The 72,089-nt window shown below is 39.2% G+C and overlaps 1 protein-coding gene and 1 long non-coding RNA gene across 3 annotated transcripts in view; both read left to right on the forward strand.

Moving 5' to 3' along the window:
- Positions 1–5,119, forward strand: part of BMP2 (bone morphogenetic protein 2) — a 12,175-nt gene extending 7,056 nt beyond the window's left edge. The window contains exon 3 of the mRNA XM_070381268.1: positions 3,151–5,119. Within this exon, the coding sequence (XP_070237369.1) occupies positions 3,151–3,995 (845 nt within the window). The 3' untranslated portion in view covers positions 3,996–5,119. The remainder of the gene's footprint in view (positions 1–3,150) is intronic.
- Positions 5,120–14,694: 9,575 nt separating this feature from the next.
- On the forward strand, positions 14,695–26,924 carry LOC138990417 (uncharacterized). 2 transcript variants are annotated; one of them, XR_011466512.1, is made up of 2 exons: positions 14,695–14,748; positions 26,523–26,924. It is a non-coding gene; the product is annotated as an uncharacterized lncRNA (long non-coding RNA). The 2 variants fall into 2 exon arrangements; XR_011466511.1 differs by lacking the exon at positions 14,695–14,748 and adding an exon at positions 19,807–19,980.
- Positions 26,925–72,089: the final 45,165 nt, after the last annotated feature.

Raw genomic sequence — 72,089 nt, forward strand, 5'->3', positions numbered from 1 at the left:
TCAGGGACCCACATCTAAAATACTCTGGAATCCTCAGATCCCTTGGCAAGTGCAGCTTATTCAATAAAGATTATTTACATATACCTCAGAGAAATGTACAATACCTACTTAGGTAAGTGCTCCGTTATTTTCAGAATCCCCAGGCTTGATGTGATGATTTGTAACTTTATTTCATTTCAAAAAGTTCAGATTTTTTTCTACCTTCTAGAAAAAATTCATGTTCCCTTGCAGATCAAAGGAGAGGGTACCGTAACTTTGGTCAGTTTTCCTGGGTTTGGGAATTCCTGTGATCTTCTGACATATCTCTGTGACCAGAGTCTGCAGTTAGGAGTCTTGTAGAAGTCTTTGAATTAAGAAGGGATAGTGGTCCGGTAGGGATTAGGTTGACTGAGATGAAGCTGCAATATTGGAGAAAGATCTTCACATTACTAGTTAATATTTAATAGTGTCAAGTTTTTTCCTTTGCTAAGTGAGTCTTCTTTTGCCACTTATTAATACCTCCAATGAGATTTTGGAGCTCCTGATATTGCCTTTTAATAGGTTAAATCTAGTTGAATTGTGGGAGTTTTATATAATTCAGTAATACATTGGTCTTTTGGAGGGTTATTGTTCTATTTGGGCTTCCCAGGTGGCTCAAGGTAAAGAATCTGCCTGCCAATGCAGGAGACACCAGTTGGATCCCTTGGTCAGCAAGGTCCCCTGGAGGAGGAAATGGCGATCCACTCCAGTATTCTTATCTGGGGAATCCCATGGACAGAGGAGCCTGGTGGACTACAGTTCATGGGGATGCAAAGAGTTGGATATGACTGAGCATACATTCATTATTGTTCTATTTAATGCCTCTTTTATACCCATCCTCCTCGCTTCATTTACTTGTTTCTCATGCTTACCTGAGAGATTGTTCATCTTCTTCCTGGCTGTGTGTGATATTTTTCTGGGCTTGTTTGTCAATACAGCTGTTCCACAAAGGCCCCAGATAATGTGCCTTTCTTTCCCCTCTTTAAGAAGAGCAAGAAACTCCTGTGTTCTGAGATCAGCGAAGTCAGTTGCTTGGGGCCAGGTCTGGCTTTGGGTCATTGTGTCTGGAGGACGCTGCTGATTTTTACATCACTCTTGTTTTCTCTGGTAGCTTCTCTGCCAAAAGTGGAAACATCAGAGGGCTCCTGAATTGCAGGAGGTAAACACAATCCTTGATATTGGAGGAGGGCTCTGGTTGATTGGTGGGAGGGTTATTTTAAAATAGTGCCTGGTCTGAAGTACCATTAGCCAGGCAGCAGAGTTTAGAGCTCTCCCAAAGATAGCCCTACAGGTGTGGGTTAGTCCATGTCTAAGGAGAGGAGCTTTAGATCTACTCATCCATGGCTTCAACTCTTACTCCTTGGCCAACACTAATGGTTCTTCTGTTCATCTTTATATTATTTAACAAAAAAGGCACTTTGTTTCTGGAAGTTTATACTTGAACATGAAAAGCATTCTTTAAAACCTTTAGGCTCAAAGAGCAGTTCCCCAGCTTCCAGCATTCCCTTACCTTCGAGCTGCTGGAAATACTGAATCTCAGGCCCCACCCCAGACTCACCAGTTGAATCAGAATCTGCATTTGAAGAGTTAAGGTGTCCTAGGTGATTTGCATGAAGGTTAAAGTTCCCAAGCATACCATTAAAGCATTCCTCCTTAATTTAGTGTAAACCACCCCTGTTGACCTTAGCTTGCGGTAATGACTGTTGCTTTGATGATGAAGGTTTGTAAGGTAGAACCTTTGAGGGAATGATCTGATTATCCTTTGCTAAGATACCTAGATTTTGTGAACAATGAATAGCTATTTGGTTTAGGAGAAATACAACTATAAAATCAATGAAAAATGATTTCCTCTTATGGTGATGACATGGAACTGTGGCTAAATTGATTTTGCTGGCACTCAGGTTGGATCCTGAATGAAGCAGGTAAAATTTGTTGACAGTGAAATGACAGGATGTGGTAAAGCTAGAAGAAAGTAAACCCAAATATCTCAAAATTCAGTGCTATTCACTATAATTTAATAATAATGTGTACTTTTTATGAATTGCAGACTAAACATTCAAGGTGCTATGTTATATTGTTTGTTCAAAAAGCAGTACTTAAAATTGAAATTCTAGAATTTTAAATCAGGAAGAATTTTCTACATATAGCCCACTTAAATGACTATTTTAAAATAATGATAATAGATACAAAATGATTATTCTGTATTTAGATTATCTCTTACATCATGAATATCATAATGGCATTTCTGTAAATTTTCATAAATTTAGCAGGGGGTTTGTCTGTATCCTGTAGCCTATTATTGGGTGTGTGTATATAACTATTTGGTTTGTTTGTTTGTTTGTTTTGTTTTAAGATAAAGGAATTATAAATAGAAGAGAATCATTTTTTCCCAAAAAACGTCTGAAATGAGATTTTTATTTTTGAGGTCATAAGGAGGTTAGAGAACAAAGTTGGGAAGTTAACTTCTCTTGAAATTGTCCAGCCTTAATTACTACAGTGTCCTAGTTCCACCCTTAGGTTTCCAAAGAAGCAGATCCCTTGTAAATGCCTTTGTTTCTGGACTTTTGAGTAAAATAGTAGGGTGTACTTTGCAAAATGTCATCGTTGATGTTGAGTTTCAGAGTCTTTAATTAGGAAACTGAAATCTGTATATCGAGATTTGTAAATCATCTAAATTGCAGAGTAATGTTTTAGAATACCGCTTAAAGGATTGACATTAAAGCCTTTTTCTTTTTAAGAAATGCAATAATTTCCTCAAATCCTCACTCATTAGGCCTCTACTAACTACAGTGCTGACTTTTTTTTTTGCCCTAAAGTCTGTGAATTCCAAAGAAATGCTTCACCATTCCCCCCATTATTATAGCCACCTGGAAGCAGTATTCACATATTAGATTAAAAAAAAAATGACAATGAATTGTGAAATTTTGTTTCTTAGTGTATTGACATAAATGTATGGAAAAGGGAGGATAGTTTCTTTATCTAAAGGGGAAATTGTAATTTTCTGGTTGCAGACGTTACATGGGTTGAATCAAACCCTGAAGTGATGTTTATAAATCCTTATATACAATCAGACTGTCTTACTTGCCTTACTGAACACTTTTTCTTTTTTTCCACTTTTTCATATCAAATTAGAATCTTTGGAAGAACTGCCGGAAATGAGTGGGAAAACAACCCGGCGATTCTTCTTTAATTTAACTTCTATCCCCACTGAGGAGTTTATCACCTCAGCAGAACTTCAGGTCTTTCGGAAACATATGCCCGAAGCTTTGGAAAACAATAGCAGTTTCCATCACCGAATTAATATTTATGAAATTATAAAACCTGCCACAGCTAACTCCAAGTTCCCTGTGACGAGACTTTTGGACACCAGGTTGGTGACTCAGAATGCCAGTAGGTGGGAGAGCTTCGATGTCACCCCCGCCGTGATGAGGTGGACCGCCCAGGGGCTCACCAACCATGGGTTCGTGGTGGAGGTAGCCCACCCAGAGGACAGCCATGGGGCCTCCAAGAGGCATGTGCGGATTAGCAGGTCTTTGCACCAAGATGAGCACAGCTGGTCACAGATAAGGCCCTTGCTTGTCACTTTTGGCCACGATGGGAAAGGACACCCTCTCCACAGAAGAGAAAAGCGGCAAGCAAAACACAAACAGCGGAAACGCCTCAAGTCCAGCTGTAAGAGACACCCTTTATATGTGGACTTCAGTGACGTGGGGTGGAATGACTGGATCGTTGCACCGCCGGGGTATCATGCCTTTTACTGCCATGGGGAGTGCCCTTTTCCCCTGGCCGATCACCTTAACTCCACGAATCATGCCATTGTCCAAACTCTGGTCAACTCAGTTAACTCTAAGATTCCCAAGGCATGCTGTGTCCCAACAGAGCTCAGCGCCATCTCCATGCTGTACCTTGATGAGAATGAGAAGGTGGTATTAAAGAACTATCAGGACATGGTTGTCGAGGGTTGTGGGTGTCGTTAGCACAGCAAAAATAAAATATAAATATATATATATATATTAGAAAAACAGCAAAAAAATCAAGTTGACACTTTAATATTTCCCAATGAAGACTTTATTTATGGAATGGAATGGAGAAAAAGAAAAACACAGCTATTTTGAAAATATATTTATATCTACGAAAAGAAGTTGGGAAAACAAATATTTTAATCAGAGAATTATTCCTTAAAGATTTTAAAATGTATTTAGTTGTACATTTTATATGGGTTCAGCCCCAGCACATGAAGTATAATGGTCAGATTTATTTTGTATTTATTTACTATTATAACCACTTTTTAGGAAAAATAGCTAATTTGTATTTATATGTAATCAAAGGAAGTATTGGGTTTGTACATAATTTTCCAAAAATTGTAGTTGTTTTTCAGTTGTGTGTATTTAAGATGAAAAGTCTACATGGAAGGTTACTCTGGCAAAGTGCTTAGCACATTTGCTTTTTTTTGCAGCGCTACTGTTAAGGTCACAAGTTCAAGTCCAGGAAAAAAAAAAAGTGGATAATCCACTCTGCTGACTTTCAAGATTATTATATTATTCAGTTCTCAGGAATGTTGCAGAGTGGTTGTCCAGTCCGTGAGAATTTACATCCTTATTAGGTGGAATATTTGGATAAGAACCAGACATTACTGATTTAATATAGAAACCCTTCCCCTAACCCTTAATTTGCAGAAAGAGTAAAGCAAGACCAATATAAATAATTAGGAAAACGATGAACCTACAGGAAGGTGAATGATGGTTTGTTGTTCTTTCCTAAACTAGTGACCCCTTCAAAGGAGCTGGACTGGCCAAAGTATTAAATAAAATATAAGATTTCTTCATTATTGATATCGTGATCATGTATATTTAAAATTGATATCTAGTGGCCCTCGTGAAGAGTTGGAAATCAATTTGTATTTCACTTTTACCTCACCTGGGAGCTCTTTATGCTCAGAAGGACTCAATTTTCTAACTTTGCCCCCCACACAGCAAAATTGTTTTCTGCCTACCCCAGTTCTCTGTTCCATCAGCTTGTTTTTCTTTCTAAGGTTATGTGTTTAAACACATTTCTCCAAATGTTAAACCTATTTCAGATAATAAATATCAAAGTTCTTTCATTTCATTCTATAAAGACCAACCTGCAAGAGAAAACGGTGCATGTGTACAGTGTTCACAGAGTTTCCTTACATTTGCTTACATTTTGGCTTCTGAGGCTACTCATTTTGGAGGGAGGTAGGAAGAAGGCAAGGAGCTGTTGGAAATTTGCTAGCAAGTCATTGGCTAATTCTTAGGAATTGATCAATGCTTTAGTATTTAGTACTTCTTTGGAGCAGGATGATATAAGAGAAAACCAATGCTACAAAATAGGCAAAACCTGGGGAACCCAAGATAAAGTTTCAGAGATGGTATCCCATGCAACTGAGGCAATGGTGCCAAAAAATTAGAAAGGGAAAGTGTCTAAGAGCAGCTTCTACAAGGTCATCTGCCAACTGGACTAAAGCCCAAGCAGAATGAAGTCAAATTAGGCCACTCAGAATGAACACTTACAAAGGACAGGGGTTCTGTGTTCTGGGTTGAAATCAGACCCAAGGAAGGGTTGGGTGGGTATGCTCATATGGCCAAGGGTCCCACCACGCCCCATAATTTTACTTGAAGTATTTTAAGGTCAATTTCTAGGACTTTGTGTCACCTCTGGTCCTATTGTGATTGAAAAGGTCTTGTTCCAATTTCCTTTTCTAGCCCTGCCTTGGGATTGGCCAAACAAAAGAGTATGTTAGTAAAGGAACACTTTCATCATCAGATTCTTCCCAGAAATTAGCCTGTGATGAGCATGTTACATTGTGGATTGTGTTTTGGGTATGATAGGTTTGACCCTGTGTTTTGAGATTATATAGGCAGATTTTTTTTTTTTTTTTAAGAAAAGTAGTATTTTTGTTGTTGTTGTTTAGCCCCTAAGTCTTGTCCTACTCTTTTGCGACCCCATGGACTGTAGCCCACCAGGCTCCTCTGTTCATGGTATCTCCCAGGCAAGAATACTGGAAGGGGTTGCCATTTCCTTCTTCAGGAGATCTTCTCAACCCATGGATCGAACCCACATCATCTGTGTCTACTTCACTGGCAGGTGAATTCTTTACCACTGAGCCACCTGGGAAGCAACAGGCTTTGAGATGATGTAGATCATGTTGTTTTAGAAAAATTACTACAAGTTATCTTCTACTCCTTCCACTTTTAAAATCTTTCAGTTCCTTTTTATCCCTATCCTATTGCTCTTGCACCCAATAGAAGGCAAGATCATCTCTGTCCCTCACACTCTTCTTCCTCTCTTGCCGTGGACGTGAGGGGCAGGCTGCACAGTCTTAACATCTTGAAAAATAGTAATCCATGTTTTGTCATTTCTGAATACTCCAGATGACAGTGCAAAAGTATATAGCCCAAGAATTCCCATACATTTGGCAGTTTCATCCCTTTTTACACCTCTGCTTAATTGGTTCTGAATTTCATAGTGAAAATGATTCTCAAGTGTGTTCTCTTGCATAATATATATGTGTAAGTATATATAGACATATATATGTGCAATATATGTAAATATATGTGAATAAACATGCAAATTTGTAACTACATATAAACATATACACAAATATATGTGTAAATATATATAGACATATATGTAATATATAAATATACATACAAAGATATATGTGGTAAGTATTACACATAGGTAGATGATGGTATTTTCAGTTTAGTTCCAGATATTTTGTAATATTTGAAGACTCTGACCCTCTTGGCAGTTCAGTAGAGAAACAGAATATTCTTACATATATTCTACATTCCTACAGACATTTTGGCTCACATTCTTCATTCTGAGAAAAAAGAAGTGTCATAACTAACCCCATGACACTGAATGTTTTCAGTTTTCAGTCTCTATTCTATAGGAACCTTTGAATCCTTTTAGAATTGGCTTTCAAAAAATGTAAGTTTCTGAATTTGGGGAGATTACCTTTCAAAATTGATTAAGTTGTGTCATCTGGTTTTGTGCTTGTCTGGGCTGTGTCCGCTTCCCTGGCATGGTTTTAACTTGTATGGCAGGTCCAGATAGCTCTGTTCATGTTTTGCCTTCAAAATTGGGGAGGAAGAAGATGAGTGGTTTACAGATTTCTCTATGCTTCCATGTTTTTCATAACTTCTACTCCATTTCCTGCTTTATATTGTATCTCAAGGGTGAAGAATTGAGAGACTATCTATCAGTCTGGTCTGTGTAACAGGTTACATCATTTTGGATAATCTAAATGTTCCATATTTTTTCCTTAGTTTTTTATCAGAGGTGGAATAATCATTTGTGAAAATCAGAGCACTTTTTAAAATAGTGTATTTCTATTCTTAACTCATATTAATGTTAAGGTATCAATTCACTGAATGTTAGATGCTACAGCCCTCCGATCTATAATAAGGCAAAAAGAACACAACCTTGCAGTAAAAAGAACAATTTAAATGTAGAAATAAGTGTGACATAGATGGGCGATCACAAAGAAGTATGACTGCTCTGGAACTATTCTGTTGCTTTTCTGCTTTATTTTTTTTTGCAGGGGGCAGGTAGGGTGAGGTGAGATGAGATGGAGAATAAATGCAGGTCTACTTCACTCAGTAAATTGCTTTTCCTCTTGCCTCCACCCCACTGGCATAAATTATACCCTTATGGTATTCTCCAGGGCAGAATTTTCTGACCATCTCCCTGCCCTGCAAACTTCAAAGTGAACTTCTACCTAAGAAATGATGCTCTAAATAAAACTTCTTAGATTTTATTATGCATGGGAATCACCAGTATCACTTCCAGGAGAATGCAGCCTTGATGCATCTACAGACCCCCTGGGATCATGTTACATCAGTTTTGTTTCCATGAGCCTGGGGTAGGGCCTGAGATTCTACATTTCCAACATGTTCCCAGGTGTAGGTTCTAAGAATTCTCTGTCACAACAGCAGAAAGACCAAGTTTAGGCCCCTCATTAAGAAGCAGCACTTAAAAACAAAACAACCAAACCTATATACAGTAAGGCATTTAGATACATTTTATCTGAAATGATGCCCTATGTGTTTTTTTCAAAGGCATTCTTTTCCCCCACAAGATGACTGGCAATTTTGTGTTCTAGCCACCCTCAGACATGAAAACACTTGGTTACTTATCTTGTAAAATCTGCTCAGCTTGCTTGCATGGGCATGTAGGTAGTCAGTTTAGTCAAATACGTGTCAGTACATCTATGTGGATGGGGGAGCAGGTGCAAGCCTTTAACGTACTTTTTAAAAGTCTAACACTTAAGTCAGTCCATGGAGTTGATCCCGTGTGATCTTAGTGCCAAGCATCTGAGTTAAAAGTTTTCCCTTTGAAGGCAGCAAATAGATGTCATACATTTGAAGCACTTGTTTATACTAAAAATGATGCTTGAATTTTTTTTTTTAAGTTCTAAGACAGTTGACTGTACAGCACCACTGAGCTTAGAGGGCGATACAAAGCTTCCCAAGCTGGTATTTGACATTTGATTTAATGGATGTTGGAATTTGTAATGCTGCGGTTGGCTTCGAATAAGGTGCTGAAGTGAATGGACTCTGGCTAGAAAAAGCCAAAGGAACTGAGTTCCCTCAGCAAAGAAGGAACTTTGTCTTGACCCCTTTTTTGTAGCAAGATGTCTTAGGAAGGTCATCTGTTTAGTAGGCTCATTTTACTTTTGGGGGGAGAACTTTGAAGGTTTCTTGCAAACAATTCAGTTTGCAATATTTGTGGAAGTAATGCTTAAATGAATGAATCCTAATCTCAGATACACTCTTTATATATATAATGTTGACATACACATAGATGTAGATACATACATACAGACATAGACATACACATATTTTTTATCTTGCAGATATATATAACCCAGGAGGATAATCTTGGTTTGTTCCTGTCTGGGGACCAAATGCTGAGTGTAGGGTGCCTAATTTTGTATCTGTTGGGTCTATTATTTCTTTTAGGTCTCCACACTTTGGACTGAGTCTCTCTGAGGTACATAAGCAGTACGCCAGACAGCCAGACACTGGCTTGAATGCCACTTCCAGCCTGTTTGCCCCAAGCCCCGGGCCCCACTCCAAGTCATGCCAGGACTGCATTCATGCTGCAGTGTGTCTTGATGTGCAGCTTTCTCTGCAAACTGCCCATTGCTGAAAGCTCCCCTCTTGAGGAGCAGACTCTCATCTGGTCTGCATTTACACTGGAACTGCTTGGCCACAACACGATGAGAGAATAATTATTGAACTATTTTACTGGACAACTATTTCCAAATTGTTGATTTTTTATTGATTTCAGGAGGCAAGCTAATTGCCCCATGGCAACTTGATGTGAACATTTAATGAAGATCAGGAAACAGAGTTTATGAAAAGCTGTTGTATAGTCACTGCAAAGTTTCAAGAACTGTTTTATACTTCCTGACAGTGCTGGGCCGAGCTTAATGGTTTGTTTTTATTACTTAAGAGTGTAAACCTTGCTTTAGCCCGTGTGTGGAAACTATACCCTCATCCCACATTACGCATTTTTGAGTTGCTTTTTCCTCACTCCCGACTTCCTTTCCTGCTATCTACAGTCAGAACTTTTTCTGCTTTAATTGTCTGAAAGCAAGTTTCTATCTTTGCTCCCCGAGAATCTTAATACACACACGCACGCACTCCTGAAGCTAAGTGTCTGCATTGTTTCACTTTGTTTTGGGTGGAGTTTCTTTTCAGCACTTGGTTGCTAGACAACCAAGCAGACGAAAGTTAAAGATTGAAAAGGCATTTTTAAAGATGTCGAATCTTGGCTGCTTGGACTGTTTTATCTTTGTCTTTATATGGAAGGCTTAGTTGTCTTACCAGGCTACCCTGGTCTTTTGTTGCCGAGATGGCTGGTAGAAGATTTGTTGAAGTAGAGCTCTTAAAGCATTATCTGTTTGAGAACTTTCTTAAGTGTTGTTCCCATTTGCTGGAACATGCTTCCCACCTGGATGGGCAAAAAAAGCCAGCTTAGTTTCCAAGGGTGTATTTTAAATCACTAATAGAGTGTGCGCCAGCCCCCAGCTGCTTGAATTGTTGCAAGGCAAAGAGGTGGAGAAAAGATTGCTTTTTTTTTTTTAAAGATTACTTTTTGAGGTAACATTCAGAAATACAAGACTTCAGTTGGTACAGAACACAGTCAAAAAGAAGCTGCATTTGGTTTTCAGTAGATAGTATTGGAAATGTTTAAAAAATTCTTAAAAAGTCTAATTTTAAATCAAAGTCACTTAAATCATCATTTCAGTGAGATGTTTCAGGAACACGTTATTAATATCCAATCTTTATACATCTGCCAAGTTGGACGTGTGTTCACAAGTTCATGCTGCATGTGTACACAATTTGTAGCTGACATGCTTTGCTCACTTCAGGTCTGCCCTTTTCCCTCCTCCATCCTCTGAGATGCTGTCTTTCCTCTTCGCAGGGTTCCCTGTGCTGCAATTCAGTCAAATCCATGGAAAACTTTACCAGCTTTACTGAATCATTTATAGGCAGGATTTCCTGGCACAAAGATCAAACAGGGAGCCCTGAAGTTTGTTCATCGTAGACTGTTTTGGAAATTAGGATCTTCTGAAGCCCATCTGGCCCTACACATAAATTTGATAAAATGTTCTCAGCTGAAGAAATCTTGTGTGTGCATGCTTAGTTGCTAAGTTGACCCCATGGACTTTAGCCCACCATGATCTTCTGTCCATGGGATTTCCCAGGCAAGAATACTGAAGTGGGATGCAACTTCCTTCTCCAGGGGATCTTCCCAACCCAGGGATCAAACTCACATCATTTGCATCTCCTGCATTGGCAGGCAGATTCTTTACCACTGAGCAAGTTAATAATGGCAACCCACTCCGGTATTCATGCCTGGAAAATTCCGTTGACAGAGGAGCCTGGCAGGCTACAGTCCATGGGGTTGCAAGAGTCAGATACAACTTAGCGACTAAACCACCACCACAAGTTAATACTGACTTAAACATCGCTCAGTCACTTGACTTCACCAGTAAACCTATTGTTCTCACCAGTACTTTTGTCTTGACAATATTAGGAGGCACAGCAATAATGATGCTTAAACATCAAGGCCCAGAAATGAATCTGAGTGCAAATCTCATGGCGATCAATGGGCGAGCTAAACAGAAATAGGAAAATAGGCCCAGGAAATTCCAGTATTTTCTAATCTCAAAAGACTTGCTGTTTGCTGTGTGTTTATTACCTGAAGATCACTTGGCTGAATAAAAGAAAATGGGGAAAACCGGAAAAGTTAAGGGTTATTGTAGTTAGAAAATTTACGTATGTGAGTGAGATCCATGTAGCTTTTATGAGCAGAGAGATGAATTTTTAATACACTATGGAACAATAACTCTTTCCATGATGATGCTATAGAGTATTTGACCTGTATTGAGAAGGCACAGAAGTGATTTTGATAGCTCTTTTTATATTGAACTGTGCAGAAACAAGAACAGTTGTTAACTGAAAAAGAGCTGAAGGCTAACAATTCTAAAATCCTCTTATCAACATCAGCAAACCAAAGGAAAAGGTATTTCTGCCTTGTTGGGGAATAATGTCTAAGTGAGCTCTAGATCCTCTTTCTCTTTTGTGAGCTTCTTTTATGCTTGAATATCATTTTCCAGGGACGGTCAGGTTGAGGCCTGGATGTCCCTTGTTTCTCCATGTACTCATGTGTTTGCTAAAGTAATTATTTTTATTAATTTTTAATATGAGGAAAATTGCTTTAAAATTTGTGTTGGCTTCTGCTGTACAACATGAATCAGCCATAACTCACTCTCTCTCTCTCTCTCTCTCTATATATATATATATATATATACACACACATGTTTGTATGTATATCCCCTCGCTCATTAGCCCCCCTGCCCTCTCCCTTTTCCAATCCTGTAGGTCATCACAGAGTGCCAGGCTGGCTCCTAGTGTTATATAGCAACTTCCCCCTAGCTATCCATTTTACACATAATAGTGCATATATGTCATTGCTATTCTCTCAATTCATCCTACCCTCTTCTTCCCCGCCTAAGACCACCTAAGTCCATTCTCCATTTGGACTTATCTCCATTGTTGTGTTTGTTCAGTCACTAAGTCATGTCTGACTCCTTGCGACCCCATGAATTGTAGCCTGCTAGGCTTCCCTGTCCTTCACCATCTCCTGGAGCTTGCTCACACTCATTTCCATTGAGTTGGTGATGCCATCCAACCATCTCATCCTCTGTTGTCCCCTTTGCCTACTGCCCTCAATCTTTTCCAGCATCAGGGACTTTTCCAATGAGTTGGCTCTTCATATCAAGTGGCCAAAGTATTGGAGTTTCAGTTTCAGCATCAGTCCTTCCAATTGAGGGTTGATTTACTTTAGGACTGACTGGTTTGATCTCCTTGCATCCAAGGGACTCTTGCATCACAATTTGAAAGCATCAGTTCTTTGGCACTCAGCCTTCTTTATTATCCAACTCTCACACCGTACATGACTATTAGAAAAACCATAGCTTTGACTATACAGACCTCTGTAGGCTAAGTGATGTCTTTGCTTTTTAATATGCTCTCTAGAGTATATTGCTGCAGTCACAATCCACAGTGATTTTGGAGCCCAAGAAAATAAAATTCATCACTGCTTCTACTTTTTCACCATCTATTTGCCATGAAGTGATGGGACCAAATGCCGTGATATTAGTCTTTTGAATGTTGAGTTTTAAGCCAGCTTTTTTACTCTCCTCTTTTACCTTCATCAAGAGGATTTTAGTTCCTCTTTGCTTTCTACCATAAGGGTGGTATCATTTGCATATCTGAGGTTATTGATATTTCTCCCGGCAATATTGATTCTAGCTTGTTAGTCATCCAGCCCTGCATTTCATATGATGTACTCTACATATAAGTTAAACAGGGTGACAATATACAACCTTGTCAAACTCTTTTTTCAGTTTTGAAGCAGTCAGTTGTTCCACGTAAGGTTCTAATTGTTGCTTCTTGTCTTGCACACAGGTTTCTCAGGGGACATTAGAAAGGTGGTCTGGTATTTCCATCTCTTTAAGAATTTTCCAGTTTGTTGTGGTTCATAGAGTCAAAGGCATTAGCATGTTCAATGAAACAGAAGTAGGGTTTTCTTTGAATTCCCTTGTGTCTCCATTCCTTCCCTGCAAATAGGTACATCAGTATCATTTATCTAGATTCCATATATATGTGTTAATATATGATATTTTTCTCTTTCTGACTTACTTCACTCTGTATAACAGGCTCTAAGTTCATCCACCTCACTACAACTGAGTCAAATCTGTTCCTTTTTATGGCTGAGTAATATTCCATTGTGTATACATACCACAACTTCTTTATCCATTCATCTGTCAATGGACATCTAAGTTGCTTCCATGTCTTCGCTATTGTAAATAGTGCTGAACATTGGGGTACATATGTCTTTTAGAATCATGGTATTATCAGGGTATAGGCCCAGGAGTGCTGTTTCTGGTCATATGGTAATTTTGCTTCCCAGGTGGTGCTAGTGTTAAAGAATCCACCTACCAGTGGTGGAGATATAAGAGACTAGGGTTCGATCCCTGTATGGGGAAGATCCCCTGGAGGAGGGTATGGCAACCCACTCTAGTATTTTTGCCTGGAGAATCCCATGGGCAGAGGAGCCTGGTGGGCTACAGTCAACTCTATCTGTGCTACAGAGCTGGACGCAACTGAAGACACTTAGCATGCATGCATGCAAACTCATGGTAGTTTTATTCCTAGTTTTTTAAGGACTCTCCAGAGTATTCTCCATGATGTATCAGTTTACATTCCCACCAGCAGTGCAGGAGAGTTCCCTTTTCTCCACATCCTCTCCAGCATTTATTGTTTGTTGATTTTTTTGATGATGACCATTCTGATTGGTATAAGGTAATACCTTTTTATAGTTTTGATTTGCATTTCTCTAATATTGATGTTCACATCTTTTCACGTTTGTTGGCGATCTGCATGTCTTCTTTGGAGAAATGTCTGTTTAGGTCTTCTCCTCAATTTTGATTGGGCTGTTTGTTTTTCTGATATTAAGCTGTTTGAGCTGCTTATATATTTGGGAGACTAATCCTTTGTCAATTGCTTTATTTGCAACAATTTTTTTCCCATTCTGAGACATGTCTTTTAATCTTATGTATTGCTTCCTTTGTTGTGCAAAAACTTTTAAGTTTAATTAGGTCGCATTTGTTTATTTTTGTTTTTATTTCCATTATTCTAGGAGGTGGGTCAGAGAGGATCTTGCTGTGATTTATGTCAGAGTATACTTCCCATGCTTTCCTCTAAGAGCTTTATAGATTCTGGCCTTACATTTAAGGACATGACATGAAGGAGCAGAGAGGGGCTTGCTAGATATTCCTAGTATACAGGTGAAGTCTCATAGCATGGGGGGTAGTCTCAAAGATCCTCTTTCCCAGAACCATTAAAATTAGGACATTAAAACTATAACACTGCTGTTAATCTTAAGGAAATTTATTAAGGAAACTTGTGGGATGGGAACACTTCCATGTATTACTATGTACTGTTTCTAGGAAGTTCAGGGAGATGCTGGTGTTTCAGCCCCAGTGGTGTAAAAATAAGAGCCTTCCTCCATAGCAGCTGTTGCCAAAACACAGCGCTCTGGAAAGCTCCTGCCAAGGGATCTGTGGTGGGGGGTGGGGTTTGACTTCTAAGTCCCAAACAACATTGCAGGCTGTCTAGTAATGGGGTAAGTTAAGTGGTGGTCCTTGCTTAGCAGGAGTGGAAATCGGTATCTTTATTTGTCCCATCACTTACCTAATCTTCAAAAAACCAAGTAGAATTTTCCTATACTTCTATTTGCATTCCAGTCTCTCTGTCTCTCTTTCTCTTCTCTTTGTGTCTCTTTCTCCCTTCTTCTCGGTACCAGGGAAGTCTGAGGAAATGCATTTGGGAAAGAGGAGCTAGAAAACCTATGCTTATCTGATACCAAAGGAGAGGGAATTGGTCCTATGTTGTCATCAGTCTGAGAGTTTGCTGAACTAAAATGTCACAATGCCAGAGATCTCTTCTGAGATGCCAGCTTGAACAGGGAATAAGATCCTATTGTGATTTACTTTTTCCATGGTCATGAGACTTAATTTGGGGAAAGGAGTAACTCCATGACCTTTCCTGGTGGAAAATGCTCATGGTGGAGGAGGAACTGCCCTGCTCTCTCTGTAACCCAGCCTGTGGGATGCTGGGGGGAAAGGCCCGTCTAGCAGGTGGGGGTGGGGTGAGGTGGGAGGGAGCTGGCAGCCCATTGGCCTTCAGCAGAGCATAGGCCCAGAGCAAAGGCTTCTGCTTTGCAGCCAGAAGCCGTGATTCATTTGACTTTAATTTTGATATTAGCATTTTTCTCATGACTCTGATAATTTCATGTGAAATTTCAAAAGCTGAAACAGTTATTTACTCTTTAGGAACTTAAACATTCACTGGGTGAAATATACTTTCCTCCCTCTGAAACAGAAGTTGGATGAATGCTTCAATTAAGAAAACAAAGACAAGGGGGAGTTTCTGGGGCTAATCCCCTCCTGGCTCCCACTCATTCCTCTTCCCCAGGTCATCTTCTCACTAAGTTGACCAACTGTCAGACAGCCTATCTCATCTTAGTGTTTCGCTTATCTTGAATTCCTTTCACCACTATATGGAATGTTACTGTAGGTATTTTTGAAAAGACGTTTCTTTATCAAGTTGAAGAAACCTTCTTCTATTCCTGTGTTTTAAAAGTTTTAAACATGCACAAAAGATGCATTTGGTGCTTCTATTGCTGTGATTACATGATTTTTCTCCTTTCCTTTGTGAATGTGGTAGATTACATTGATTGATTTTCAAATTTTCTACCAGCATCACTGGAATCATCCCAACTTGGTCATGGTATTAAATATAATTAAATATAATGTTTTTTGCATAGTGTTGACTTCTGTCTGCTAATATATTTTTAAGGAAGTATGTATCCATATTCATGAGGAATATTGTTTTGCATTTTTTTTTGGTACTATTGATATTTTTCTCTGGTTTTGTTATGAGGGTAATAATGGCTTCATAGGATGAATTAAGAACTGTTCTGTCCTCTTGAATTTTCTGGAAAAAAATTGTATAAAATTGACATTAATTCTTTTTTGAGCATTTGGTAGAATTCTGTGAAACCATATGGGTTAAAGATTTCTGGGGATGGTTTACATAATGAATTCAATTTCATTTTTAAAACAATAATAGGACTATTCATATTATCTACTACATATTGAGTGACTTATTCTTGCTCATACTTCTCAAGGAATTTGTCCATTTAAATATTCCTTTATTATCCTTTTATAATATTTTGTAATATTCATTATCCTTTTGATGTCTACAGAGTCTGCAGTGGTATCTTCTCTTTCATTTCAGATAGTATTATGTCTTCTCTCATTTATTTTCTGCCAATCTTGCTAGAGATTTATAAGGTTTATTGGTCTTTTCAAAGAACCAAATTTTTGTTTATTGATTCACTATGTTTTTAATTTCATTAATTTCTGTGTTTTTATTTCCTTCCTTTTCTTATTTGCATTTATTTTTGCTCTTTGTTTTCTAATCTCTTGTCATGAGAGCTTAGTTTATTGATTTGAGACTTTTCTTTACTCTTCATCTAGTGCTACAAATTTCCCTTTCAGCACTTCTTTATCTCACTCACAAATTTTAATGCTTTATTCTATTTTTTTCCATAAGACTTCCTCTTTGACCTGTGGATTATGTAGAAGTATGTTGTCTAGTTTCCAAGTGTTTGAATGTTTTCACTTTGCCTTTCTGCTATTGATTTCTAGTTTAATGGCATTGTGGTCATAGAACATACTCTATTTGATTTCAAACATTTGAAATTTGTTGGCATTTGTTCTATTGCCAAGATTTGGTCTATCTTGGGATATGCTATGTGGGTAGTTGAAGAAACTGTGAATTCTGCTGTTGTTGTCTGGAGTGGTCTGTGAATGTCTTTAGATGTTAAACCTTGTTGATAGTGGTGTTGAATTATTCTCCATCTTTGCTTTCTGTCTAGTTATTCTCTCCAGTTGTTGAAATATTTAACTAGAGTTGTAGGTCTGTTGCTTTTTCCCTTCAAGTCAATCAATTTTTGCTTAATATATATATGTATATATATGCTTTATATATATATATGTCTATGATATATAAATACTATAGGCATAAAATATACTGTAACATATATCATTTTACATCCCATTTAAGAAATATTACCTCCCTGAATATCCTTTTTGCCAAGAGAATGCACTAGTCATAGCAAACACCCTTTTCCAACAACACAAGAAAAGACTCTACACATGGGCATCACTAGATAGTCAACACCGAAATCAGATTGATTATAATCTTTGCAGCCAAAGATGAAGACACTCTATACAGTCAGCAAAAACAAGACCAGGAGCTGACTGTGGCTCAGATCATGAACTCCTTATTGCCAAATTCAGAATAAATTGAAGAAAGTAGGGGAAACCATTAAACCATTCAGGTATGACCTAAATCATCCCTTATGATTATACAGTGCAAGTGAGAAATAAATTTAAGAGACTAGATCTGATAGACAGATAGAGTGCCTGATGAACTATGGACAGAGGTTCATGACATTGTATAGAAGATAGAGATCAAGACTATCCCCATGGAAGAGAAATGCAAAAAAGCAAAATGGCTGTCTGGGGAGGCCTTACAAATAGCTGTGAAAAGAAGAAAAGCGAGAAACAAATGAGAAAAGGAAAGATATAAGCATCTGAATGCAGAGTTCCAAAGAATAGCAAGGAGAGATAAGAAAGCCTTCCTCAGTGATCAGTGCAAAGAAATAGAGGAAAACAACAGAATGGGAAAGACTAGAGATCTCTTCAAGAAAATTAGAGATACCAAGGGAACATTTCATGCAAAGATGGGCTCGATAGAGGACAGAAATGGTACGGACGTAACAGAAGCAGAAGATATTAAGAAGAGGTGGCAAGAACACACAGAACTGTACAAAAAAGATCTTCATGACCCAGATAATCACGATGGTGTGATCACTCACCTAGAGCCAGACATCCTGGAATGTGAAGTCAAGTGGGCCTTAGAAAGCATCACTATGAACAAAGCTAGTGGAGGTGATGGAATTCCAGTTGAGCTATTTCAGATCCTGAAAGATGATGCTGAGAAAGTGCTGCACTCAATATGCCAGCAAATGTGGAAAACTCAGCAGTGGCCACAGGAATGGAAAAGGTCAGTTTTCATTCCAGTCCCAAAGAAAGGCAATGTCAAAGAATGCTCAAACTACTGCACAATTGTACTCATCTCACATGCTAGTAAAGTAATGCTCAAAATTCTCCAAGCCATGCTTCAGCAATACGTGAACCATGAACTTCCAGATGTTCAAGCTGGTTTTAGAAAAAGCAGAGGAACCAGAGATCAAATTGCCAACATCCACTGGATCATCAAAAAAGCAAGAGAGTTCCATAAAAACATCTATTTCTGCTTTATTGACTATGCCAAAGCCTTTGTGTGGATCACAATAAACTGTGGAAAATTCTGAAAGAGATGGGAATACTAGACCACCTGACCTGCCTCTTGAGAAACCTGTATGCAGGTCAGGAAGCAACAGTTAGAATTGGACATGGAACAACAGACTGGATCCAAATAGGAAAAGCAATACGTCAGGGCTGTATGTTGTCACCCTACTTATTTTACTTATATGCAGAGTACATCATGAGAAACGCTGGGCTGGATGAAGCACAAGCTGGAATCAAGATTGCTGGGAGAAATATCAGTAGCCTCAGATATGCAGATGACACCACCCTTATGGCAGAAAGTGAAGAAGAACTAAAGAGCCTCTTGATGAATGTGAAAGAGGAGAGTGAAAAAGTTGGCTTAAAGCTCAACATTCAGAAAATTAAGATCATGGCATCTGGTCCCATCACTTCATGGCAAATAGATGGGGCAACAGTGGAAACAGTGTCAGACTTTATTTTGGGGGCTCCAAAATCACTGCAGTTGGTGACCACAGCCATGAAATTAAAAGACTCTTACTCCTTGGAAGGAAAGTTATGACCAACCTAGACAGCATATTAAAGAGCAGAGATGTTACTTTGCCAACAAAGACCCATCTAATTAAGGCTATGATTTTTCCAGTAGTCATGTATGGATGTGAGAGTTGGAATGTAAAGAAAGCTGAGCACCAAAGACTTGATGCTTTTGAACTGTGGTGTTGGAGAAGACTCTTGAGAGTCCCTTGGACTGCAAGGAGATCCAACCAGTCCATTCCAAAGGAGATCAGACCTGGGTGTTCATTGGAAGGACTGATGTTGAAGCTGAAACTCCAATACTTTGGCCACTTCATGCAAAGAGTTGACTCATTGGAAAAGACCCTGATACTGGGAGGGATTGGGGGCAGGAGGAAAAGGGGATGACAGAGGATGAAATGGCTGGATGGCATCACTGACTCGATGGACATGAGTTTGGGTGAACTCTGGGAGTTGGTGATGGACAGGGAGGCCTGGCGTGCTGTGATTCATGGGGCCGCAAAGAGCCGGACACGACTGAGTGACTGAACTGAACTGAATGTCCTTTCACTCATCCCTATTTGTAATATAGATGTTTCAAATAGTTCCTCTATATTCATTGACAATCACATTAGACAATATTATAATTTTTACTTGAATTATCAAATATAATTCAGAAAAATCAATGAGAAGGAAAGTCCTGGGCTTAACTGATTGATTTCTCTTCTCTGCAGACTTTCTTCCTTACTGATATTTCAAGAATTCTTTGATCATTTTCATTCTGTTTACAGTGCTGTCTGGGGAGCAGTCTGGATACATCCTTACCTTAGGTCTGCTGCTGCCCACGTGGAAGGAGGTGGGAGAAGAGGAGCTCCATGTTGGCCAATGACTATATCTCTGCCATAATGCAGCAGTCTACCCTCTTCCTTAGCTATTCTTCTCAGGTAGATCTGCTGGCAATATATTCTGAATTATTTTTCATCTGAGAATGTCTAAAGTTTCCTTTTCATTCTTAAAGGATATTTCACTGGGTATAAGATTCAGAGTTGATAGTTCTTTTTTTTTTTTTTTTTTTCTTTCAACACCTAAATCTTCTGCCCCTTCCTTCTGGCTTCCATAGCTCTGGTGAGAAACACACTCCCACCATTTGCACTATTTTTCTGCTCTAAGTGATACATCATTTTCCTGGCAGCTTTTAGGATTTTGTCTTTAGTTATCATACGTTTAACTATGATGTCTCTTGGAATCAATTTCTTTGGCTTTTTTTGTGGTTGAGTTTCACTCAGCTTCTTAAACCTGTTGGACCTCACCAACCTCCCATTTTTTGCCAGATTTAGGAAACTTTTTGCCATTTTTTGCATGCGTAATTTTGTTAGCTTCATCTGCTTAAAAATATCACTATCTAAAAATGTGATATCAGGGTCATTTGATATAGTTCCACATATCCCTGAATCTGTTCATTTCTTCAAGTCTATTTCCTCTCTATAATTTCTGTTGTTTTATTCAAGTTCATTGACTCTTTCCTCTGCCTTGTTTCTTCTGATGTTGAACTCATTACTGAGTTTATATTATCGGTTATTTTATTTCTTTTAGTTCTAAAATTTCCATTTGATTTTTCTTCATGTCTTCTATTGCTTTGCTAAGATTTTCTATTAATCATTTATTTCAGTGATGTTTATTTGTTGTTGTTGTTGTTGTTGAGTGGATAAGTTTTGTCTGACTCTTTGAGACCTAATGGAATGCAGCACACCAGTCTTCCCTGTCCTTCTCTATGTCCCTGAGTTTGCTCAAATTCATGTCCATTGTGTCAGTGATGTCATCCAAATATCTCATCCTCTGTCACCCCATTCTCCTCCTGCCCTCAATCTTTTCCAGAATCAGGGACTTTTCCAATGAGTCACTCTTCACATCAAGTGGCCAAAGTATTAGAGCTTCAGCAAAAGTCCTTCCAATGAATATTCAGGGTTGATTTCCTTTAGGATGGACTGGTTGGATCTCCTTGACCTCCAAAGGATTCTCAATAGTCTTCTCCAACACCACAGTTCAAAAGCATCAATTCTTTGGCATTAAGCCTTCTTTATGGTCCAACTCTCACATCCATACTACATGACTACTGGACAAACCATAGCTTTGACTATGCAGACTTTTGTTTGAAAAGTAATGTCTCTGCTTTTTAATATGCTGCCTAGGTTTGTCATAGCTTTTCTTCCAAGAAGCAAGCATCTTTTAATTTCATGGCTGCAGTCACCATCTGCAATGATTTTGGAGCCCAAGAAAGTAAAATCTAACACTGTTTCTGCTTTTTTCGTATCTGTCATGAAGTGATGGGACCAGATGCCATGGTTTTAGTTTTTTGAATGTTGAGTTTTAAGCCAGCATTTTCCACTCTCCTCTTTCACCCTCATCAAGAGGCTCTTTAGTTCCTCTTCACTGTCTGCCACTAGAGTGGTATCATCTGCATATCTGAGGTTGTTGATATTTATCCTGCCAATCTTGATTCCATGTTGTGAGTCACCCAGCCTGGAACTTTGCATGATGTACTCTACATAAAAGTCTAAATAAGCAGGGTGACAATATACAGCCTTGATGTACTTCCCAATTTGGAACCAGTCCATTGTTCCATTTCCAGTTCTAACTGTTGCTTCTTGATTTGCATACATGTTTCTCAGAAGGCAGGTAAGGTGGTCTGCTATTCCCATCTCTTTAAGAATTTCCCACAGTTTGTTATGGTGCACACAATCAAAGACTATAGCATAGTCAATGAAACAGAAGTAGAAGTTTTTCTGGAATTCCATTGTTTTCTCTATGATCCAGCGAACATTGGCAATTTGATCTCTGATTCCTCTGGCTTTTCTAAATCCAGCTTCTACATCTATAAATTCTCAGTTCACAGACTGCTGAAGCCTAGCTTGAAGGATTTTGAGCATTACCTTGCTAGCATGTGAAATGATGGCAATTGCACAATAGTTTGAACAGCATTTGGCATTGCTCTTCTTCGGGTTTGGAATGAATACTGACTTTTTTCCACCCTGTATCCATTGCTGAGTTTTCCACATTTGCTGATCTATTGAGTGCAGTGCTTTCACAGCATCATCTTTTCAGATTTGAAATAACTCAGCTGGGATTCCATCACCTCCACTAGTTTTGTTCATACTAATGCTTCCCTCTTGAAGCATTACTTGTGAAGGCCCTCTTGACTTCACACTCCAGGATGTCTGGCTCTAAGTGAGTGTCCACACAATTGTGGTTATCTGAGTCATTAAGAGCTTTTTTGTACACTTCTTCGCGTGTTCTTGCCACCTCTTCTTAATCTCTTCTATTAGGTCCTTGCCATTTCTGTCCTTTATTGTGCCCATCTTTGCATGAAATGTTGCCTTGGTAGCTCCAGTTTTCTTGAAGAGATCTCTAGTCTTTCCCATTCTATTGTTTTCCTCTATTTCTTTACATTGTTCACATAAGGCTTTCTTATCTCTCCTTGCTATTATCTGGAACTCTGCATTCAGTTATATCTTTACTTTTTTTCTTTGCCCTTCACTTCTTTTCTTTTCTCTGCTATTTGAAGGCCTTCTCAAACAACCACTTTGATTTCTTGCATTTCTTTTTTTGGGGGATGGTTGTGGTCACCACCTGTACAATTTACAATTTACAAACCTCCATCCATAGTTTTGTAGGCACTCTATCTACCAGATCTAATCCCTTGAATCTATTAATCACTTCTACTATATAATCATAAGGCATTTGATTTAGATCATACCTGAATGACCTAGTTGTTTTCCCTACTTTCTTCAATTGAAAGCCACCACAATGTTGTAAAGTAATTAGCCTCCAATTAAAATAAATACATTAATTTAAAAAATTGAAACCCAGACAATTTAGTGTGTTATAAGATTCCAGATCCTATATAAGTCTCATGTTGCATCAGGCATCTTCTGACAGTGCTCTGGTGGATGAAGGTGGGGGGGTACCACCACCTTATTGCTGAGTGAGGTTGGAGTCCAGGTTCTTCCTTCTGCCTCTGCTGATACTCCAGGGGAGAGAGGCTCCTTGCTACTGCTAGAAAGGGTGGGATTTCAGGATCCCCATATGGTTTCCACTGACACTGTAGGCTGTGGTGTTCCTGTTACTACTGAATGTTGGTGAAAATCCTGACTGTCCATTAGGCTTCCTCTGATAAACCCTGAGAGAGAGAGGATCGGAGCCCCTCATTTCAAGCTGCCAAAGTGTGGGTGTATAGGTTCTGCACTTGGCCTTTCCTAGTAGAGGTAGTGATTGGGCTGCGGTTTTATTCTGTGTTGCTTGGCTGGAGTAGACTGGTTGTTATCTGAGGTTTTTTGTTTTTGTTTATCACCTTGTAGACTATCCCTTTCCTTATCCTTTGGCCATAGGGAGCAGGCTTTCTGTCATGCCTTTTTTTTTTTTTTTTCCCCCTTTTCCATCTATGTTGTTGGAAGGGTGTTACTTCTCCAGTACTCAATCTGGAATAAATGAGTTGCAGAGAAACTTCAGAGAACTCATTGCCTATGTTCTTCAGGTGCCAAGGTCTCTAGTTGGTCTGCCCTCCTCTTATCGCCTTTAAGATCTTTTAATATTTGTTTTTAGTTTAGTTGTTTTTAGTTGAACTTAACAGGAGGAATAAGTAAAAGGATGTCTATTCCATCTTTCTGGAAACAGAAATCTCAGCAGGTAGGCTTCATTCAATCTCTAAATGCCCTTACAAATTTGCAGATCCATTATTTCAATTTTCTAGAGGAAAAATTGAGACACTTAGAGATAATTTGCCTGATCAAAGTTGCTTAGAAATGTGGCCTTGGCTTGAAGTAAAACCTTGGAATTTTAACCGTTATTATTTTGTTTTCCTTTTTCTTTCTCTGTTTGTTAGAAAAGCACTGGGAGTAGGGATGGTGGGGGTGCAGTAACAAGGAAGGTACCAAAGAGAAGGCTAAAGAATTACTTTTTGGAGTGGAAGCAGCAACTGTTTAGAATTGCAAAGCTAGGACTTCTCAGGGGGATTTAACTGAACTTTGAAATGTCGTTAATTTCCACGAATTGATTATATGATCTTCATAGTTACTCATTAATGCCTTATCTTGTAAATGAATGACTTTAATTATTCACCCTGTATCCTGAAGCATGAGAGACATTTAGTAATCACTACCATTTCCTAGATTAAAGATTTGCATAGAAATGAAAAGGATGGGGAAAATCATCACTTTGCGGTGATGACTTTGTAATACTTTCATCTGAACACTTTTGGTCATATAAGTTATCTATATTGCTTAGTATTTCAAAAATAATTTTGTACTACTCTCTTAAAACCCATTATCAAGAGTTCTTGAAAGATTTTCAGTATTGCAAAGGTCATGATAAGCTCAGAGAATCACCTTTCCTAAGCAAAATTTCCTAATTCTAGTATATTTCCTAACAGAACATTCAGAAACCTTCTCTCCCTACTTTAGTTTTGACTGCTACCACCATTCTTTGAAACTTCCTGAGTCTAAAATCAAGAAGGGATAAGAGATGGGAAGGATCTTTTAGGAAGAGTGAAGTGGGCTCTCTGCTTGATCCCTTTGTGGCCATTTTGGTTCATCCAGATCTTATGGGTTCAGACTAACATACATTGCAGGAAGAACAAATATGCTTTCCCCCCACCCCAATCCCAGCTGTGCTGCTTGGCATGCAGGATCTTAGTCCTCTGACTAGGGATTGAACCAGTGCCCCCTGAAGTGCCTCCTGGAGTGTTAACCACTGGAACCACCAGGGAAGTCCAAAAATGCAAAAGTTCTTAAAAAGAGTATAGGTGCACAGGGGTGGCTGGCAGGGAAGAATGAGGTATGTGTGTATATATAGTCATTCTTACAGAAAATTCTCTTTGCTTCCAAGGATAGGCAAGAGTTATACCAGTTCTGGTTTCACCTAGGGATTTGGGGTTCTACTTATGACTGTCTTCAATTCTGTCCCCTGGTCTTCCCACAAAACTTGACAGGAAAAATATCTCTTTGAAGGCAACAATTTCTGGACTTTTGTAGACAGTTTAGCTACTAAGACTTTTTTTTTAAATTTCTTTATTGTAAGATATTTTATAATATTGTGTTGATTTCTGCCTTACAACCACATGAATCAGCCACAGGTATACGTATGTCCCCTTTCTCTTGAACCTACGGCCATCTCACACCCATCCTACCCCTTTAGGTTGTCACAGGGCACTGGGATGAGCTCTCTGTGTCACACAGCAAATTCCCACTGGCTAACTATTTTACATGGAAAGATCCCCTGGAGAAGGGAATCGCAACCCATTCCAGTATCCTTGCCTGGAGAATCCCATGGACAGAGGAGCCTGTCCATAGATTTGCACTGAGTCAAACATGACTGAAGCAATTTAGCACAGCACAACACATCTGTTTTACATATAGAAATTTATATTTTTCCATGCTACTCTCTCCATTCATTTCACCCTCTCCCTCCCCCACTGTGTCCACAAGTCTCTTCTCTCTGTCTGCATCTCCGTTGCTGCCCTGCAAATAGATTCAAGGGTACCATCTATCTAGATTCTATACACATCCATTAATATACAATATTTGTCTTTCTCCTTTTGACTTACTTCAGTCTGTAGAATAGGCTTTAGGTTCATCCACCTCAAAAGGACTGACTCAGATGTGTTCTTTTTCAGAGTTGAGTAATAGCATTGTATATATGTACCACAATTTCTGTTTCCATTCATTTGTCGATGGACATCTAGGCTGCTTCTATGCCCTAGCCACACAAGAATTCTGATGTTCATTGCAGTACGTTTTACAATAGCTACTGAGATTCTTTTTTTCTAAGTTGTTCATAGTATGTTCCAGTCCCTCAGCTATAGAACTGGCTATGTTGATGCTTTCAGAATTGTCCAAAGTGGTACAAGATGCTCTTTTCCCCTTTCATTGCCAGGGAAAACAATAGGTCTTGTGCCCTACACTTCCTTTAGGTGAAGCACTGAACATTTTCTGCTGGGAGAAGGGAAGTATATATGATAATATTTGTGCCCTGCTTTCTCTTTTCTTATTCTATATACCCCTCTCCCATGAAAAAAGTCATGCATAAAGTTCCTAGCCAGAGAGGAACCTTCTATCCTATGAGCTTGGCAGGAGGTAGGATTGGAGTTTAGGGGCAACTGAGAAAACACAGTTTGCATTTGTCACCTCTGGAAGTTGGTCTCCAGAAGGAATAAGTGCATTTCCCCCTGATAAGAGAAGGGGGATAAGAAAATGGGGTTTGGGGATTAGTCCTTTCCCAGAAACTAACTGAGCCTCTGACAGTCACCTGAGATCTACTAGCAAGAGGTAAATGGGATGGAGGTCACAGAGGCCTTACATCGGTGTTGACTGATGTGAGGATGGCTGTTATCCCCTCTAACTTCAGAAAAGTTGTTTCATTAGGGAATAGAGCTGGGAAGTGCCCGGGGTCATAAGTCTGAGTGTGGCTTTTTGTTTGTTTTTATGTTCTACAGTCTTCCATCTGAAGTTTTTCATTTGGAGATAATGTTTTCTCTCAAGAGCCATCAACTCGGGCGAATGCATGGAATTCAGGAAGGCATCTATCCAAGTGTCTTCACTCCTACAGAATGCAGAGCTACTGCTGAGGACTGCAAACAGGAAGAAACACTTGGGAAGACGTGAAACTATTTCAGAAAAACTTCTTAGAAAGAACTATAAGTCCTTTCAAATCTAAATCACCAGCTCTTATATTTTCTAATGAATCAGAACGTATTGTATTAACAAAAGGATATCTTATTTCAATATTTCAATCTGAATTTGGAGAATTTGTGTCATTTTCACATGCCACTTATCCTTATCCTGTATGAGAAAGCATGTTAGAAAGCTTGCAAAGAGATAGCTGAGATGGCAGAGTGTGAAAAGACCCTGAGCTTTCCTCCTCTCATGAGCACACCAAAATCACAACTATCTGCAGATGACCATCGAAGAAAAAGATGTAAAGCTAAAGACATAAAGAAGGAACCACAACAAGATGGATATGTGGGACAGACTCAAGATAGAATCAAGACCCGTACCTCCAGGTGGGCAAACTACAAACTAGAGGATAATTGCAGAGGTTCTCCCGCAGGAGTGAGAGTTCTGAGCCCTGAGTTGGGCTTCTCAGCCCAGGTTTCTGCACTGGGAAGACAAGCCCCCAGAGCATTTGGCTTTGAAGGCCTGGCAGGGCTTACTTTTGGAAGTCCCAAAGGACTTGGGGAAATAAAGACTTCACTCTTAAAAGATGCACACAAAATCTCATGCCCACTAGGACCCAGGAGAAAGCAGTAATCTGGTAGGACCAAAAGCAATAATTTGGTCTTGGAGAGTCTCCAGGAGGGACTGGATGTAGGGTATGTGTGTTGGGGGAGAGGGGAGGGGAGCGGTGCGGCTGAGGTTCACCCTGGGGACATAGACATTTTGATGTTGTTTAGTCACCAAGTTGTGTCTGACACATTGTGAACCCATGGACTGCAGCAGCACATCAGGCTTCCCTGTCCTTCACCATCTCCCAGAGTTTGCTCAAACGCATGTCCGTTGAATCAGTGATGGTGTCTGGAGTGGAGGGTGGCTGAGGCTCACCCTGGGAACATAGATATTGGTGTCAGCCATATTTTGGAGCTTTCTATTGCATGACCAAGGGTGCAGACAGACACCATCATGCAATCTACCCTCTAGCTCATTAGCACCAAGATCTGGCCCCATTCGACAGCCTATAGGTGCCAGTGTTGGGATCCCTTAGGGCAAATAATTAACTAGGTAGGGACACAGCCCAACTCATCAGCAGACAGGTTGCCTAAAGACTTCCCTAACCCACAATGGCATCTAGACATGGCCTCACCCACTGGAGGGCCAAAACCCAAGTCTGCTGTCCAGTGGGCAGGAATTGGTCCTGACCTCCAGGAAGCCTGCCCTAACCACTAAACCAGCCTCACCCACCAGGGGGCAGACAGCAGAGTCAAGAAAAACACAATCACTCAACCTGAGCCCACCCACAGCAGGCCAGACCCTACCCTGGGACCACTAGCAGACCAACACAAGCTTTGGGACACTGAAGACCCCATACCCAACTACGTCAGGAACCAGGCTCTCCTTCCCACCCACCCCCACCTCCCCTACCCCCAGTAGTCTGACACCAACTCTGGGAACCCTGGGCCCTGCAGTCAGTCTCTAGGATCCAGCTTTACCCGCTAGTAATTTGACATTCACTTCAGGACCTGTACCCTCCACCCATTAGTGGGAAGGCAACAACTCTGGAGTCTTTTGGACCCTGACTCCACCCACCAGTGAGATAACACTAGCCCTGGGACCCCCTGGGGTTCTGTAGCCAGTCATCTCATGACCAGACCCTGCTAACAGCTAGTGTATCTGCACAAGGCAGAGCCTGGCAACCAACTGGGCTAGGATTCAAACAAGCCTAGACCACCCCCATAGCCAGCCCACTACAATGGAATGACCCATATAGTCTCCCTAGGGGGAACCCTTAGAACAAATAGCTTGGTGACAAGAGGGGAGAGCACTGCTGGGACACATAGGACATCTCCTAGAGCAGGATACTTCTGCTTGCCTTCTCGAAATAATTTGGATAATTTGTCATTTTCACAAGCCACTTATCCTTATCCTGTATGAGAAGGCATGTTAAAAAGTTTGCAAAGAGATAGCCAAGATGGAAAATTGGAAAGACTGTGAGCTCGCCTCCTCTTGTGAGCACACTAAAATCACAACTATCTGCAGATTATCATCAATGAAAAAGACCTAAAGCAAAAGACATAAAGAAGGAATCACAACAAAAGGGGTAGGAGGGTAGACAAAGTTATCACAAAACAAGAAAATTGCAGGTCAGTATTACTGATCAACATAGATGCAAAAAGTTCTCAACAAAATATCATCAAACCAAATTAAACAGTACATATACAAAATGCAACAATGTACATACCATCCATATACAAAAATAAACCCAAAATGAATTAAAGACCTAAATGTAAGACTAGATACTATAAAACTCTTGGAGGAAAATATAGGCAGATCAGTCTTAATGTAAATAATAGTAATATTTGGGTGGGGGGGGATCTGTCTCCTAAAACAACTGAAATAAAACCAAAAATAAACAAATGGGACGAAATTAAACTTAAAAGCTTATGCACAGCAAAGGAAACCATCAACCTACTGAATAGGAGAAAATATTTGCTAATGATACAGTCAATAACATGTTAATATCTAACATATATAAACAGTTCACTCAACATTGAAAAGACAACATGATTTTAAAATGGGCAAAATAATTCAATAGAATTTTTCCAAAGAGAAAATGCAGATGAACAACAAACACATGAAAAGATTCTTAACATCACTAATCTTTAGGGAAATGCAAATCAAAACCACAATAAGATATCACCTCACATCTGTCAGAATGAACAGAACACAAATACCAAGTATTGGCAAGGATGTGGAAAAAAGGAAACCCTTGCAATCTGTTGGTGAGGCTGTAAATTGATGGAGACACTGTGGATCAGGGTTGAGGTTTCTCCAAAAACTAAAAATAAACTACCATATGACCCAATAATTCCACTCCTGGGTAGACAGCCAAAAAACACTAATTTGAAAAGATACACGTACTCTAATGGTCACAGGAGCATTATCTATAATTGCTAAGGTATGGAAGAAACCTAAGTATCTATCAACAGATGAATGAATAAAGAAGATGTGATATGTAATGTATATACAATGGCATACTAAGCAGCCATAAAAAGGAATGAAACTGCCATTTGCAACAACATGCATGGACTTGGAAGGCACTATAATAAGTAGAATAAGTCAGACAAAGACAGATATTGTATGGTATCACTTATATGTGGAGTCAAAAAAAAAAAAAAAAGCCCAACAAACTAGTAAATATAACAAAAGAGGAGACTCACAGATAAGAAGAACAAACTAGTGGTTACCAGTGGGAAGATAGAAAAGGAGAGGCAAAGTCTGGGGAAGGGGATTAAGAGGTACAAACCATTAAGTATAAAATAAGCCATAAAGATATATTGTACAACATAGGGAATATAGTCAATATTTTATAATAACTATAAATGGGTATAATCTTTAAAAGTTGTGAATCACTGTATTGTATACTTGTAACTCATATAATATTGTACAATTAACTATACTCAATTTTTTAGAAGTTTGCAAAAAATTATTGCAGTTTTTCTTGGAGGCTCAAACATTCAATAACCTTTGTATGTAATACTTCTAATTGCAAAAATGTGTGTACTTGGAAAAGATATTCCTCTGTTTAATTATTGATGTCTCAGGAGGGCTGTTGAGCTGTTTTCTTATGAAAATTCTCAAGGAAAGGTGAGTTACTTAGCTTTCCAATTTCAAAGTGCAAGTATTATATCACTTCAGTTTGGGCTTTCAGAATCTATTGGGTGTTTTAAATAATATTGGAAAGGTTCAAAAGTTAATGGTTATGCTCAGAGAAGTTCTATTACCTGGCTAGTCATCAATTTCCCAAATTCTGGAAGATAGTTCTTCAAAATTAAATAAATATTTATAGGATACCTATTATGTACTGTTAGTATTATAAGTGTGTTGTTTGCTCAGTCATGTCCAACTCTTTGTGACCCCATGGACTGTAGCCCACCTGGCTCCTCTGTCCTTGGGATTCTCTAGGCAAGAATACTGGAGTGGGTTGCCATTCTCTTCTCTAGGGGATCTTCCCAAGAATCAAACCTGGGTCTTCTGCACTGCAGGCAGACTTTTTACTGTCTGAGCTATCAGAATAGTATTATAGGCCCTATTCAATGGTGAATAGAAACAAAGTTGTCGTTTTCAGGAAGCTTATAACCCTTGCATATTTAGTCCATATAGCCATTATTTCTTTGTAGTCAAAATGTAGGCCATTAGTGTTTCCTGGGATGCTAGAAATGCAGAATCTCAGACACCACTCCAAATTTCTTGATTCAGAATCTGTATCTTAGCAAGATCCCCAGAGGTTCATGTAGACATGAAATATTGAGGAATTTGCGAGGGGTCAGTTTAAGAATGCAGGCTATAGTCAATTGGTATATGGCATTTCTCTGACCACAGGAATAGGCTCAGAAAAGGATAAGTTTTCAAGGAAATGTAGTAACAGGGATTTTTTTCTTTATAGAGACAGAGGAAGTAATAGTCGTTTGTTCCCTCTCTCTGCAATGCTATGCAGCTATGATTCTTCAAACTTCTGCAGCCTCATGATGAAGTTGGGGATGGGCAGAGGCAAGAACATCATATGAAGCCTGAGTGAACCATACCTGATTCTCACCCTGACTTTGTCAGTTGTAAGAATCAACATGACCCCTAACATCCTAATGAGTCACTTGGAGGGACTGCTTCCTAGAGCCTTGGAAGAAAAGCCCTTACATCAAAAAACAACACATACCAGAGTGGGTAAACATGGTCAGCAACATGTCAGCCTGGGGAGAACCTTTAGGGACACCTGCCAAAGGGGATAAATGAGACACAGTTTTGGGAAATCTCTGGGCTTGGGACCAATTTGGGAGGCAAGGTGGAGGAGTGAAACTGCATATTTTGCTGATAAAGAAGAGAAAACAGTGAGTCATTGAGATATATAGGTGCTTGGGTCTGTTAAAGAGAGAAGGGAGAAGACGTTAGTTTCTGAAATGGGACCTGTGAGGTCGCCTTAGGCAGAACCTGTCTTCTCTGTGCTCCTTCTGTGCTTCTTGTCACCCTCACAGATTCTCACTTTATTCCTTCCACCACCTGAAGCAAATCAGTGGCCCTCTGTGGAATTCTGTTCACTGGCCGCTCAATTCTTATCTTTCCTACTTCCCCTCCCACCTCATCCCATTGTACCTTCCCAGTTCCACATTATAGGGTTGTGAGGCTTATAACAGGTATTGATATTTATTTTATGGAGGGCTTTCCTAGCATTGCTTATCCCATCAGTCTAGGCAAAGGGATAAGGATCTGGTGTGGCTTTCCACCTTTATGCACATAGTCACCTCCACTGCCAGCTCAGAACAAACCCTGGAGATATGAAATAATTATACCTACCATTATTTATGGAGCATTTATGTGCCACACTCTGCTGTAAACTTGAAATGCTATGTTTTAATCCTGTTTTAATCCTCTTAGCTATTATAGTGATATATTATTTTATACTCATTTTTTAGATGAAGAACTTGAGGCCTAGAATGATTAAAGATTCTCACCCACAGTTACTAAGCAGGGAGCAGAGATTTGAAGCCTTGTCTTTAGATGAACAAACACCATGTTATACTTGTTATCTGTGTGCTTAGGCCTTGGTTACTCAGTTATTATTTATATTATCAAGCAGGCCATTGGTTGAGCATTTTGATTACATTGTTGTTGCTCAACTGCCCAGCTGTGTCTGACTCTTTGGGACTTCATGGACTGCAGCATGCCAGGCCTCCTTGTCCTTTACCATCTCCTGAAATTTGCCCAAGTTCATGTCCATTGCATCAGTGATGCCATCCAGCCCCCTCATCCGCTGATGCCCTCTTATCCTTATGCCCTCAATTTTTCCCAGCATCAGGGACTTTTCCAGTGAGTCAGCTGTTCACATCAGATGACCAAAATACTCGAGTTTCAGCTTCAGCAACAGTCCTTCCAATGAGTGTTCAGGGTTGATTTCCCTTAAGATTGACTGGTTTGATCTCCTTGCTGTCCAAGGGATCAGATTTTGATTATACAATCATGTCAAAACTCTAGTGACATATTCACATTCTCTGAGTGTGTGCTAAGATAAGTCCATGATCATTATTGTGTTTAACCAAAGTGGTTGTGGGTATTATAGTGCAACACTTGCTTTATTTTCTTCATCACTGTGGTCTTTTAAACATATTTCAGCTATTTTTTGCTGTTTTCATATGAAGCTCAAATATTAGACCTAGAAAGACCCTGACAGGGACTTCTGCTTGACAGCTGGGAAATGCGAGGCTCAGCTAGATGAACCAGTGCACTGGGATTGGCAGCTCATGGGCGGCAACATCAGAACCAGAACCCAGTTATCTTAATTCCCAGATGAAAATATTTTTTAACTATTCGTTTTTGTTACTATTCAATCAAAAGGTCCAAATTCAAGGTTGTTGATTTTTATTTTATTTTGTAGTAAAGTGAGATTTTCTGGGTTTCTTCCTATTAGTAATCAATTTGCTGGGATTCCAAAGATACACAATTTTATTCCATAGTTCTGGACTTCTAGATAGAAGAAGTAAGTGAAAGTGAAGTCACTCAATCGTGTCCGACTCTTTGCGACCCCATGGACTGTAGCCAACTGGGCTCCTCCGTCCATGGGATTTTCCAGGCAAGAATACTGGAGTGGGTTGCCATTTCCATCTCCTCTCTTACTTCAGAAGAAGTAAGTAAGAGGGTAAATCCTCTTGACAGAAAGCAATGATAAAATTGGGCAAAACTGTGAAAACAAACATTTATAACTCTTGAAATGAATTCACCAAAGATAAAAAAAGCAAATTTAGAAAATTTGGGGGCAACTTTGAAAATTGATGACAGTTTAGCCTGGGGAGGCTTCCATTTATGCCATTCACAAGACCTATTTCAGTTAGTGCTGAAGCTCTGTTGGGATGTAGCAAGTTAAGAAGACCAGCAGCATAACTGCTAGAAAGAATGACTTGACTTGAACAGACTATGAAAAAAAAAAAAAACATCTCTAAGAGGCCTGGCGTGCTGCAATTCCTGGGGTCGCAAGGAGTCCGACACGACTGAGCAACTGAACTGAACTGAACTGAAGGGTTATTGAAAACAGTGTGATCTTCAATTCAGTTCAGTCTCTCAGTTGTGTCTGACACTTAGAGGCCTCCATGGATCAGTATGCCAGGGTTCCCTGTCCGTCACCAACTCCTGAGTTTACTCAAACTCATGTGCATTGGGTCGGTGATGCCATCCAACCATCTCATCCTCTGTCACCCCCTTCCTCTCTTACCCTCAATCTTTTCCAGCATCAGGGTCCTTTCAAATGAGTCACTTCTTCACATCAGGTGATCAGATTCTTGGAATTTCAGCTTCAGCATAAGTCCTTCCAATGAATATTCAGGACTGATTTCCTTTAGGATGGACTGGTTGGATCTCCTTGCAGTCCAAGGGACTCTCAAGAGTCTTCTCCAACACCACATTTCAAAAGCATCAATTGTTTGGCGCTCAGCTTTCTTCATGGCCCACCTCTCACATCCATACAAGACTACTGGAAAAACCATAGCTTTGACTATACAGACCTTTGTTGGAAAAGTAATGTCTCTGTTTTTTAATATGCTGTCTAAGTTGGTCATAACTGTTCTTCCAAAGAGCAAGCCTCTTTTAATTTCATGGCTGCAGTGACCATCTGCAGTGATTTTGGAGCCCCCCAAAATAAAGTCTGACACTGTTTCCCCATTTATTCACCATGACATGATGGGACCAGAGGCCATGATCTTAGTTTTCTGAATGTTGAGCTTTAAGCTAACTTTTTGACTCTCCTCTTTCACTTTCATCAAGAGGCTTTTTAGTTTTTCTTCACTTTCTACCATAAGGGTGGTGTCATCTGCATATCTGAGGTTACTGATATTTCTCCCAGCAATCTTGATTCCAGCTTGTGCTTCATCCAGTCCAGCATTTCCCAAGGTGAACTCTGCATATAAGTTAAATAAGCAGGGTGACAATATACAGCCTTGATATACTCCTGTCCCAATTTGGAACCAGTCTGTTGTTCCATGTCCAGTTTTAACTTGTTCCTTGAGCTGGATATAGATTTCTCAGGAGGCAGTTCAGATGGTCGGGTATCCCCATTTCTTTAAGAATTTTCCGTGGTTTGTGGTGATCAACACAGTCGAAGGCTTTGATGTAGTCAATAAAGCAGAAGTAGATGTTCTGGAGGTCTCTTGCTTTTTTGATGATCCAGTGGATGTTTGCAATTTGATCTCTGGTTCCTCTGCCTTTTCTAAATCCATCTTGAATTTCTGGAAATTCTTGGTTCATGTACTGTTGAAGTCTGGCTTAGAGAATTTTGAGCATTACTTTACTAGCGTGTGAGATGAGTGCAATTGTGCAACAGTTTGAGCATTCTTTGGCATTGCCTTTCTTTAGGATTGGAATGAAAACTGACCTTTTCCAGTCCTGTAGCCACTGCTGAATTTTCCAAATTTGGTGGCATATTGAGTGCAGCACTTTCACAGCATCATCTATTAGGATTTGAAATAGCTCAGCTGGAATTCCATCACCTCCACTAGCTTTGTTCATAGTGATACTTCTTAAGGCCCTCTTGACTTCCCATTTCAGGATGTCTGGCTCTAGGTGAATGACCACACCATCGTGGTTATCTGGGTCATGAAGATGTTTTTGTATAGTTCTCTGTATTCATGCCATCTCTTCTTAATATCTTCTGCTTCTGTTAGGTCCATACCATTTCTGTCCTATATTGAGCCCATCTTTGTGTGAAATGTTCCCTTGGTATCTCTAATTTTCTTGAAGAGGTCTCTAGTCTTTCCCATTTTATTGTTTTCCTCTATTTCTTTGCACTGATCACTGAAGAAATCTTTCTTATCTCTCCTTGCTATTCCTTGGAACTCTGCATTCAAATGGGTATATCTTTCCTTTTCTCCTTTGCCTTTCACATCCCTTTTTTTCACAGCTATTTGTAAGGCCTCCGCAGACAATCATTTTGCCTTTTTCATTTCTTTTTCTTGGGGATGGTCTTGATCACTGCCTCCTTTACAATGTGATGAACCTCCATCTATAATTCTTCAGGCACTCTGTCTATCAGATCTAATCCCTTGAATCTATTTGTTACTTCCACTATAAAATCTTAAGGGATTTGATTTATATCATACCTGAATGGTCTAGTGGTTTTCCCTGCTTTCTTCAATTTAATTCTGAGTTTGGCAATAAGGAGTTCATGATCTGAGCCACAGTCAGCTCCTGGTCTTGTTTTTGCTGACTGTATAGAGCTTCTCCATCTTTGGCTGTGAAGGATATAATCAATCTGATTTCAGTATTGACCATTTGGTGGTGTCCATGTGTAGAGTCTTCTCTTGTGTTGTTGGAAGAAGGTGTTTGCAATGACCAGTGCATTCTCTTGGAAAAACTCTATTAGCCTTTGCCCTGCTTCATTCTGTATTCCATGGCCAAATTTGCCTTTTACTCCAGGTATTTCTTGACTTCCTACTTTTGTATTCCATCCCCTATAATGAAAATGACATCTTTTTTGGGGTGTTAGTTCTGGAAGGTTTTTAAAGTCTTCATAGAACCATTCAACTGCAAACTTCTTCAGCATTATTGGTTGGGGCATAGATTTGGATTACTGTGTTATTGAATAGTTTTTCTTGGAAATAAACAGAGATCTTTCTGTCGTTTTTGAGATTGTACCCAAGTACTGCATTTCAGACTCTTTTGTTGACTATGATGGCTACTCCATTTCTTCGAAAGATTCTTGCCCACAGTAGTAGATATAATGGTTATCGGAGTAAAATTCACCCTTTCCAGCCCATTTTAGTTAGCTGATTCCTAAAATGTCGGTGTTCATTGCCATCTCTGTTTGACTACTTCCAATTTGCTTTGATTCATGGACCTAACATTCCAGGTTCCTATGCAATACTGTTCTTTACAGTATCAGATTTTACTTCCATCACCAGTCACATCCACAGCTGGGTGCTGTTTTTGCTTTAGCTCCATCTCTTCATTCTTTCTGGAGTTATTTCTCCACTGATCTCCAGTAGCTTAGTGTGATCTTAGTGGCAAAGAAAGAACACCAATAATTCAAATAGCCTGAATCTGTAATCCTGCTTGGGGGAAATTTTTTACAGGGAAAGTTCGGGAGTGATATATCCATAGTTTATCTTGATAAACTCCCTGATACCTATGGGCTTCTCTCATATCTCAGTTGGTAAAGAATTTGCCTACAGTAAAGGAGACCTGGGCTCGATTCCTGGGTTGGGAAGATCCCCTGGAGAAGGAAATGCAACCTACTCTAGTATTCTTGCCTGGAGAATCCCATGAACAGAGGAGCCTGGCAGGCTAGAGTCCATGGGGTCGCAAGAGTCGAACATGACTTATTGACTAAATCAGCACCACCAAGATACCCATGGTCATCTGGAAAGTTGTCTGCATAGTTCAGCTATTCACATTCTTGGGAGAAAGTAGAGAGGTTCTTAAGTATATATTTTGGCTGGTTGTGAGTTTTCAACACACAGAAAGTAAGTCAGGGCAGTTTTGCAAGCTACCTGAACTTTACATTTCACAGTCTACACGTAGCTATATTGTCAAGTGGTTGTTGTTGTTCAGTCGCTAAGTTGTGCCCATGGACTGCAGCACTCCAGGCCTCCCTGTCCATCACCAGTTCCCAGAGTTTACTCAAACTCATGTCCGTTGAGTTGGTGATGCCATCCAACCATCTCATCCCCTCTCTCCCACTTCTCCTCTTGCCCTCAGTTTTTCCCAGCATTAGGGACTTCCTTTGCATCAGGTGGCCAAAGTATTGGAACTTCAGCATCAATCCTTCCAATGAATATTCAGGGTTGATTTATTTTAGGATTGACTGGTTTGATCTCTTTGCTGTCCAAGGGACTCTGAAGCATCTTCCCCAGCACCACAGTTTGAAAGCATCAATTCTTCAGTGCTCAGCCTTCTTTATGGTCCAACTCTCACATCCATACTTGACTACTGGAAAAATCATAGCTTTGACTATACAGACCTTTGTCGGCAAAGTGATGTCTCTGCTTTTTAATGCACTGTTTAGGTTAGTCATAGCTTTTCTCCCAAAGAGCAAGTATCTTTTAATTTTGTGGCTGCAGTCACTGTCTGCATTGATTTTTGAGCCCAAGAAAATAAAATCTCACACTGTTTCCAGTTTTTCCCCATCTATTTGGCATGAAGTGATAAGACTGAATGTCATGATCTTCCTTTTTTGAATGTTGAGTTTCAAGCCAGCTTTTCCACTCTCTTTCACTTTCATCAAGAGGCTCTTTAGTTCCTTTTCACTTTCTGCCATTAAACTGGTATCATCTGCATGTCTGAGGTTGTTGATATTTCTCCAAGCAATCTTGCTTCCAGCTTACAAGTTATTGAGTCCATCATTTCATAGGATGTACTCTGCATATAAGTTAAAAATAGCAGGGTGACAATATACAACCTTGACATACTCCTTTCCCAGTTTTGAACCAGTCTGTTTTTCCATGTCCAGTTATAACTGTTGCTTCTTGTCCTGCATACAGTTTTCTCAGGAGGCAGGTAATGTGTTCTGGTATTCCCATCCTTTTATGATTATTCCACAGTTTGTTGTGATCCACACAGTAAAAGGCTTTAGTGTAATCAATGGAGAAGTAGATTTCTTTTTTTTTTTTTTTAATTATCTTGCTTTTTCAATGGTCCAGCATATGTTGACAATTTAATCTCTGTTCCTCTGCCTTTACTAAATCCAGCTTGTACATCTGGAAGTTCTTGGTTGACATACTGCTGAAGTCTAGCTTTATGGTTATCTGGATCATTAAGAGCTTTTTTTGTACAATTTCCTGTGTATTCTTGCCACCTCTTCTTAATCTCTTCTGCTTCTGTTAAGTCCTTGCCATTTTTGTCCTTTATTATGCCTATCTTTGCATGAAATGTTCCCTTGATATCTTCAATTTTGTTAAAGAGATCTCTAGCCTTTCCAATTCTATTGCTTTTCTTTATGTCTTTTGATTGTTCACTTAAGAAGGCTTTCTTATCTCTCCTCACTAGTCTCTGAAACTCTGCATTCAATTGGATATATCTTTCCCTTTCTCCCTTGCATTTTGATTGTTTTCTTTTCTCAGCTATTTGTAAGGCCTCCTCAGATTAACCACTTTGCCTTCTTGCATTTCTTTTCTTGGGTAGAAAGAAAAAGTGGTAGAATGGCTCAAGGTGGTTGATTACAACCTCTGACCAATCATTGGCTGACCATTAAGTCATGCTTCAGTTCAGTTCAGTAGCTCAGTTGTGTCTGATTCTTTGTGACCCTGTGGACTGCAGCACGCCAGGCCTTCCTATCCATCACCAACTCCCGGAATTTACTCAAACTCGTGTTCATTGAGTCGGTGATGCCATCCAACCATCTCATACTATGTCGTCCTCTTCTCCTCCTGGCTTCAATCTTTCCTAGCATCAGGGTCTTTTCAAATGAGTAAGTTCTTTGAATCAAGTGACCAAAGTATAGGAGTTTCAGCTTCAGCATTTGTCCTTCCAAAGAACACCCAGGACTGATCTCCTTTAGGATGGACTGGTTGGATCTCCTTGCAGTCCAGGGGACTCTCAAGAGTCTTCTCCAACACCACAGTTCAAAAGTATCAAGTCTTCAGTGCTCAGCTTTCTTTATAGTCCATCTGTCCCATCCGTACATGGCTACTGGAACAACCACAGCTTTGACTAGATGAACCTTTGTTGGCAAAGTAATGTCTCTGCTTTTTAATATGCTGCCCAGGTTGGTCATAACTCTTCTTCCAAGGAGCAAACCATAGGAAGCCAAAGTCAACAAATAAAAGCAGAATGAAGGAAAATCTGAACAAAGATATTAGTGATAAAATGCAGTGAGGGAGGCAGACTCCACAGAATTAGTTCAGGCAAATTAATAAACAAATAAAGAAACAAAACAAAACAAAAGAGTAGCAATAATCATAACCTCCAATAAAGAAAAATAGAAATCCTGATTGCTACATATTATCTAAAATATCCAGCTTTAAACAAAGTAGTCAGTTTTTGATTAAAAAAAATTTAATAAGACATATGAAGAAATAAGAAACTGTGACCCATACTCAGGAAATAAAATAAATACCTATTATCTCTGAGGAGTCCAGTTGGTGCACTAAATAAAGACATACAAGCTGGTATCAGGAATGCATTCAGGCAACTAAAAGTAACTTTTAAGGAAATAAAGATCAGGATGGTAACAATGATTAATCAAGTTGAGACTCTTAATGAAGAGGTATATATTATAGAGAATAATTAGGTTTAGATTCTGCATTTGAAAAGTAAAATAACTGAAATAAAGAGTAATTACAGGCACTCGATATCGTATTGAGACTGTAGGAGAAAGAATCAGCAAATTTAAAGATCAGTGAGTAGAAATCATTTACAGTAGAAATGAAAGGAAAAAGTCAAGAACGTAAAGGAGAACCCCAGAGATCTATGGGATGGCTATCAGGCATATTAACATGTATGTTGGGAGTCTCTGTAAAAGAGGAGAGAGAAAAGGGCAGAAAAAAGTTTTTGAAGAAATAACGGCCAAATAGTTTCCAAATATTTTATTAAAAGCTAGTCCACAGATCCAACAAACTCAATCATTTCCAAGGAGAGCCACACCTAGAGACATCATGGTCAAACTGTTGAAGACCAATGACAAATAAAGTCATTAAAAGAATAAGAGAAAAATGCCTCATCACATACAAACAACAGTGTGATTAACAGCTGACTTATTTCAAAAAAAGGAAACCAGAAAGCAGCAGGATGCTATTTTCAAGATACAGAAAGGATATGATTGTTAAGAATTCTAAATCCATTTCAATTACATTTCAAAATTGGCATTCCAAAATTAAAGATATCAGATAAATAAAGAATGAGTGAATTTGTTGCTATCAGACTTATCTTACAACAAATATTAAAGGAATTCCTTCAGGCTGAAAGAAAATTTTACAAGCTTATAGCTAGAACCTGGAGAAGGAAATGGCAATCCACTCCAGTATTCTTGCCTGGAAAATTCCATGGATGGATAAGCCTGGTAGGCTACAGTCCATGAGGTTGAAAAGAGTCGGAGACGACTGAGCGACTTCACTTTCACTTTTCATAGCTAGAACCCATGTAAAGAAATAAATAACAGTGCAAAACTAAATATACAGGAGAACACATGAGACTGTATAAATAGTTTATTCTCTTTTCTCCTTGTAACTGGTTGAAAATACATGATTGCATAAAATAATACTTATAAAGCTGCATTAATAAGCTTATAAAATATATATTAATAAAATAATAGCAAAAAGGATGGATTAAAATGGCACTATATTGGATTAAATACATATATTTTATTAGAATTAAGTTAGTATTAATTTGAAATAACTTGCAATAAGCTAAGATCTGTAGTGTAAGTCCTAAATTGCCCACTAAAAAAACCCAAAATATTTAAGAAAAAATAAAAAAGGAATTAAAATGGTACACTAGAAGTATCTATTTACCACAAAAGAAAGTAGCAATGTATGAACAGAAGAACAAAAGAGACAAGAAGCAAAAAATAAAACATAAAACGAAAGATTTAAATCAAACCATATCAATAACCACATTAAATGTGAATGAATTAAAAACTAATCAAATGCAATGATTATCAGACTGAATAGAATTTCAGTCTCCAGCAACAGGCTAAAATTAAAAGCATGACAATGATATTGTATGCAAACAATAACCTTAATAGTGTTTGAGTGACTCTACTAATATCAGAAAAAATAAACTTAATACATGTTGCTAGAAGCAAAATTCACATTTTATAATGTAAAAGGGCCAATTAATTAGCAAGATATAACACATTCTCAATATATAAAGGCAAATTAACAGATGTTAACAGTCAGTTAACACTGACTCGATGGACATGAGTTTGAGCAAGCTCTAGGAGTTGGTGATGGACAGAGAAACCTGGTGTGCTGCAGTCCATGGGGTTACAAAGAGTCAGACATGACTGAGCAACTGAACTAATCTACAAAATACATAAAGCACAAATTGAAAGAATTGAAAGGAGAAATGGACTACCCAATAATAATAGTTGGAAACTTCAATATCCTACTCTCAACAATTTACAAATATGTCTTTTCTACATAACAGAAAACCAACAAACATAAAGAAGACTTAGATAGCACTATCAACCAACTTCAACTAACAATCTGTAGAATACTCCACCCAACAACAGCACACATGGAATTTTTCCAGCGTAGACCATATGTTATGTCATAAAACAAGACTCACTAAGTTTAGAATTGAAATCATACAAGCGGTTTTCTATGACCAGAACACAGTTAAGTGAGAAATAAAAGAAAGAAACAAATTTAGAAAATTTCCAATTTGGAAATTAACATGTTTTTAAGTAATATATGGGTTAAGAAAAAATCATACAGAAATTAGAAAATACTTTAAACAAATGAAAACCAAAATTTTGTGTGATGCAGTCACAGAAGTGCTTACAGGAAAATCCAAAACTATACTGGAAAAGAAGAAAGACCTCAAATCAATAACTAAGGCTTCTACCTTAAGAAACTACGAAAAGAAAAGCAAACTAAATACAAGGAAGGCAGAATGATGGAAACAATAAATATTGAAGTAGAAATCTACAAAATATAAGACAGAAGCTCAATAGAGGATATAAATAAAGCCAAAAGTTGAAAAATCAACAAAATGAACAATTATTTAGTGAGGCTGACCATGAGAAAAAGAGAAAAGACACTACTTATCAAAATCAGGAATGAAAGAGAGGATATTAGTACTAACCCTGAAGACATTAGAAGGTTTTTAAGGGGAAATAGGAGGAAGAATTTTAGGTCAAAACATTGGACAGCTTACATGAAATGAAAAAATCCTAGGAAGAACAGAAATTACCAAAACTGACTTGAGAAGTACTAGAAAATCAGACTAGCACTCTAACAAGTAGAGAAATTGGATTAGTTATTATAATTCTTCCTACTTAGAAAAGCTCATGCTCAGATGTCTTCTATGATGAATTCTATCAAATGTTTAAAGAACAAACATTATCAAACCTTCAGAAACACTTCAAAAAAATAGGAGCTTTCAACTCATCCTAAGAAGCCATTATTACCCTGATACTAAAGCCAAACAAAGGCAATATAAGAAATCTACAGCAATATCCCTTGAGACTATAGATGAAAAGTTCTAAAATATTAGAAAACCAAATCCATCAACATATATAAAGGATTATACACCATGACCTACACCATGACCAACTGGAATTTCTTCTAAGAAAGCAAGGCTGGTTTAATACTTGGAAAGCAATCAATGTACTACAACATCTAAATGCAAAAAGCTATAATAATTCTAGAAAAAAAATAGGAAAATCGTTTTGACCTTAGGATAGGCAAAGAGTTCTTATATATGTCACCAAAATCAAGATCCATAAAATAAAAATTTCATAAAATGGACTTTATCTCAATTAAAAACTTTTGCACTTCAGTTGAGTCGTTCAGTTGTGTCCAACTCTCTGTGACCCCATTGACTGCAGCACTCCAGGCCTCCTTGTCAATCACCAACTCCCAGAGTTTATTCAAACTCATGTCCATTGAGTCGGTGATGCCAACCAACCATCTCATCCTCTGTCATCCCCTTCTCTTCCTGCCTTCAATCCTTTCCAACATCAGAAAGGCAAATGAGTCACTTCTTCACATCAGGTGGCCAAAGTATTGGACTTTAAGCTTCAACATCAGTCGTTCCAATGAATATTCAGGGTTGATTTCCTTTAGGATTGACTGGTTGGATCTCCTTGCTGTCCAAGGGACTCTCAAGAGTCTTCTCCAACACCACAGTTCAAAAGCATCAATTCTTCTGCACTCAGCTTTCTTTATAGTCCAACACTCACTTCCATACATGACTACTGGAAAAACCATAGCCTTGACTAGACGGACCTTTGTTGACAAAGTAACGTCTCTGCTTTTTAATATGCTGTCTAGGTTGGTCAAAACTTTTCTTCCAAGGAGCAAGCGTCTTTTAATTTCATGGCGGCAGTCACCAACTGCAGTGATTTTGGAGCCCCCCTAAATAAATTCTGTCACTGTTTCCACTGTTTCCCCATCTATTTGCCATGAAGTGATGGGACCAGATGCCATGATTTTAGTTTTCTGAATGTTGAGCATGAAGCCAACTTTTTTACTCTCCTTTTTCACATTCATCAAGAGGCTCTTTAGTTCTTCTTCACTTTCTGCCATAAAGATGGTATCATTTACATATCTGAGGTTATTGATATTTCTCTTGGCAATCTGGATTCCAGCTTGTGCTTTATGCAGCCCAGCATTTCTCATGATGTACTCTGAATATAAGTTAAATAAGCAGGGTGACAAAATACAGCCTTGACATACTCCTTTCCCAATTTGGAAACAGTCTGTAGTTCCATGTCCAGTTCTAACTTCCTGACCTGAATACAGATTTCTCAAGAGGCAGGTCAGGTGGTCTGGTATTCCCATCCCTTTAAGAAATTTCCAGTTTGTAGTGATCCGCACAGTCAAAGGCATAGTCAATATAGCAGAAATAGATTTTTTTTTTTCCTTGGAACTCTCTTGCTTTTTCGATGTTCCAGTGGATGTTGGCAATTTGATCTCTGGTTCCTCTGCTTTTTCTAAAACCAGCTTAAACATTTCTAACTTTACGGTTCACGTATCGTTGAAGCCTGGCTTGGAGAATTTTGAGCATTACTTTACTAGCATGTAAGATGAGTGCAATTGTGCAGTAGTTTGAGCATTCTTTGGCACTGCCTTTCTTTGGGATTGGAATGAAAACTGACCTTTTCCAGTCCTGTGGCCACTGCTGAGTTTTCCATATTTGCTGGCATATTAAGGGCAGCATTTTCACAACATCATCTATTAGGATTTGAAATAGCTCAACTGGAATTCCATCACCTCCACTATCTTTGTTCATAGTGATGCTTCCTAAGGCCCACTTGACTTTATATTCCAGGATGTCTGGCTCTAGGTGAGTGATCACACCATCGTGATTATCTGGGTTGTGAAGATCTTTTTTGTATAGTTCTTCTGTATATTCTTGCCACCTCTTCTTAATATCTTCTGCTTCTGTTAGTTCCATACCGTTTCTGTCCTTTATCGAGCCCATCTTTGCATGAAATGTTCCCTTGGTATCTCTAATTTTCTTGAAGAGATTTCTAGTCTTTCCCATTCTATTGTTTTCCTCTATTTCTTTGCACTGATCACTGAGGAAGGCTTTCTTATCTGTCCTTGCTATTCTTTGGAACTCTGCATTCAAATGGGTATATCTTTCCTTTTCTCATTTGTTTTTCGCTTCTCTTCTTTTCACAGCTATTTGTAAGGACTCCTCAGACAGCCATTTTGCCTTTTTGCATTTCTTTTTCTTGAGGATGGTCTTGATCTTTTTCTCCTGTGCAATGTCACAAACTTCCGTCCATAGTTCATCAGGCACTCTGTCTATCAGATCTAATCCCTTGAATCTATTTCTCACTTTTACTGTATAATCTTTGTATGTCTTTTCACCTCAAAGACATAATTAAGAAAATGAGAAGACAAATCACAGATGGGTAAAAATATTTGCAAACCATATATTTGGTAAAGAATTTGTATCCATAACATTAAAAGCATTCTTATAATTCAATAAAACCTTCCCTGGTGGCTCAGATGGTAAAAGGTCTGCCTGCAATGTGGTAGCCCGAGATTTGATCCCTCGGTTGGGAAGATCCCCTGGAGAAGGAAATGACAACCCACTCCAGCACCCTTGCCTGGAAAATCCCATGGACAGAGGAGCCTGGTAGGGTACAGTCCATGGGGTCGTAAAGAGTCGGACATGACTGAGCAATTTCACTTTCACTTTATAATTCAATACAGGAGCAACAACTTAATTTAAAATTGAACAGATTTTAGATAGATATTTTACCAAGAAGATATACAAATACCTGATGTCACATGAAAAGATGTTCACCATCATTAGTCATTTAATAAATTCAAATCAAAACCACAATGAGTTAGCACTGAAAAGGCTATAATAAAAAAAATCAGACTATAGAAAATATTAAGCATGTAGAAAATTTTTCATACATTGCTGAAAAAATTTAAGTTGGTACAGTCACTTTGGAAAATATTTTGATGGTTTCTTAAAAAGTTAAACATAAGTTTATCATGCAACCCATTAATTCCACTTCTAAGTATCTACTCAAGAGAAAGTAAAACTTGTGTTCCCTCAAAGACCTTTATATGAATGTGTACAGTGGGTTTATGCATAATAGCCCCAAAGTAGAAATCAACCATCATCTATTGAATGGATAACAAAAATGTAGTATATTCAGACAATGGAATAATTTTCAGCAATAAAACTATTATACATGCTACAGCATTGATCAATTTAAAAAACATTATGTTAAATGAAAGAAGCCAGAGCCAAAAACAATATTTATAGTACAATTTCCTTTATATGAAAAGCCCAGTAAAGGAAAAGCAATAGGGACAGAAAGCAGTTCATTCATTGTTTGGGATCCACACTGAAAGCAAATGGGCCTGAAGGATCTTTTTGGGGTGATGAAAGTTGCTGACACAGGATTGTGGTGATGGTAACACAACTCTATAAATTTACTAAAATTCATTGAATTACTTAAAATGGGCAGTTTATTGTATAAGTTATAGTTCAATAAAATTGTTAAGAAAGATATTCTAGGTATAACTAGCTGCAAAGCAAGCAAACTAGATACCAGGAAACAAAAAAGCTATTAAACCTCCAATTTTTTATTCAATCTGACCTGAACCTCTTGGTCAATTTTGAAATAGTATCTCAGAAGCAAGGTTAATTTTGCTGAATAAAATTAACACAAGTACTCTGCCCTTTGAAAATGTTAGGTGCATGTGGTATACTGTGTATTCCTAAATTGCTGTAAGCTTCTTTAGGTACTTTCTTCTATTTATTTGCTATCATCTTCTTATCCCCCTCAATAGGAATCAACAAACAGAATTCAGTCAATGTTGACTGATACGCTGAAAAAACCTGTTGTCCCCTCCCACTTGAAGCAGAACTTCATGTAAACCTTTCCCAACCTAAATTCTTATGGGAGGAGAGGGAGGGCACAGAACCATGTAGCCAATCAGGGCTGAGCTTCACATATGGGTCAGCAGAGACCATTCTGGTCTGTAACTACAATTGTCACACATTCTTACTTCAGAAGGGGCTTTCAGAGGTCACCTGCTGAGTTCACTGCTTCCCAGCTGGTGACCACCTGTCTTAGTGACTTTAACACTCTGGATTCAAAGTTGTAGAAATATGTTTTCTTACTTCTCTAGCTCAAAGCAGATTTCAAAGATTTAAAGGGCTCTGAGTTATTTGGGTAAGGATTTCTCTCTGTAAACCTAAATGACTCTTATCATTACCAAAACTTTCTGAAAAAAATACTGTTCCTGGATTTTGACCCAATTTCATATCTGTATACAAAATAACTATGCACTGAGGCCTTACTATCTTATGTTTTCAAGGTCTCAGGAAGCACAAAAGTAGTAAATAAAGGGGATATTACAAATGAAATTTCTTTGCAGCCTCACAATTAGACTTCTGAGAGCACTTTAAGTAAAAATGCTAAGTAAAAGAATCCTATAAAATCTACACTTTTCTTCTCCCTGTTTTTTCAAAATTCTCAGGCTTAGAGACCCCAGGGGACTGGCAGGTGCAGATTTCCATGGAAACCAACCCTAAAAGAATGAAAACCCAAAGAGAGATTGTGTGAAGTACCCTGGCTCCTGGGTAATTTCCTTGCCAACAGTTTTTGAGGTCACCCTGGCTTATTTCATGAAATTAGAGGCCCTGCTGTCAGGATTTCCCCAGGCAAGGAGGGTTTGCTCAGCTCCATTGGTGAGAGGTCCACAGATTAGGGCTGGTTCCCTGCTTTTAGAGGAGTATCTCTCACTACTTGGCCTGACATTCAAACACTCTTTATTCTGGCTTCCTTCTAGTTAATCAAAACAATGCTTTTTTTTTTTTTTTTTTTTTTTTTTCAAATTTAGAATGTGTGTGCTCATTTACTTTAAAACATTTGTTAAAAATAAAGAGGAATATTGTTAAAAACCATATGACTCTCTCTATATATGTTTATGTACATATACATGCACATATACATGTATATGAATGGTTAGAAAAAATTCTAATAGTATAGAAAGTCAAAAAGGAAAATCTCTCCCTGAAAGCAATAGGGATACGAGTCTTAAGAGTGAGACTAGTTCCTCCAGCATTGGCCAGAGAAATACCCTCACTAATGTCGACAGGGTGGAGAAATGGGCTTCAGCTTTGGAAAATCTCTGGGCTTGAAATCAGTTTGTGAATGCTTCTGTACCTTGCTTTGTAATTAAATAAAATATCAGTTCACAAACCCAACTCACAGAGTATGAGCGGTTCTCAAACTGGAGAGCATATCAGAATCACCTAGAGGCTTAGCACATGCAAAGTACCACCTCCAGAGTTTCTGATTTAGTAGGTCTGGGCCAGGGTCCATGGATTTGCATTTCTTACTAGCTCTCAGGTGCTGTTGATGCACACTGGTGCACCATTGACAGGTGCTCCGGCCAGACACACCACTGTCATACTATTTTCAGCCAACTTCATAACATTGGATATAGTGAAATTTTTTTCTATTATCTCACCGTAATTCTCACAACTTTATAATGCAGAAACATGAACAACCACTATTCTTACATACTCATTCTGGGCCAAACACAGTGAATTAATTTATCCTCACAGCAATTCTTTCCTCTCTCATTTTACAGATGAGAAAACAGTCTCACAGAAATTAAGTAATATGATTAAGTTCATACAACTAAAAAAGTTGTGGAGGCTGGAAATGTAAAGGCAGATTTGTCAGATTTCAGAATCCATGTTCTCTTCAGAGTCCCTGCCTACAAGGAATGTCCAGGCTAGTGGGAGAATTAAGGATGAGACTCAAAGCACTAAGGGTAATAGAAAGTGACAGGTGCTATAAGAAAGGCAGAGGAGAGATGTTGGCTTAACCAAAGAAGGTGTGTAACTTAGGCAGTCACACAGGCCAGGGTGCTCAGAAGTGCTTCCACTTGGTTTAATGCTCTTCTGTTACCACCTTGAAGTTATTAATATTTTTTCTTTTATTTTGTAATTATTTTTATTGAAGTATAGTTGATATACAATGTTTGTATTAGTTTCAGATGAACAGCAAAGTGATTCAGTTATATATATAATTTTATATTTATATGCAAGTAGTTTTTTAGATTCTTTTGCATTACAGATTATTACAAGATGTTAAATGTAGTTTCCTATGCCATACAGTAGTTCTTTGTTGTTTATCTGTTTGAAGTTCTTAATAATTTTTTTAGACATGGGCCCTATATTTTTATTTGGCACTGGGCCCAACAAATGATACAGCCACTCCTGGAAGGGTAATTTACTTAGAAGTTTTGGCAGTTCCTTACTCACCACTAAACTGCTAGGTCTACATGGTTCACTCACTGTTTACTGCACCTTCGTGGGTGGAGGGACATTTTACAAGTGATTTGTGCACATTTTTATCCTACACGGCTTTGTGTTTAATCTCCAAGTGGACACGCTCTTGGGATACTTCATCTACCTAGAGTACATTTGGAGAGGCATTTATTTGTCAAGAACAAACACCATTAGGAAGATAAATCTAAGGGAAAAAATGCCTTACACAGCTTTCCAAAATAAACCAAAAAATATTTTTTTGTAAGAGGCAGGAATTATTTGTTATTCCTCATCTTCTACTATGCATTGGTTTATTAATACATGATTATCTTAACTATGTTTGTAGTCTCAGACACGTATCCTCCCTATGTAAATTTCAAAGTAGATAATTCTGAAATTTTGCTACATTAGCTAAGTTTCATATTAGCTTTCCAAGGAGAAACAACTATTTCCACTTTTATCCTCTGAAGGTGGGAAAATTCCATTGTGGATACAGTGCACATCAACTATGCCCCAGGGAACTGCGGCCTTGTGTATTTCATATTTTATGCCATAACAATGTTATCCGATTTTATAATTAACATTAAACTTTTATAGGAAAAAGTACCTTGTTATACTAGTTGTTAACCTTTCAATGTATTTAAATCTCATTTCATAAGGAGCCATATGCTTCATCACCACCCTAAATAGGCTCTGTTGCTAAGTGTTATGAGATCTGGTAATGAAAGCTGGAATCAAGATTGCTGGGAATAACATCAACAACCTCAGATATGCAGATATACTCTAATGGCAGAAAGTGAAGAGGAACTAAAGAACCTCCTGTTTAGGGTGAAAGAGAGTGAAAAAGCTGACTTGAAACTCACCATTCAAAAAACTAAGATCATGGCATCTAGTCCCATCACCTCAAGGCAAATAGAAGCAGAGAAAGTGAAAGCAATGACAGATTTTATTTTCTTTGGCTCCAAAATCACTGTAGATGGTGACTGCAGCCATGAAATTAAAAAACACTTACTGCTTGGAAGGAAAACTGACAAACTTAGACAGCATATTAAAAAGCAAAGACATCACTTGGCCTACAAAGTTCCTTATAGTCAAAGCTATGGTTTTTCCAGTAGTCATGTACACATGTGAGAGTTGGACCATAAAGAAGGCTGAGAGCCAAAGAGCTGATGCTTTCTAATTGTGGTGTTGGGGAAGACTCAAGAGGCCCTTGGACAGCAAGGAGATCAAACCAATCAATCCTAAAGGAAATCAACCCTGACTACTCATTGGAAGGACAAATGCTGAAGCTGAACCTCCAATACTTTGGCCACCTGATGTGATGAGCTGACTCATTGGAAAAGATCCTAATCCTGGGAAAGACTGAAGGCAAAAGGAGAAGAGGATGAGATGGTTAGATAGAGTCTCTGACTTTTATGAATTGAGAAAGCTCCAGAAGATAGTGAGTGATGGGGAAGCTTGTCATGCTGCAGTCCATAGGGTCACAAAGAGTCAGACATGACTAGGGACTGAACAACAACAGTCTTTACTACAGCTAAACTTAAAGAACACCAAAGACAAAAAGTAGAGGTTAAAAGAAGAATCTTACAGACAATGCTAAACCGTCTGTGTTCTAACATATTCCTAGCAGTGAAAGGGGAATGGTGGAGGAGGCTAATGTGCTCTTCTTGTCTGCTGGTTTACTTCTTTCTGTTTAAATGTTAATATCAAGTATCTTCAATGTTAATTGTTTGCTCCCTCATGAGGATTCAGAGAAATAAATAAGAGTCTTGTCTTATAGAGAGTGAGGTTTTAAAGTCAGCATCTGACTTAAATTCCCATGTGGTATACACTTCTGGCAGTGAGTTGCATTTTTGTAACATCTGTACTTGCAGAGGTGATAGGTTCTGACAATGCAACAATGCAAGATGGACTGACTGTATTATAACCCAGCTTCTAGGAGAACATGGTGATTCAATTAGGTATTAGTACAGCCTGAAGGAGTACTTTTCAAACTTCACTGAGTCTATGAATCCCCTGGGGGATTCTGCAGATTTAGTAGGTTTGAGGTGGGGCCTGAGATTCTGTATTTCCAAGTTCCTAAGTCACACTGCTGCCACTGGTCTGCAGACTATATACTGAGAAGCCAGAGTATAATGGAGTCAGTATTAGGAACCAAGAAAGAAGTGGTCATGATATGGGATTTCCCCTCTGTCTTTTTGGGCTACTAGCTGAAGATACCTTTATTCCAGTTTTCTCACCTGAAAACAAAGTGTCAGTGGGTGGTGGGAAACTTCATGTTAATAAGTTTCTTCAACAAATAGGTGTTTAAGCTAGCAGGAACAGATGTACAAAATGCTTTTAATGTGAAAATATTTATGTTGCTTTTTATAATGTATATATGTATAATTCCAGTTTAACATTTTTTTAAAAAATATAAATGCTGAAACTGTTCACATCAAGGTTTGAGATTTGAGTTGCAGGCTTAGAATACTAAACAAACACAGGTGAAAGTATCTCCAGTGAGGAAAGCAGCTCCTGCTTGGCCTTTATTTATTTATTTTCTTTTTATGACTGATAGCTGTTGCTTTTACTTCAAAAGAGCTTCCCCAACCTGAAATTATAAAACATTATTTAACCTGGCCTGTTTAGTATTTAATTGTTCTTTTGATTAAAAAACAATCCTTTGTGTCTAAATTACTCTAGATTTTGTCCCTAGACTCAGTGGAGTTAGATAACATATAAATTCACTATCCATTTAAAGAAGTTATAATAAGATATGATTTATTTCCCATAAGCCGTGTCATTTCCATTCAGTATGTCAAGGCATTTTTGGGTTAATGATAGAGGTTGTTTTTTTTTTTTCAGTGACCATGTCAGCTCAGTTCCATTGCATTCCAAAGAACTTGACCATGCCTAGATGCAAAGGGGACTGGGAAATTTAGTGCCTGGTTTTTCAGCCACCTCCCAGGAGCAATTCCATACAATGCAAGATGGAACTGGATAATTGTCAAGGCCTGGGCTAGCCACCCTTGTGACAGAAAGGCAAAGACCAAACAATGAGACAAAGTCAAGCATAGAAAATAAGGTATCCATGAGTTCACTGCAAGGCTGAAGGGCAGTTGCAACTAGGAGATGCATTACCTGAAGTGGCCTGAAATTGAAGTAGAGTCATCATGAAAGCAGCTCTTTTGCCACTTTCCTTGTTTTCCCATTTTTGTTCCCCTCTAAAAGAAGCTAATATAGGAATAAGTTCACTAAGCAGTTGAAACTAACTCCTAGCTTTTGCTCTCCTGAATGGACACCATGCCTTGCCTAACCTGTTGATTCTTTTTCTAGATAAAAAGAAGTAAGAATGAAGAATGAAGTAGTTAAAAAAATAATCAGCTCTCTACATGCAACAGTCCCCTTAGCAATCCTTCAGGCAGATCACGTAGGCAAGATAACATCTGAAGAGAGTCAGCCAGACTGCAGGCAATGGAGAAGGATGCAGAACCCAACCTTCTACTTCAATGATTTACTGAGATTCTTCCCCCCCCACCCGTTTTCTCTTTAAAGTCTGTCATGGCCAAGCAGAATCTTCAGAGTTGGTCTCTGGACATATGTCCACCTTCTCTCCAGAATGCTGCCTTTTCATAAAGCACCTTTCCTTTCAACTGAAGAAAATAAATTATGGCCTATAATCCCAAGCACTGTCATTTTCCCATAGAATCAGGCATTCTGTTGGGCCTCATCTAGTAATTACAGCTTCATCCTCCTCCTTTGTTTGGTAAGACAATGACTAATACTTTGCAATAACAATGTTCTTTGACTGAATTGTCCAAAAACACAGCATCAGATTTTGATAATTTGAAGATTCCCATTTAAATATATTTGCACTCATTAAAAAAAAGAAAATTCAAGGCTAAAGTTTCCATCCATTGAGATAATATAGAATAGTATTAATACAGTAGGGAAGTTTAAAATTTCAATTAACCAATATCATAAGAATAGTTTTACATTTCATGGGCAAAATAGACTCAGAAACCCAGGATATTTCTCTAGAAGGAGCTGCTTTTGAATATTTGGCTTAAATGACAACCTACTCCAGTATTTTTGCCTGGGAAATCTCATGGACAGAGGAACCCGGAGGGCTGTAGTCCATGGGGTTGAAAAGAGTTGCACACAATTTAACAAACTAAACGACAGTCTTCTTTTACCAGGATTGGAGACAGGGTCCCTGGAGAGGGTAGGGTGGGAACTAAGGGTGTTTGAAATGGTGAGGGTTTAGGGTGAGACTGCTGACCAGGGTGCTGAGAGAATAATTTCTTTCTTTTTTTTTTTTTTTTTGAAGTGCAACTGCCTGTGCATTCCACTGAACAGTGGAGATGGACAAAGCTTGCACTGATCCCATTAACAGGGGCCATTGCTTTTGTAGATGGAACAGCTGCTGCTGCTGCTAAATCACTTCAGTTGTGTCTGACTCTGTGCAACCCCATAGTCGGCAAGCCACCAGGCTCCGCTGTCCCTGGGATTCTCCAGGCAAGAACACTGGAGTGGGTTGCCATTCCTTCTCCAATGCATGAAAGTGAAAAGTGAAAGTGAAGTCGCTCAGTTGTGTCTGACTCTTCATGACCCCACGGACTGCTGCCTACCAGGCTCCTCCGTCCGTGGTCCATAGGATTTTCCAGGCAAGAGTATTGGAGTCCATTGCCATTGCCTTCTCTGGATGGAACAGCAGTAATTTATAAAATAATTGGAATTTATTGTAATCAATGTGTAACTTTTTCTTCAAGGAATGAGTTTATATTTTATATTAGTCCAATTAAATTTAAAAGATGTATAAAATACATTTTAGCTCATGAATTTTTGTAATCATACATTATCTCTCATGAAATTAGATGGAGAGTCAATGAAATATTTCCTTTTGTTCAATTCCTTTGCTATATATACTTTAAGAATCTCCAGTGCCAACCACTATATTTTTAGGATGTATCACTTGGGAATTGTAGTTTTCAAATACTTTTATTTTAAAATCTTTAGAGACTCAAATCATAGGAAATTCAACCAGATAAAAGGCTTTTTCTTTTCTTTTATGTATCATGCAATTTGGAAGGAAGCAGAGCAGGAGTGAAGTGGAAATTCCTACCAAGGTCTTAGGGTTTCCCAGGTGGCTCAGCGGTAAAGAATCTGCCTGAAATTCTGGCGCCACAGAGGCGTGGGTTGGATTCCTGAGTCCAGAAGGTCCCCTGGAGGAGGGAATAGCAACCCACTCCAGTATTCTTGCCTGAAGGATCCCATGAACAGAGGAGCCTGGTGGGCTACAGTCTATGGAGTCGCAGAGTCAGACACAACTGAAGCAACTTAACATGCACACACCAAGATCTTAAGCTTGTTCTTTCTTTCTATTCCATCATCTGTTTAGAATTGAAAGCTGTGGTATGGCCAGATATGGCATTGACTCTCTAGGCAGGAAGAAGAACGAATAAGACAAAGACTGCTACCTGTTCAGCCAGGTTTCTTTGGATAACTCTCCTACACAAAGCAACTTCCTCTTCCATCTTGTTATCTGCACTGATCATCTAGGGAAGCTGGGAAATGTTTGTAGCTGCCTTGGCACCCCACTCCAGTACTCTCGCCTGGAAAATCCATGGACAAAGGAGCCTGGTAGGCTGCAGTCCATGGGGTCGCTAAGAGTCGGGCACGACTGAGCGATTTCACTTTCACTTTTTATTTTCATGCATTGGAGAAGGAAATGGCCACCCACTCCAGTGTTCTTGCCTGGAGAATCCCAGGGACGGGGAGCCTGGTGGGCTGCCGTCTATGGGGTTGCACAGAATCGGACACGACTGAAGCGACTTAGCAGCAGCAGTAAGAAGGAAGGGTATAGTTGGTGGACTCTTGCCATATGTTTGGCATTTTAGTAAAATGTGATGTTGTTTCATGACTATACAACAGTGTACTCTCAGAAAAGTCCATTCAAGATGGTGCTGTTAATGGGCTAGAAAATGTCCATGTCTACTCTTCCCTCCTGTGACAAGAGTAACTGGGCAAACACTTTACAGCTATTTTTAAGAATAAATAAAAAGAAGAAAGTAACTACTACAATGTGGCAGAGAGAAAGGTAAACAAACATTTAGATGTTGCAATTGCAGTATGGTAGGCGGGGATTGTTCACTCCTTCAGTGCCCCCTTGTGCCCAATATATTGCAACAGGATAATACAATTAAACACTGTAGAAAGAGACTAACGTAAAAGCATCCTTACGGCTACAGTATAGCAATGTGTAGCTTTGGCTATTGGAAAATCAGAAAGAAAAAAATATATATGTTCTTGATATTGGAACAAAGCAATCACAATGTTCAGGTTTATTTTATTATGATAAGAGGTTTTCTTATCAAAACAATATATCTTAATTACCCTTAGTTTAAATTTATGTCTGGCTTTTTTTTTTTTTTAATATCTGTTAATTCTTCAACCTACCAAATGATGAACCTGGTTTATAATTTACAAGCAAATTTGATCATTTGGAATTTGAGAAGTTTCTGTGAAAATAAAATATGCATTTAGTTTGTGTGGGTATCAAATGGATCTTTTCAAAGAGAGTATAAATCAGGAAATGAGTAATTTTTTTTCATTGAAACAGACCCTGAAAAACTATGACCATTTTATAACTGTTTATCTTATAATTTACCTTATAGTTTATCTTATACAATACGTTTTTTCAAGACAGAATGGACCCAAGTTAGACAATTACATAAAAATGGCAGCATTTCATTCTTGATGTGCTACTACCAGGCATTCACACTTGACTGCAGAGGAAAACAGCAGACCTCTGGCATGGTCTGCCAGACATGTGTGTTAGTCACTCAGTCATGTCCAACTCTTTGCAACCCCATGGACTGTAGCCTACCAGGCTCCTCTGTCCATGGGATTTTCCAGGCAAGAATACTGGAGTGAGTTGTCATTTTTCCTCCTCCTCCTGCCAGAGATAAATGGCATAAATTCTGAACAATTTTTTACTTCTACCTTTATGAAAACTCAGTTTAAGATAGGTGCAAGAGTGTTTTATTCGTTTGTTTTCAGTTTTCTGTAACCTTTGGAAAAGCACTGAAACACATATTGCAAATTTTACCAACAGTGCTATGGTCTAATAAATTTTAAAAGACGTTGGCAACGCTAAAGCACCCCATGCCTTTGTTATGGGTGGGCATCCATTGAGCACTGAGTTTGTCTTGCTGATTTACATTCTCTAATTGCCCCCAGGTAGATTTTAACAGGGGCTTCCCAGGTGGCATAGTGGTAAAGAATCTGCCTGCCAATACAGAAGACACAAGACACATAGGCTCAGTTCCTGAGTTGGGAAGATTCCCCAGAGTAGGAAATGGCAACCCGCTATAATATTCTTGCCTGGAAAATTCTATGGACAGAGGAGCCTGGCGGGCTACAGTCCATGGGGTCACAAAGAGTCGGACATGGTTGAGCAACTGAACACACACACACACACAAACATACACACACACACACTCACACACACACAGAACCTAACAGAAGCAACATTTAGAGTTGTAACCATCGTGAATGGGTGTGTTTCTTTACCACTGTGCCACCAGGGAAGCCCCATAGTCATCAATAGAAACCAACTAACACAACTCCCTCTTATACAGAGGAACAAACTGTTACAGGGAAACAAATCCACTCAGTCTCATGGGCCAGAGTAGGAGCTAGAACCAAGATCTTATCCAGAGTTCGTGTCAACTCCACACTGCTGCCACCATTTACAGAGACTTACAGGGGTAGCTGCTCCCTACTTGTATGCATGTGACCACTCTGAAATAGGGCTGTGGCAAGATCTTAGAATTTCTGACTGGCTTTCTAATCTCTTTCTTGTCTACTGCATTGTCATTCCCCTCTCTAACATAAAGACTTGACCCAGTCCAAACCTCCTTTGGAAGAAAAATGGTTCGATACATAAGATTGTCATTGGACTAACGTTGCTGTTCAGTCAATCAGTTGTGTCTGACTCTTTGCCACCGAATGGACTGCAGCACACCAGGCTTCCCTGTCCTTCACTATCTCCCTGAATTTGCTTAAACTCATGTTCATTGAGTTGATGATGCCATCAACCATCTCATCCTCAGTCTCCCCCTTCCTCTCTTGCCCTCAGTTTTCCCCAGCATTAGAGTATTTTCCAGTGAGTCAGCTTTTTGTATCAGGTGGCCAAAGTATTGGAACTTCAGCTTCAGACACAGTCCTTCCAATGAATATTCAGGGTTGATTTCCTTTAGGATTGACTAGTTTGATCTCCTTGCTGTCCAAGGGACTCTCAAGAGTCTTCTCCAGCACCACAATTTGAAAGCATCAATTCTTTGGTGCTCAGCCTTCTTTATGGTCCAGCTCTCACATCCATACATGATTACTGGGAAAACCATAGCTTTGACCCTACAGACTTTTGTCAGCTGTGGGGACAGGGTCACTGGCAGCAGCAGTCCTGGGAGGCGTGGTGTGTGGCATAAGTCCTCTTGGAGGAGGTCACTGTTAGCCCCACCATAGAGCCACCAGATGGATGATCCATGAACTGGAGACCAATTATACCAAAAAAATTCTTGCACTGACTTCCCAATCTGGAGGTCCAATAAAGGAACAAGAGTATCCCTGAGGAATCTGACTTTGAAGTTCAGCAGGATTTGGTTACAGAATTTCCATAGGACTGAGCCTAATGTTGCCAATAGGAAAATTAAAATTTGTCTTCCATGTGAAATAAACTGTTGTCAATTTAAAGTACCGTAGAAAAGTAACTCATTAGTTGAGAAGAAAGAAGATCCTTTGGCATTTATTTTCAATAAAAGATCCTGCAAGTGGAAGAAAACCCCTGAAACTCTGGTATTATTGGTGCCCATTAACATGTGAACTTGAACGAAGAGTATGAAAGCTCTTAAAATATGCCCTTTCAAGAACTTTGAAAAGTTATATAGAGAGTTGCAAATGCATAAGATGATAATGAACTCCTTCCCTTGTGAGTGTATTTCAGGAGCACTGAGAAACCATAAAGAGAAAGCTGAGGGTAATAAGACCTCACCTAGTAATTTTCCAGGGTGAGAGAGGAGGCTAAATGGCCCAGGGTTAAAAGGAAAGAGAGAAAGAAGGGCAACTCATGGTTAAATAATGTACAAAAAATTATGCCCTTACATTCTCATTTTCAGTAAGAATTTTTCCCTTCTTTGACAGTCTGATCAAATTGAACAGTTTGATAAAATGTTTAAATGACTAATTTTTGTGTTTTTTTTTTCTATGAAAATCTAAATACAAGAAAAAAATTGTTGCTTAATCTATATTAATGTAAATAGTTGGAGAATGGGAAAATCTAAACAGTGTATCTGGAGAAGGCAATGGCACCCCACTCCAATACTCTCGCCTGGAAGCTCCCATGGATGGAAGAGCCTGGTAGGCTGCCGTCCATGGGGTCACTAAAAGTCAGACAAGACTGAGCAACTTCACTTTCACTTTTCAATTTCATGCATCGGAGAAGAAAGTGGCAACTCACTCCAGTGTTCTTGCCTGGAGAATCCCAGGGACGGGGGAGCCTGGTGGGCTGCCGTTTCTGGGGTCGCACAGAGTCGGACACGACTGAAGCGACTTAGCAGCAGCAGCAGCAGCAGAAGCAGCAGACAGTGTCTCACTTTAAATTCAATCCAGTTTTGCTTTCAGCTAGATTGTAGAGGAGATGCTTGGCATTTTTTGTAGGAGAATCTATTCAATTACCCAGTTACCCTGCTTTAACCAGTTAGCAAGTGACCAGTATAACTTCCTTTATGCTGCTGCTGTGCTGCTAAGTCGCTTCAGTCGTTATACTACTCACTGTCTGTAAAAATCTTTCACTTTGTCTAGTTCTTTGAAGCTTCTTTCTGTCTCTAGATTGGATGCTGTCTAACTCATGGACAAAAAGTCTTGGAAAAAAGGCTTACTAGATCACCAGATATTCTATGGAAATTTTTCTTTTAACATGAGAAATTCATGTCAACCCTGGAACCCATTTGTCAATCTCCTCAGACAGTTTTCTTAACCTGGTTCACTTTGTTTGGGATTCATAAATCTTAAAGATATCCCAAACCTCTGAAATTATATATAAAATTCTTCATCTATGTGCATGTTTCTGGGAAAAGAGATATAATATTAATCTGCATACCAAAGAAGGTCACCTCCCAAAAAGCAGCTTGCCTAAAGTTGCCCAGTTAGGAGAGCTACAGCTCTATTTCAAAGTTTAGTTTTAAAACTACAGCTCTTTGTATATTCTTTTTCTTGAATGATCTTGAATGTCACAAATACAAACAGATATAATACATTTTCTTTGAAAAATTTTGTGCTCTAAAATATTTATTTTCCTTTTGACTATGAGGATAAGATGTATAAGACAGACAATGAGCTAATATATATATTTTGATTCAATGATAAATTTTTGAACTGTAATCTTGGTCACATAGAGAACTAGATTTGACAACCAAAGAACATTCTAGGTTAGGAGGAGTTGGCATCCTACTTCTTTGGAACTGAATTTCTTTTTAGATCTTTAAAATTTGGGAATACTATCTTTGAGTGAAACATTTTGTAGATCTTTTAAGGATGTAGGTAATGGTTTTTTCTTATTTTTCAAATCTGAAATTCATGCATCAATTATAATGCCTAGAACAGTCTCATTATTTCACTTTCATTTACCTAATAGTAACAATTTAATTGAATCTTTTAATCAGGAAATACTTTATAAACATTAATTAATGCTCCCAGCTCTACAATGCAGGAGGTTAAGTGGTAGCCTTGTTTTATAAATGGAGAATTTATAAAGAACAGATTTAAATGACTTGCCCAGGGCCACCCAGGAATCAAAAGGTGGAAGGACCAGAGTTCTTGTCTCTGGGTTGATGGGCATCCTTTTGGTTCTCAAGCTGAAGGCAGGCCTGTGTTTTGGTTTATACGGCACAAGAGAACAAGGAGAAAGCATCAGTTCATTTCAGTTACTCAATTGTGTCTAACTCTTTGCGACCCCAAGGATTGCAACATTCCAGGCTTCCTTGTCCATCACAATGCCTGGAGATTTCTCAAACTCATGTCCATTGAGTCGGTGATGCCATCGAACCATCTCATCCTCTGGAGTCCCCTTCTCCTCCCACCTTCACTCTTTCTCAGCATCAGGGACTTTTCCAATGAGTCAATTCTTTGCATCAGGAGGCTAAAGTATTGGAGCTTCAGCTTCAGCATCATTCCTTCCAATGAATATTCAGGACTGATTTCCTTTAAGATGGCCGGTTTGATCTTGCTGTCCAAGGAACTCTCAAGAGTCTTTTCCAACACCACAGTTCAAAAACATCAATTCTTTGGTGCTCAGCTTTCTTTATGGTCCAAATCTCACATCCATACATGACTGCTGGAAAAACCATAGCCTTGACTAGATGGACCTTTGTTGGCAAAGTAACATCTCTGCTTTTTAATATGCTGTCTAGAAAGCATAGGATTCTCAAATCTGTACTCCTTTCTTTCATGGATGAAGAACTAAGTCACAGAACAGTAATGAGGCTTTACTATCCAAGATGCATGTGTTTATTCATTAATTCGCTCAATATTTATTCATTCAACAAAGATTCATAGAGTACCTCTTGCATGATAAGCCATCTTGAATTCTGGAAACACACTGAACAAGACAAAGTCCCTGTTCTTGAGGTGCTTATATGTCAATGTGGAGAAGATAGTAAGTAAGCAAGTAGACAAATGCATTTTATACTGCATCATGTTGTGCATAAAAAGCCCACACAAGGGAAGGGAAGTGTGTATGTATTCAAGGGGAAGAGTTGCTATTTTATCTGTGGTGTCCAATGAAGGCCTCATTGATATTTCAAGCATTTGAGCAGAGATATGGATAGTGGGAGTAAGACATGCAGGTAGCTGTAGGAACAGCTTTCCAGACAGAAGGAACAACATATGCAAAAGCCCTAAGGTATAAGTGTGCTTGACTGATTTCAGGAGAAGCAAGGTTAGTCTATCCAAAAGAAGCCAGCAAAGGGAAGTGTCTTAGTCAATGATATCAGAATGCAAAAAGACCAGCATTTTAGAGGATCTGGTCGACAGCTTCAAGGACTTCAGTTCTTACCCTGACTGATGTATAAAATAATATGGGTGGAAGGATGAGGTAATCTGGTTAACATTTGAGAAGGGTCACCCTGGCTGTTATGTGAAGAAAAGTCAGGAGTGTGTGAGGGAAGTGTGTGAACAGGGAGGTCAGCTAAGTGGGCTAGGGATTCTGTTGAAATTGAATATTGACCAAGAAAAATGGCAGAGATAGGAAAAGCTATCTCAAACTAAACAGCTATGGCATGAAATGTCAACTTTAAGGCACAAGCCTTTCTTCTTATCATGCTGGGTATTTAATAAGTTTTAGAAAGTTTAAAGATTTCCTTCTGGGTGAGTAACAGCAACTGTATCTAAATTTTCTTCAGTGTGTGCTCTTTGCAATATAGATGCCAAAAGATGACCAAGTAGAAGAAGTTCTCGGTTCATATACTGTTGAAACCTGGCTTGGAGAATTTTGAGCATTACTTTACTAGCGTGTGAGATGAGTGCAATTGTGCAGTAGTTTGAGCATTCTTTGGCATTGCCTTTCTTTGGGATTGGAATGAAAACTGACCTTTTCCAGTCCTGTGGCCACTGCTGAGTTTTCCACATTTGCTGGCATATTGAGTATAACACTTTCACAGCATCATCTTTTAGAATTTGAAATAGCTTAACTGGAATTCCATCACCTCCACTAGCTTTGTTTGTAGTGATGCTTCCTAAGGCCCTCTTGACTTCGCATTCCAATGATGTCTGGCTCTAGGTGAGTGATCACATCATCATGATTATCTGGGTCATGAAGATCTTTTTTGTATAGTTGCCACCTCTTCTTAATGTCTTCTTCTTCTGTTAGTTCCATACCATTTCTGTCCTTTATTGTGCCCATCTTTGCATGAAATGTTCTCTTGGTATCTCTCAAAGATCAGAGTCCTGGGCAATTTGTACCTTCCTATTTTATGATTCTTAGGTATTTAGTTTTCCTTATTTTGCCACATATGTCATAGTTACAAGGTGGTTGCTTATCTCATAGCTCTGGACATTACATTCAGAAAAATAGTGGAGATAATGATTCTGTTTTCTACAAGGGAAAGGAAGACCCCAGTGGACATCCGTTCACCTCTCATTGCTCAGTTTATGACCATGTAACATTTCTAGACCCTTTACTTCTCTTTGAAGGAAATGGTTACCATGCCTGCTATAGATCAGCTATGCATAATCCCTGTAGATGAGAGGAGGACACATTCCTCGAGTCCAAGATCTGTTTGTTTGCTCTTATATACAAAATCATGATTGTTTTAGCAGGTGAGAAGTACACTTGTGTTGTGTGCAGCACTGGGTCAGGGATGACAACTGGACATGGGAGTGTCTGAATGAGTATTCTAAATAGGGTAGTGTTGGGTGGTGTTTCTAGAAGTGGCATTTAAGCTATGGTCTGAATCCCTCCAACCTTGTTATGTTAGAGGAACAGGAACATGGCCATGGTGGCTGGGTATGATGGTCATTGAGAACGACATGTAGGCAGGGCCAATAAGAGTTTGCTGCTGCTGCTGCTAAGTCGCTTCAGTCGTGTCTGACTCTGTGCGATCCCATAGATGGCAGCCCACCAGGCTCCCCTGTCCTTGGGATTCTCCAGGCAAGAATACTGGAGTGGGGTGCCATTGCCTTCTCCAATGCTTGAAGGTGAAAAGTGAAAGTGAAGTCGCTCAGTCGTGTCGGACTCTTAGCGACCCCATGGACTGCAGCCCATCAGGCTCCTCCGTTGGGTCTCACTTTAAGTAAAACGGGATGCCATTGAAGGGTTTGAAGTACTAACACATGAATGACAATATCTGATTTATGTTTTCAAAATGATGTTTTGACTTCTGAATGGTTAATGATGGGAGATGTCAGGAAAAGTAGCAGGGAGATGGGATTGATTAGGAAGCTCTTTTATCCCAGTGGAGACATGAGCTGGGTAATAGGTAGCCAGCCTCTACATCTGCTCCCAGTGACTCTCGCCTCTTGGTACAGGCATATCTCATTTTATTACTCACTTTGTTGCCCTTTGCACATATTGCTTTTTTTCTTTTCTTTTTTTTAAAACAATTTAAAGTTTGTGGCAACCCTATGTCAAACAAGTCTATCAGCACTATTTTCCCAACAGCTTCTGCTCATTTTGTGTCTCTGTGTTACATTTGGGTAACTTTTGCAATATTTCAAGCTTTTCATTATTATTACATTTGTTATGGTAATCTGTGATCAGTGGTCCTTGCTATTACTATTGTAATTGCTCTGGGGCAAAATGAACCACACCCGCATAAGATAGTGAACTTAATAAATGTGTATGTTTTGACTGCTCCACTAACCAACTGTTCCCCATCTCTCTCTGTCTCTCCTGCATGCATGTTTGCTAAGTTGCTTCAGTTGTGTCCAACTCTTTGTAACCCCATGGACTGTAGCCTGCCAAGCTCCTCTCTCCATGGGATTCTCTAGGCAAGAATACCGAGTCGGTTGCTATGCCTTCCTCCAGGGGATGTTCCCAACCCAGGAATCAAACCCATGTCTCCAGTCAAGCATTGCAGGTGGATTCTTTACTGCTGAACCACCGGAGAAGCCCCTCTCTCTTCTAGGGCATTCCTCTTCCTTGATCATGACATCACTGAAATTAAGCTAATTAATAATTGTACAATAACCTCTAAGTGTTCAAGTGAAAAAAAGAGTAGTACATTTCTCACTTTAAATCAAAAGCTAGCAGTGATTAAACTTAGTGAGGAAGGCATATTGAAGGCCTAAACAGGCCAAAAGCTAAGCCTCTTGTCCCAAACAGGTAGCCAAGTTGTAAAGCAAATGGAAAGTTCTTAAAAGAAATTAACAGTGAATACTCCAGTGAATGCACAAATGATAAGACAGCAAAACAGCCTTATGCTGATATGGAAAAAAAAATAGAGGTCTGGATAGAAGATCAAATCAGCTACAACTTTCCCTTAAGTCAAAGCTTAATCCAGAGCAATGTTCTAAATCTCTTCAGTTCTATGAAGGCTGAGAGAAGTGAGGAAGCTGCAGAAGAAAAGCCCAAAGTTAGCAGGGTTGGTTCATGAGGTTACACAAAGAACCTGTCTCCATAACATAGGCATGCAAGGTGAAGCAGCAAAGAGCTGATGTAAAAACTGCAGCAAGTTATCCAGAAGATCTAACTAAAATAGTTAATGAAGACCTTCAACTGAAAGAGGATGCCACGTAGGACTTTCATAGCTAGAGAGAAGTCAATGCCTGACTTCAAAGCTTCAAAAGACAGGCTGACTCTCTTGTTATGAGCTAGCACAGTTGGTTCCTTTAAGTTGAAAACCAGTGCTCATTTAACATTCTGAAAACCTTAAGTCCTTTAACAATTATGATAGATTTACTCTGCTTATGCTGTACAAATGGAACAACAAAGCTGGGATCAGAGTGCATCTACTTACAACATGGTTTACTGAATACATCAAGCCCATAGTTGAGACCTATTGCTCAGATAAAAATATCCCTTTCAAAATAGTATTGACAATGCACCTTCTCACCCAAGAGCTCTAAGGAACTGTACAATGAGATTCATGTTGTTTTCATGTCTGCTAACACAACATCTATTCTGCAATCATTTCAACTTTCAAGTCTTATTACTTAAGACATACATTTTATAAGGTTATAGCTGCCACAGATGGTGATTCCTCTGAGAGATCTGGGCAAAGTCAATTGAAAATCTTCTGGAAAGGATTCATCATTCTCGATGCCTCTAGAAACAGTTGTGATTCATGGAAAGAGGTCAAAATAATAACATTAACAGGAGTTTGAAAGAAACTGATTCCAACCCTTATGGATGACTTTGTGGGCTTCAAGACTTCAGTGAAGGAAGTCACTGCAGAGGTGCTAGAAATGACAAAAGAACTAGAATTAGAAGTAGTAACTGAAGACATTACTAAACTGCTGCAATCTCATGATGAAGTTTGAATGAATGAAGAATAGCTTCTTGAGGATGAGCAACGAAAGTGGTTTCATAAGATGGAATCTACTCCTGGTGAAGATGCTGTGAAGATTGTTGAAGTGACAACAAAGGATTCAGAATATTACATACATGTAGCTGATAAAGCACCGACAGGATTTGGGAGGATTGACCAACTTTGAAAGAAGTTCTACTGTGTGTAAAGGGCTATCAAATAGTGTTGCTTACTGCAGAGAAATTGGTGAAAGGAAAAGTCAACCCACGGGGCAAACTTCATTGTCTTATTTTAAGGAATTTCCTCAGCTACCCCAATGGCACCCCACTCCAGTACTCTTGCCTGGAAAATCCCATGGACGGAGGAGCCTGGTAGGCTCCAGTCCAAGGGGTCGATAAGAGTTGGACACAACTGAGCGACTTCACTTTCACTTTTCACTTTCGTGCATTGGAGAAGGAAATGGCAACCCACTCCAGTATTCTTGCCTGGAGAATCCCAGGGAGTAGGGAGTGTGGTGGGCTGCCGTCTATGAGGTCGCACAGAGTCGGACACGACTGAAGCGACTTAGCAGCAGCAGCAGCAGCAGCAGCAGCTACCCCAGCCTTCAGCAGCCACCACTCCTAATTAGTCAGTAGTTATTCACATCAAAGCATGATCCTCCACCAGCAAACAAAGATTACAACTCACCAAAGGCTCAGATGATGGTTAGCATTTTTCAGCGATAAAGTATTTTTAAATTAAAATATGTATATTGTTGTGTTTAGGCTTAGTGCTATTGTATACTTAATAGACTACATATATAAGCATATGTGCATAGTATAAGCATAACTTTTACATGCCCTCAGCAACCAAAAATTTTGTGTTATTCATTGTATTGTGATTTTTGCCTTATTGCAGTGGTCTGGAACTAAATCCACAAAATATCCCAGGTATTCTGTATTTGTATCTTTTTGTGGTGACTTCCTACATTGTCCCACAATTAGACAATGTGACCAACAGAATACAGCATAAATGATATTCTGTTGCTTCTGAGATTAGGTTAAAAAGACTATGGCTTCCATCTTGGTCTCTCTTCCTTGGCTCTCTCACTCAGGGAGAAACATGCTCTCATGTTGTGAGCTCCCCTAAGGAGAAACCCATGAAGCAAGGGACTGAAACTTCCAGCCTGTTGCCAGTAGAGACCTGAGGCAGGACAGCAACCACCTGAATGACCTCAGACACATCCTTCCCCAGCTTATATGATTGCATCCTGGCCAACAGTTTGCAACCTCATAAGAGACAAGCCAGAATCACCCAGCAAAGTCCCTCCCAGATTCCTGACCCTCAAAAACCCTATTGAGATAATAAATGCTTGTTTCCTTAAGATAATCTGTTGCAGAATCATTCGTTATGCCAAATAGATGACTAATCTAGGTGGGATCAGTGGAGATGGAGAGAATTAAAATTTTAGAAAATTCAGTGCCTATGGACTTAACAAGAATTCCTGTATAAGCAGTGAGAGTAGAGTCTCATCAAAGTAAGCTCCCAGAACTTTCACTTGAGCATCTGGGGGGATTTTAATGCCCTTTGTAGAGGACAGGAGATTTACAGAAAAGAGCAGGTTTGGAGTAACATGATTAAGAGTTTTGCTCTGGGCATGTTAGGTTTGAGGTGTTAATTATTTCTCAGATGAGTGAAATCAAGAAAGAGGAAAATGGTTTCAGAATATCTAGAATATACCTGGCATTTAAAGGCTGTGGAAGAGGGTGCGGTAACTCAGAGGAAGTGTATCGAGAAGAGAAGGGTGCAGAGTGTGACCTTGGGCTCCTCAAGATTGTCGTTCTCATTGTGAACTTGACCAGGGAATGAAAAATGAATATCTATATTAAAACAAACTCACCTTAAAAATTAAAACTCAAAATACATACAAGTGTTAAGTTGTCCATGCTGAGTCTATTCAATATCAGGCGTTCCTACCGAAGAAAGCTTTTAAATCTCTTTATGATGCGGTGTTTGTGCACTGTGGGTGTGTATTAAGATTGATAAGGGATCTTAACTCTTGAACTTCCTGACACTAGGCATACTTTCATCTGAAACCTTCTTATTGAGTGACCATAAATTTGTAAGTTACACATGTATAGTTATGCACTGCGACTTCCAATGTGTCTGAATTTCCAAGGAAACGTGTACCATGGCATTGGCTATTTATGAGTGTGGAAAAATCTAAGGAAATGTATCTCCATTTTATATTCCTTTGCAAATTATAGCTCAGTATGGGCCTTTAATTTTTTTTTTTTTTTTGCTTTATTTCAAACATCTTGCTTACCCTGAGTTCTCCAGGTATGTTAGTGCATATATATACTCCTTTTTAAAACTTTTAGTTGGAGGATAATTGCTTTACAATGTTGAGTTGGTTTCTGCCGTATAGTAATGTGAATCAGTCATAAGTATACATATGCCCCCTCCCTCTTGAACTTCCCTCCCACTTACCATCCTATCCCTCTAGATTGTCATAGAGCACCGGGTTGATCTTCTTGTGTTATACAGAAATTTCTCACTAGCCATCTATTTTACATACATATGTAGATGTTTTAGGGCTTCCCTGATAACTCAGTAAAAGAATCTGTCTACAATGCAGGAAACCTGGGTTTGATCTCCAGTTCGAAAAGATACCCTGGAGGAGGAAATGGCAAACCATTCCAGTATTCTTGCCTGAAGAATCAAATGGATAGAGGAGTCTGGTGGGCTACAGTTCATGGACTCACAGAGTCAGACATGACTGAGTAACTTTCACTCGATGATGTTTCAGTGCTACTCTTTCAATTCATCCCATGTTCTCCTTCCCTTGCTTTATCTACAAGTCTGTTCTTTATGTCTGCATCTCTATTCCTGCCCTGCAAATAGCTTCATCAGTACCATTTGTCTAGATTTCATATGTGTATATATATATATATATATATATATATATATATATATATACTTCTGAGGGCTCTTTTCTAAATGATGTGGGTGTACCAGAACCTCATCATGCTTAAACTGTTTGGAAACAGAAGACATTATCTTTTGCCCTGAGAATTGGATTAGGGAAAACTAAAAACCATCTTTCATTTGAGGTCAAGTTCCATTACACTGAAAGCTTACAGTTATCAAGATACAAAAGTAATATAGCAAGATATAAATTTTTTATCCCCAGTGATAAGAATGAGGTATGTCTCACATACTCCTTAGAAAGGAAGACAATGGCAGGTAACTGAGTCTCATGTATTGGTGAAAAAGTAAGACTGAAACATAGAAGAATTTCTTCAAAGTTGAGTATGAATAGGATTTTCCCCTCTGCTTTCAAGACTCTTCTTTTTCTATCTCAAGGAAGACTGAGTCCCCAGAGTATGAAGACTCTTTATTTGGCCTTAAGCTTACAGTTTGTGCTTTCCATATGCACATCCCCATCCTGTACTCCCAGATGTCCAAGCTGGGTTTAGAAAAGGAAGAGGAATCAGAGATCAAATTGCCAAAATTTGCTGGATCATAGAGAAAGCTAGGGAATTCCAGAAAAATATCTACCTCTGTTTCATTGACTACTCCAAAGCCTTTGTTTGACTGTGTGGATCATAATAAACTGTGAAAAGGTCTTAAACAGATGTGAATACCAGACTGTCTTACCTGTCTCCTGAGAAACCTGTATGCAGATCAAGAAGCAACAGTTAGAACCCTGTATAGAACAACTGATTGGCTCAAGATTGAGAAAGGAGTGTGACAGGGCTGTCTGCTGTCACCCTGTTTGTTTAATGTATACCCTGAGCACATCATGAGTAATGTTGGGCTGGATAAGGCGGGAGAACTACCAACAACCTCAGATATGCAGATGATACCACTCTAGTGGCAGAAAGCAAAGAGGAACTAAAGAGCCTCTTGATGAGAGTGAAGGAGGAGAGTGAAAGAGCCGGCTTAAAACTATAAAAAAACAAAACAAAACAAAACTAAGATCATGGCATCCAGCTCCATTACTTCATGGCAAATAGAGGGGGGAAATGTGGAAGTAGTGACAGATTTCCTCTTCTTGGGCTGTAAAATCACTGTGGATGGTGACTGCAGCCATTAAATCAGAAGACATTTGCTTCTTGGCAGGAAAGCTATGACAAACCTAGACAGTGGGTTGAAAAGCAGAGACATTACTCTGCTGAGAAAGGTACGTATATGGATTTCCCAGTGGTCACATATAGTTATGAGAGCTGGACCATAAAGAAGGCAGAGCGCCAAAGAATTGATGCCTTCGAACTGTGTGCTGGAGAAGACTCCTGAGAGTCCCTTGGACAGCAAGGATATCAAACCAGTCAATCTTAAGGGAAATCAACCCTGATTACTCATTGGAGGGACTGATGCTGAGGCTGAAACTCCAGTGTTTTGGTCATCTAATGTGAACAGCTGACTCATTGGAAAAGTCCCTGAGGCTGGGAAAGATTGAGGGCAGAATGAGAAGAAGGCATCAGAGGATGAGATGGCTGAATGGCATGAGTGATGCAATGGACATGAGCTTGGGCAAACTTTGGGAGATGGTGAGGGACAGAGAGGCTTGGCCTGCTGCAGTCCATAGAGCCACAAAGAGTCAGACACAACTGGGCAACTGGACAACAATAACATCCTATATTTTGGACTTCCCTGGTGGCTCAGCCAGTAAAGAGTCTGCCTGCAATGTAGGAGACCTGGGTTTGATTCCCGGATCAGGAAGATCCCCTGGAGAAGGAAATGGCAACACATTCCTGGATTCTTGTCTGGAAAATTCCATGGATGTGGAGGAGCCTGGCGGGCCACAGTCCATGGGGTTGCAAAGAGTCTCACACGACTGAGTGACTAACATCCTGATCTACTGTATTTCAATCATAATATGTCACCAGCAGGTGGCAACAGCGAGTGCAATAGAACAGGGGGAAAAAAAGAAAAGACATGAGGTCAAGATCTCTGCAGATAACTAAGGGGGTGACAGGCCACTGTGTGCAGAAGGGAAAAGACTGCTATTTATTTTTTTTAAAGTGTGTCTTACTGCTCTACCCTACCTCTCCAAAAACCCATTTTCCTTCTTCTGTCAACATTGATTTGCACTACAATTCGGTACTCTATTACTCAGAGGAAGTTTCTATTAACAGCCTGTAGATCTTTTCCTTTACATCAACGGAAAGGTGGTTTGCCAGCGTTTGTTAGAGTCATCATTTTCTGACTTGCCTGCCCATATGAGCCTCTTAAAAGAACTCTGAAGGCAAGTGTCATAGAATACTTAGATGACTTAGCAAGTGATAACTAATTTGACCATTATGTAGAGAATCCGAAAGCTAGGAAGGGATAACTAGGTTATTTGCCAACATGTAAGAACAAAAGAATCCATGGTGTTGAAAGCTAGCAGCAGCTGCGGTCAGTGGGCTTCACTTGCACTGACTCTCCCAGATGGAAAGTCCCATTTCTTAATGGATACCATCTCAGAGAGAGGGAATTGTAACTCTGCACTGGTCCCTGTGATTTCACAGCTAGAGTCATGACAGAAAATATGGCAGAGTGAACCATGCTTGGCTTTGTCATATGCACAACGAGGATCTCATGATCTCTTTTTCAGTTTCAAGAGACACATTTTTTGAAGAAAGATCAACTGGGAGCAAGTGTTCTTGAGGGAACATCTGTTCCATAATGATGCAGACCCTTGGAAGGGAATCCTTTGCAGACTGTGGATGGGACAAGCCATCATGAGTAAGGCTGAATTCACCACATGCTTGGGTCTACTCTGAGCTCCAAATTATGTGATAGACTGAAAAACTTAGTGAGACTTTAACCAGCACAATGCTTCAAAGGAAATAAATACAAAAAATGTGAGGACATGGTTATAGCACAGGCTTCGCAGGACACCTCTGAAAAATGATCCTTTCGTGTTCTTGTGAAAGCAGGAGTGTGAGAATTTTGCAGAAACTTCTTGCCTCTATCCCACTTAGAATCTGAATATCTTCCTGAAATACAATTCCAGTCAAACTTGAGGGCTGTTCTCACTTCACTTGCTTTCAAAGACCAACAACTTGTCGGGTGCTGTATTTCCTTCTGCACCTATAGAAGCTCATTGTAGGAGGTCTATCTATGGGTTGGCTTTCCCTGTGATTAACATTTAAACTTCTAAGTAACAAAATTTTGGCATTTCCATTTAGTCATCTGTTAAATAAGATAATGATTCCATCATGGATACACTACAGAATATATAGTAGTAACTAATTATGACTATTATTTCTTCATGTGCTAATTGCTAGACCATGTGGCTTGGCGCTTTACCCATCTATCTGAGAAAAGTCGGAGTCTTACCATCACCTGTCAGGTCCTATTATGACCTCACTCCTTTATCTCTGACCTCTGAGCTCCAACTCTCCTTTCATTCGTTGGACACATGTCAGCACACTGGCTCCTTGCGATGCCTGGAGTATACTGGGGTCTTTACATTGTCTGCTCCCTCTACCTGGACTGCTCTTCCCTAATTTGCACATGGTCAAATTTCTTACCACCTTCTATTATTTGTTCAAATACTACCTTCTCATGGAAGTCTATATGGACCACACTTTTAAAAATCCTGTCCTGTCCCCCCCGCAACTCAAACTCCTAGCATTGTTCATAACCATGTCTGGCTCTACATTTTCTGCATTCCAAAGCACCTAATTGCCTATTAATTATGATTAGTGCTTATTGTCTGTTTCCCTCAACAAGAGTTCTATGAGGGCAAGTATTTTTGCTTGAATTTTCTCTGTGAAGTATTCCAAGTATCTTGAAGGTATCTCATGTACTGCTGCTGCTAAGTCACCTCAGTCGTGTACGACTCTGTGCGACCCCATAGACGGCAGCCCACCAGGCTCCCCCGTCCCTGGGATTCTCCAGGCAAGAACA

The sequence above is a fragment of the Bos mutus genome, chromosome 13 (assembly GCF_027580195.1).
Source record: "Bos mutus isolate GX-2022 chromosome 13, NWIPB_WYAK_1.1, whole genome shotgun sequence".
NCBI classification, from domain to species: domain Eukaryota; kingdom Metazoa; phylum Chordata; class Mammalia; order Artiodactyla; family Bovidae; genus Bos; species Bos mutus.